Source organism: Nicotiana tabacum, chromosome 3, assembly GCF_000715075.1.
Source record: "Nicotiana tabacum cultivar K326 chromosome 3, ASM71507v2, whole genome shotgun sequence".
NCBI lineage: Eukaryota > Viridiplantae > Streptophyta > Magnoliopsida > Solanales > Solanaceae > Nicotiana > Nicotiana tabacum.
Genome location: NC_134082.1, coordinates 161265007 through 161337095, shown reverse-complemented (window position 1 = coordinate 161337095; position 72089 = coordinate 161265007). Strand labels below are relative to the sequence as shown.

Below are 72089 nucleotides of genomic sequence, written 5' to 3'. Positions count from 1 at the left end.
ATAATTCAAGGAACAGGTATGTTAAGGTCCTCCCTTCTTTCTTTTTTCATGGTCCAAATTATACTAAAGAAACGAGCAAATGTACAGTATCCATAAATTACTCTATTCATAGAAATACTAGGGGTGTCTATATTCTTGATTCCCCATGAAAAATTATTATTATCTTCTCTCCATGGGTCTCAGAATAATACGCAGTTGAAAAAGTTTATCCGAAAGGAATATTGAGATTATTACGTATTTTTCATGCATTTCACTCATTTATACATGTGAATTGACCCATGACCAGATGACGTTATATATGCGTATATATATAAATATATGTATATGGGATATGGGAAAAGGTTACGGCGTTATATACGCACCACCACCTGATCAGCTGGTATATGTTGATGATGTTACCTACAGTGGCCGAGACGATATGATGGGATGCCCTCAGTGGCTTGATGATATTATGTACACTCATACCTATGCATGACACGACATTTATACGCACGTGCATGACATTATAAACATTTCAAAATTTACAAAGTTATTCAGATTTAAAGATGTGTTTCTTTATTTCATGTTTTGTCTATGTCTTTTATGTACTAATTTTCATGCCTTACATACTCAGTACATTTTTTGTATTGACGCCCTATTTCACGGGGCCTGCGTTTCATGCCCGCAGGTACAGGTAGGTAAGCTGGCGGTCCCCCTTCTTAGGATCCCTGATCAGCGAGAGTTGGCGTGCTCCACTTTATTCGAAGCTACTTTTGATTTTGCTTTTGATATTGGTACGATAAGTTTGTACATATATATGTATATGAGTATGACGTGGCTCAGTCCCGTCTTTGTACAGCTATGTTTCTGTTAGAGGTCTGTAGACAGTATGTCTAGTTGGGTTGTATGTGGCCTTGTCGGCTTTTAGTTTTTTATGTATAGTTTTCTATAGCAGCCTTGCCGGCTTGCCCACATGTATTCCACACGTATACGTACATATGCCTTGATGGCATGTTTCCTTCATGTATGTTATTTTCGCAATGCAGCAGATGTTATTTAGGTTCATATCTTAGACGCATGCTTAGGGGTGTTTGATAGGTAGGACTCAGGCACCCGTCGTGGCCCATCAGTTTGGGTCGTGACATCCCCGAGGAATAGTTTTCGGAGGATGCGATTCCCGAGGATGCAGCTCCTGAGGATACGGTCTCTAACGATGTGACTCCCGAGGGTGTGGGCTCGAAATCAAATTAGGTTCTTTTTGTTTGTTTTTGTATTTTTGTGCAAGGGCCCCTCGTGGGCATTGTTGAATTCCATATCGTCTTTATTTGTGAAATTTTTTGATTGTATAACTCTAATGATCAGACCAAGTATTGGTTTGGACTTAGGACATAATAAACTTTTATTGGTTTTTATTGATCAATATAATATCCCTTAAAGTTTTGTTAATCCTCGAGCTAAGTTTGAACAGATTCGATGCGAGCTCGGGATGTTGGGACTCTTGAGTCTGAGTTGAGTGAGAGCAAGGTCTCGAACTCTATATAGTTTGGCCCTTAGGCTCTTTTAGATCGGCCCTTAGGCTCTTATAGTTTGGCCCTTAGGCTCTTTGAGGTGAGTCAATTTGGCCTCTAGAGTGGCTATATAATTTTTCCCTCTTTTCGGCTAAAAGACTTAGCGAAAATTTAATTATGCCTTAGCAAGTGTATTTCGTACCCATTAGGTTTTTTGAAGGTTTGATGAATCAGAACCTTATTAGTAATTTTTTTGTAAACATAATAGAATACCTCTTGAGGTTTTTTCGAAGGCTGATGTTATCAAAGCCTTTAAATTATTCGAGGGCTGAATTTATCGAAGCCTTTTATATTTTGCTTTTGTCGAGGGTAGCCTGATTTAATCGTTTTTTTCAAAGTGATTGGAGGCCTTTAATTTATGGTGGAAGTCAGACGTCTCCGAGATGCATTATCTCGGCCGTAGCCTTTTTATATGACCGAAGTCTTTAATATGACCGTAGCTTTTTTAATATGACCGTAGTCTTTAATATGGATGTAGCCTTCGGGTATGTCTATTGGACTTGTTTCCTGATAAACTTTCGAACTTGTTCGGAAGGTTAGTCCTCGAGTATGTTGGCCTTGGCCTTTATATCAAAGGATGCCTCTTTAAGGTCTTAAGAGTCCGAATTTTTGATGGCTCGGATATGTTGACTGTCGATGACAGTCCCCGAGTATTCGGGGCTGCATTTGCATTTTGGCTCTTGAGCCGCTTCCCGTAGGATTATAAGTGTAGAGCTCGTATAATAGTAAACTTCTTTGAGACATAAAGTGTTTTTGATATAAACAGAATGCTTCTTCAAATAATTGATACAAGCGTACATGTTTTTCCGTCGGGGCTCAACTATTCATGTAGACAGGGTTCTTCTGACCGTTTAGCCCATTACAAAGTTCTCCTATCGAAACCCTCTTAGGCTTGGAGTATTTTCCTTGAAACTATAACCTCCGAGGGTGATGCCCGCCAGTATTCGAGGTTGATTGAAAAGAAGTCTTGGATACTGTAAGCACGTGATTTTTGCCCTATGAAAGAATTACTCCCAAAAAATTCAAAATAAAATGATTTTCCTTGGTGTGCAATTTTGTGAACTTTTGTGTTATTTTTCTTGTATTGTTTGCATTTGTCTGCGCATGTTTATTTTATAAATTAATAAAAAATACGTCACATTTGCGTTTAGGATTTAAGTTTACAATTGTTAGTAATTAAGTTTGTTTTACAAAAATGAAAATTACAAAAATAGGCATCTTTCGCATTTTTAGCATTTAATGTCCAATTGTACAATTTTATGCTTAATTATTACTTAATTGTGTGTTAATTGTTATTGGAAATTAATTTGCGCTTTTATAAATTAATTTAGTTCTATATGATAGTTTAAGGATTTTTAGAATTTAGTTTTAGAAAAATAAAAGAAGAAAAGAGAGCAAAAAATAGAGAAAATCGGAATTGGGCCTCTTCTTCAAATTCAAACCACAGGCCCAAAAAATACCCAACCTTCCCCATGACCCGGTCCATCTCAACACGGGTCGACCCAGTCCATAACCCAAATACCCAACACCCCTATCTCCCTATCTTACATTTCACAAAAACAAAACAAAAAAACCCAAACCCTAAAAAAGCTAATCCCATCCGCCACCCTCTCTTCTTCTTCTCCAAGACTTCACCATCTCTAAACCTCAGCCAACCATGGCTGCCCCCCCTCACACCTCCAACACACATAGCACACACCACGCACACACATCTTCAAGCAGCCATGACTGCTGCCTCATATTCGTCATCGGAGCTCGTCAATGGAGCTCGTCAATGGCGACCAGCAGATCCGCCATCGTCATCGCACCACCCAAGCCATGAACAACCAAACTCCTGCTGCCCCGTCGAGCTCCAGCGATGGACGTGAGCTGCTGCTATGTTCAGTTTCGACGCTCCAAACGCAGCAACATTCAGTCCGTCACGTTCACTGCGTCTTCATTTCTCCCTGTCGAGCTCAAAGCTCGGCCATGGCTGATCATTCTTGCTTCTTCTTCTCCATTCGTCACCGCTGCGGCTGCGTTCTTCTCTGTCCGTTGCTGCTGCCCGTGCTCCTTCTTCTTCAAGATCGTTGCTGCTGTTTCTTCTTCTTCACGTTGATACTGTTTCTTCTTCTCCGTCACTGCTGCTGTTGTGTTCTTTACTGTCCGCCATGGCTGCCCTCGTTGCTCCTTCTTCGTCCTCGTCCAAACGACCAAACTACTTTCCGTTCGAGTTCATCGTCGCTTCGATCCGGTTAGTGGGTTGGAGTTTCATTTTGTCCGTATTTTTGTTTTGATATTCTCGAATCTAAAATCGGTAAATGTTTGATTCTTGTTTTGTTCGTGTTTATCGCTTAATTAACTAGTTTTTCAGTTTATTTCATGTGTTTTTATTTATTTTTGTAAAAGAAGTTGTTAGTTTAATTTTAATGTTGTTAAATTCAAATTGAAATTTAATTAATTATTTCTTCAAGTTTGTTTCATGAGCATTTATGTATTTTTTTTTAGAAACTGTTAATGTTGTTAGATTCAAGTTGAAATTCAATTAATTATTTCTTCTTCGGTTTGTTTTTATTCGTTTAAAAGAATTTAGTTGTAATATAGAAATATGTTAGTTTAAATCGTTTGAATCTGACATGTTTGTTGTTTAATTGAGACATGATAATTCATGTTCATTTTGTGTTTGAAGTTCATGTTAATCCAGTGATTTAATGTGATTTTATGTTTTAGTTTTTAATTTTTTGATTTAGTTTGAATCATGTATCTTTGTTGTAATTTTGTGGGATTTAATTTGAAGATCAATTGATTATTTGAGTTTAGTGATTTGAATCTGTTTATTTATTTTGTTTAAGTTTAATTTGAATTTGAGCTCATGATTTGAATAAACTTGTTTGTTATTGTTGTTGAATCTGAAAGTAGATTTGTTGTTTAAAGATTGTTCAATCAAAATAATTCCATTTGTTTCTTTGTTGTTCATCATATAGCTTGAGTTTGTTCATAAAATCTGATTAGGAATTGGTTATAGCTGCTATATTTTGGTTAGAATTGATTAGTTGAACTTGTTATAGCTGACGGGGTAGATTGGTAAATTACAATGTTTTCAGGGTCAAAATGGTAATTTCAGTAAGGTCAGAGGGGTATTTTTGGAATTAAAATTCTGAACAATTATTTATTTTGAGTGCTCTGTCAATTAAGATTAAAATAATATTAAAATAATCAATAATGGGGGGGGACAAGATATAATGGGGGGAGGATAATGTATTTGTTTAATATAATGGGGGACAAAACATTAGGTAGTGAGATTAAAAGGGGGATGAGTGGAAGATAGCGGGTTTTAATTTTTTTTAAAATGCTGAAAGATGAGAATAAATAGGGGGACTTGGACAGATTTAAAGGGGGGGAGAGAAAAAGAGAAAAGAGAGATAAAAAGAGAGAGCTGATTATTGAAGAGAGAGAAAAATTCCGAAAATACTAAGACTCCAAAAATAAAAAGAAAAACATTCGGGAAATTCAAAAGAAGAATAGTATATACCTGATATACAATCTAAATATTCTGATATACGGATTCAAAAATTAAGGTTTAAACACTAACTAGTCTTTCAAATCTGAAAAGATTCCCTTTGCTTCTGTCCGTTGATTGTTGTTGGTGTTTCTGGATTTTTATCTTGATTTTAAAATCTGTCACTAGTTTCTCGTTGCTGGTTGTTACTGGTTGCTGGGGTTGCTGTTGTTGCATGCTACTGAATTTCTGCTGATCTCCCTTTTCTTTTGCTTCCAATATCAGGTACACAACTGACACGTTGGTTACTGTAAACTGAAACATGAAGCATGAATATGAAATGAAGAGTTGAAGTTCTGAATTTATTTTAATTATATTCTGAATTTTATTTGTATATATAAATTATTTAGCTTACTCTAATCAGAATCAGGTAGTTATTTAATATATATAGTGGAACATCTGACGATAGCTTAACAGACGAACCATCTATGTATTGCCTAATAAATAAATAAATGGTGTAGTAACTCTGTCTAGTTAATTTGTTAGTGATTTAGATTATTCTTAAACATTCAATAGTTAGTTCATTAAACGAATAGACCATTTCGGAACTTGTATGAATATTGTTTAGTTAAATACCATTGATCAATTTCAGCATGTAAATGGTCTAGGACTAAAATTAGATTGCCAAGTTTTTTTTAATTTGACAAACTGTGAACATGCCTAGTATAATGTAACTAGGTAGTAACATGTGAATAAGATGGCCCAGGTCCAGTTTTATGCCATACACGTTGGGCCTGGGCCCGCATTGGCAATAGACTGCCCTGCTTGCATCATTTTCAGATTTTACGAATCATATTCGGAACCCAACTATAACAACTCGTAAGCATGTAAATAAATTAGGACCTTTTTCTTTTCTTTTTTTTTCATTTTGTAGAGACAAATTTAATAGAAAAAATGTAGGCACTTTAGGATTATCCGGTTAAAATAAACGAGATGAGCCTCACCCAATAAAACGTATAAGCTGCAGAGCCCTCAATAAAAGGTTAATAATTGTATAAACTTCGGGATCGGTCGTTTAGCAAATTTTACGACCTTACCCAAAAAATAATGATACGCTAGTCGCTTTAGGCGCGCCTTTAACAATTTATTTTCTTAAATTCGGGTGCACATTTATGTGACCCAAATCCAAATCTCAACAGAGTCGAAATATGTCGATAACCACGGGTACATTGATGTGACGTGGTTCAAGATATATTTTCACGATGTTGCAATTATCTATAAAAAAAAAATAATAATAAAGCGGTAAATAATTAAAATTGCACTATAGTTTTGAACATGTATTAAAATCAGATATTTTAGCCATTACAACAATTTAAGCGACCGTGCTAGAACCACGGGATTCGGGGGTGCCTAACACCTTCCCTCGGGTCAACAGAATTCCTTACTTAGAATTTCTGGTTCGCAGACTTCATTTGGAAAGTCAAATATTTTCCTCGATTCGGGATTAAATTGGTGACTTGGGACACCCTAAATCTCCCAAGTGGCGACTCTAAATAAATAAATAAATCCCGTTTCGATTGTCCTTTAATTGGAAAAAATTCCCTTCCGCGCCCCTTCGCGAGCGGCGCGGGCGAAAAAGGAGGTGTGACAGATACTGTTAAGTTTTCCTTAGGTAGTACATAGTTGTTGCCTCGTTAAAAACCTTGCCGGTAAAACTCACTTGGCACAAAATCTGATCTATGGAAAAAAGAGTGCAACGCATGCTTTAAAACCTAAGGCCTTCTGTAAAAAGGTGCCTTCGATAGCTTCGATCGAACACCTGCAATGAGTTAGTTTCAAATTCGAATGGACAAGAAAGATACATTCGTACCTTAGCAATAGTATCGTTTTGAGTAACGATATGTTCCAATTGTTTGGCATTTGTTCACTTTCCATTGTGCTTAGTTTATAAGATCCTTTACCGACAACTCCGAGGACTCGGTACGTCCTTCCCAATTCGGGCCTAGTTTCCCTTCATTCGAGTCTCGAGTATTGAGGGTGACCTTTCATAGAACTAAGTCCCCGATTCCAAAATGTCGAAGGTTGGTTCTTTTATTGAAGTATCTTTCGATCTTTTGCTTCTATGTAGCCATCCGAACAAGCGCTACTTCTCGCTTTTCATCTAAAAACTCAAGGCTAGCATTCATGGCCTTGTGGTTTGTCTCCTCCGATGCATATCAAAACCTGGCACTAGGTTCTCCGACCTCGATAGGGATGAGGGCCTCAGAGCCATATACTAGAGAAAATGGGGTGGCCCCCGTGCTAGACTTCGATGTTGTCCGATATGCCCAAAGGACCTCGGGTAAAACTTCTCTCCATTTTCCCTTTGCATCGTCTAATTTTTTGTTCAGGTCTTGAATGATAGTTTTGTTTGTTGACTCGGCTTGTGTATTTCCAGTTAGGTGATATGGTATTGATAATATCCTCTTTATTTTATGTGCCTCAAGGAACTCCATCACCTTGTTGTCGATGAATTGTTTTCCATTGTCACATACAATATCAGCAGGTATCCCGAACCGACATATGATGTGGTTTCAGATGAAGTCAATAACTTCTTTTTCTTTGACCTTCTCGAAGGCATGTGCTTCTACCCACAATAATCAGTTATAAACAAAATAAATTCAGCTTTACCTGGGGCCGTTGGTAGAGGACTGACTATGTCCATTCCCCATTTCATGAAAGGCCATGGGGATAAGACCGAATGGAGTTGTTCTCCGGGATGATGAATCATCGGTGCAAATCATTGGCGTTTATCGCATTTTTTGACGAATTCCTTAGTATCGTTTTCCATGATATCCCAATAATAACCTGTTCTGATAATTTTGCTAACCAAGGCTCAACACTGAAGTGATCTCCACAAGTACCTTCGTGGACCTCTCGTAGAACATAATTGGTGTCCCCCGACCCCAAACATACCGCCAGTGGCCCATCAAACATGCTCCTGTACAATTTTCCACCTTTGTCTAATGCAAACCTAGCAGCCTTGGTTCGTAAGGCCCTCGATTCTTTATAGTCCGATAGGAGTTTACCATCTTTCAAATAATCGATATGCTTATTCCACCAGTCCCAAGTCAAACTTGTTGAATTTATATCGGCATGTCCTTCTTCAACCACAGACCTCGATAATTGGACGACAGTCCCTGGGACGATATCATCTTCTTCAACCGAGGATCCCAAATTAGCAAGTGCATCAGCCTCACTGTTTTGCTCTCGAGGCACATGATCCAGGGTCCATTCCTTGAAGCGATGCAGTGTTACATGTATTTTATCTAAGTATCGTTGTATCCTATCCTCTCGAACTTCAAAACTTTTGTTTACTTGGTTTACCACCAACAGTGAATCGCACTTGGCTTCGATGACTTCTGCTCCCAAGCTCTTGGCTAGCTCGAGACCTACAATCATGGCCTCATACTCGGCCTCATTATTAGTCAACCTATAAGTTTTGATAGATTGTCTAATGGTACTGCCCGTAGGTGGTTTTAAGACAATGCCAATCCCGGACCCTTTCACATTCGAAGCATTGTCCCTGAAAAGGGTCCATACCCTCGATGATGTACCCGGACTCAACAGGAGTTCTTTTTCCACCTCGGATACGAGGGTTGGCATAAAATCGGCAACGAAGTCAGCTAGAATTTGAGACTTAATGGCCATTCAGGGTTGATATTCAATATTATAGCCGCTAAGTTCAACGACCCATTTGGCCAACCGGCCCGATAGCTCGGGCTTATGCAAAACATTTCGAAGGGGGTATGTGGTTAACACACATATGAGATGACATTGAAAATATGGCTTTAGTTTTATAGATGCGCTTATCAATGCAAGTGCTAATTTTTCTAAGTGAGGGTATCTGGTTTCAGCATCTCCTAGAGTTTGTCTTACATAATAAACAGGAAATTGCGTACCTTGCTCTTCTTGAACTAGTACCCCACTTACTGCTATCTCGGATACTGCCAAATATAGGTAAAGTTTTTCATCTACCTTTGGGGTGTGAAGCAAAGGCAAACTCGATAGATATCGCTTTAATTCTTCTAAGGCTTGCTGACATTCCAGGGTCCATGCGAAGTCCTTTTTCTTTTTGAGGAAGGAAAAGAACCGGTGACTCCAATCTGGTGACCTCGAAATAAATTGACCCAGAGCAGCTATTCGGCCTGTTAACCTTTGCACGACCTACACACTATCCACGATCGTGATATCCTCGATGTCCTTGATCTTATCGGGGTTAATTTTGATGCCCTATTCGACACCATGAAGCCAAGGACTTACCCGAGCCGACTCTGAAGGCACACTTCTCCGAGTTAAGCGTCATGTTGTATTTTCTCAAAATTTTGAATGTTTCCTGCAAATGAGTCAAATGGTCCTCTATGTGCAGGGACTTAACCAACATATCATCAATGTAAACTTCCATTGTTTTACCTATTTATTCTTCGAACATTATGTTGACTAGGCGTTGATATGTAGCTTCCACATTTTTTAGCCTGAAGGGCATTACGTTGTAACTATAAGTTCCAAATTTAGTAATAAATGAAGTATTTTCCTGGTCCTCCGGGTTCATCCGAATTTGATTGTACCCGGAGTAGACGTCGAGAAAAGTTAAGATCTCGTGGCCGGCAGTGACATCGATCATACGATCGATGTTGGGCAGTGGAAAAGAATCTTTGGGACATGGTTTGTTAAAGTCCTTATAGTCTACATACATTCTAAGTTTATTTCCTTTTTTAAGAACTACAACTACATTGGCTAATCATTCGGGGTACTTCACCTCCCGGATAGACCCTATTTTAAGAAGTTTGGTTACCTCATCCTTTGTGAACGCATGTTTCACCTCGGTCTGGGGCCTCCTTTTTTGCTTCACTGGTTTGAACCTAGGGTCAGTGCTTAGCCGATATGTTGTTATTTCCGGTGGAATTCCTATCATATTCAAATGGGACCAAGCAAAGCAATCCATATTATCAATAAGAAACTGAATGAGTTTTTTCATGAGTTCGGGGGTTAACCCCGTTACCATGTATACCTTTCTTTCGGGCATGTATTCGATCAGCATGACCTGCTCTAGTTCCTCGATCGTTGACTTGGTTGCATCAGACTCTTCTGGAACGACAAAAGTTTGAGGAGTAAGGAAATCCTCTTCTTCTTCTTCAATTCCCTGTTCTTCTGGCTCGATCGGGGCTGGGATCGGTGATTGCTATTTGGCCACCGACTTATCTTTGGTCCCCAATTTTTTTGTGGTCGAAGGTATGGGTGCCAGAGTCACTTCATCGACTGCAAACATCTCCTTTACAACATGTTGTTCTCCATAGACCGTCTTCACCCCATTCCCTGTTGGGAATTTTATCATCTGGTGAAGGGTCGAAGGTACTGCCCTCATGTTGTGGATCTGTGGCCAACCAAGAAGTGAATTATACCTCATGTCTTCGATGACATGGAATTGTGTATCCTGTATGGTCCCGACTACATTCACTGGCAATATTATCTCCCCCATTGTTGTTTTGCTCGCCATATTGAAGCCATTTAGGACCCGGGATGCATGTATAATTTGATCCCGTAGGTCGAGCTGCTCTACAACCCTCGATCTGATTATATTTGTTGAGCTACCTGGATCCACTAGCACACATTTAATTTGAATTTATTTAAAGGAATAGAAATTACCAGGGCGTCTTTGTGTGGCTGAGATATGCCTTCTACTTCCTCATCATAGAATGACAGGGCGTCCTCGGGCACATATCTCCGAGTTCGTTTCTCTCTGGTGATTGATACCTTGGTGCGTTTGAATATAGGTCTTTGTAGGACATCAGCACCTCCAACGATCATGTGAATCACATGTTGTGGTTCTTCCTGCTCGTTTTTTCTTGCATCTCTCTCCCTGAAGTTATTCTTAGCTCGATCACTAAGAAATTCTCGAAGGTGACCCTCGTTGAACAACCGGGCTACTTCCTCCCTTAGTTGACTATAGTCTTCGGTTCTAAGGTCGTGTGTGCCATGATACTTACACATTAAGTTTGGATTCCTTTGAGAGGGATCGATTTGTATAGGCCTGGGCCACTTGGTATCCTTGATTCTTCCAACAGTTGACACGATCCCTGATGCATCTACGCTAAAATTGTACTTTAACAATCGAGGTGCCTCTACGGGGTCGGTATGCTTATTGAACCCACTCTTACTCATGAGCCCTCGAGAACTTTGGCCTCGGTCGTTTCTCCGATCATTTCAAGGGGCGTTATGACCCGAGCTGTTGTTTCTCCAATCGACGTATGGCTGATACCGTTCCTTATTCGATCTCAATTCCTTGTCTACATCACTCGGAGCTTGGCCGCGAATCTGTTAGGATGAATTGAACCCGAGAGGGCTCCCAACTGGTCGTCCTCAACCCTGATTTTTGATTGGTAACGGTTGTGCACATCTGACAATGTCACAGCTGGATATTCGATCAAGTTCTGCTTTAATTGTTAAGACGCAATCGAGCTCCTTTCATTCAAACCTTTCATAAAGGCATGTACTACCTAGTCGTCAGAGACTGGTGGTAATTCCATTCTTTCCATCTAAAACCTAGATACGAACTCCCTCAACATCTCGTCGTTCCTTTGTTTTATCTTGAAAACGTCTGATTTCCCCATTGCCACCTTTATGGACCCGGCGTGTGCTTTCACGAATGTTCCCGCTAACATTAACATAGCAAACAAATAAATAGAGTTAGGAGGCAAGTTGTGGTACCAAATCATATCTCCTTTCGATAGTATTTCTCCAAACCTTTTCAACAAAACTGATTCGATCTCATCGTCATTCAAGTCATTTTCTGTAATCCTTCAAGTGTATGAAGTAATATGCTCGTTAGGGTCAGTTGTCCCGTTGTATTTGGGTATATCGGGCATGCAAAACTTCTTGGGAATGGGCATTAGAGCCGCACTTGGGGGGGACGATTTTTCTATGAACCTTTTGGCATCTAAACCTTTCAAGATCGGAGGTGCCCCGGGTATGTGATCAATTATAAGTATCCACCTTTTTGTCATTTTCTTCAATCTTCTTTTCCCCGGACTCGATCCTCTTGGTTAGCTCTTCAAGCATTCTCATAATGGTGCGGTCGATCCCCGATGCATTTTTGTTCGACCTCTCTTGCGCTGGTTCAGCACGCAGAGTTTTTTCCGGTTTAGCTCTACTCAGAGTCTTATTCTGACTTTGAAGTTGAGCGATGGCGATCTGTTGAGCCTGCAGCATCTCGAATATCACTTGGAGGCTGATTCCCCCATCTCAAATTCCTTATGCCCTTTGGCCACCAGATCGAGCCTCCATATATACATTCCCTCCGGGGTTTGTGCCTGAATCCACGTTTAAAGTATTGTGTAAACTAACATCAATAGGTTCCATATTTGGCATTTCCTAATGGTTGTCACACCTCCTTTTACCGTCCCCGCGAGGGGTGAAGGAGTTTTTTCCAATTAAAGGATAATCGAAACGGGATTTGTTTGTTTATTTCAGAGTCGCCACTTGGAAGATTTAGGGTGTCCCAAGTCACCAATTTTAATCCCGAATCAAGGAAAAGAATGACTCTGTATTACAGTCCGCGAACAAAAAATCCGGATAAGGAATTTTTTTAACCCGGGAGAAGGTGTTAGGCATTCCCGAGTTTCGTAGTTCTAGCACGGTCGCTCAACTGTTATATTCGGCTTAATTATCTGATATAATACATATTATAACTTATGTGCAAATTTTATCCTTTAGCCGCTTTTATTATTATATTTTAAAAGAATATGAACATCGTTTAAAAACATGTCTTTGGATTGCGTCACATGAAATGCACCCGCGATCCGGAATGCATTTTTATTCAATGTTTTGGGATTTGGATTTGGGTAGCATAAATGCGCACCCGAGTTTAAGAGGGTAAGATTATTAAAATGTGCGCCTACAGCAATTAGCGTATTATTATTTCTGGGTAAGGCCGTGGAATTTTGCTAAAACGGCTCATCCCGAAGTCTAAGTAATTTTAATTAAACATTTATCGAGGGCCCCGCAATTTGTGTGTTTTATTGGGCGAGGCTCATCTCATTTATTTTAAAAGGATAATCCTAAAGTGCCTACATTTTTTCTATTAAAATTGTCTCTACAAAATGAAAGAGAAAAAGGTCTTAATTTATTTACATGCTTGAGTTGTTATATTTGGGTTTCGAATATGATTCATAAATTCTAAAAATGATGCAAGCGGGGCAATCTGTTGCCAATGCGGGCCCAGGCTCAACGTGTATGGCATAAACTAGACCTGGGTCACCTTATTCACATGTTACTACCTAGTTACATTATACTAGGCATGTTCACAGTTTGTCAAATTTAAAAAAAAACTTAGCAATCTAATTTTAATTCTAAACCATTTACATGCTGAAATTAACCAATAGTATTTAACTAAACAACATTCCTACAAGTTCCTAAATGGTCTATTCGTTTGATGAACTAACGTGCTTTTTGAGACATGATAATCATCCAACAATAACGAATTAACTAGACGGAGTTACTACACCATTTATTTATTTTTTAGGCAATATATAGATAGTTCGTCTATTAAGCTATCGTCAGATGTTCCACTATATATATTAACATCTACATGATTCTGATTAGAGTAAGCTAAATAATTTATATATACAAATAAAATTCAGAATATAATTAAAATAAATTTAGAACTTCAACTCTTCATTTTTTTGTATTCATGCTTCATGTTTCAATTTACAATAATCAGCGTGTCAGTTGTGTACCTGATATTGGAAGCAAAAGAAAAGGGAGATCAACAGAAATTCAGTAGCATACAACAACAGCAACACCCAGCAACCAGCAATGAGAAACCAGTGACGGATTTTAAAACTCAAGATAAAAAATCCAGAAAACACCAACAACAATCAACGGACAGAAGCCAAGGGAATCTTTTCAGATTTGAAAGACCAATTAATGTTCAACCCTTAATTTCTGAATCCGTATATCAGAATATTTAAATTGTATATCAGGTGTATACTATTCTTCTTTTGAATTTCCAGAATGTTTTTCTTTTTATTTTTGGAGTCTTAGTTTTTTCGGAATTTTTCTCTCTCTTTAATATCCAGCTTTTTTTTCTCTATCTCTCTATCTTCTTTTTTCTTTCTTCTCTCTTTTTTCTGTCTTCCTTTTTTTAAAAATCTGATCAAGTCTCCCCATTTATTACCATCTTTCAGCATATTTTAAACATAAAACCCACTATCTTCCCACTCATCCCCTTTTTAATCCCACTACCTAATGTTTTGTCCCCCACTATATTAAACAAATACCCCATTATATCTTGTCCCCCATGCTTATATTAAACAATTTCATTATTCCCCACCATTATATCTTGTCCCTCATTATTGATTATTTTAATATTATTTTAATCCTAATTGACAGAGCACTCAAAATAAATAATTGTTCAGAATTTTAATTCCAAAAATACCCCTCTGACCTTACTGAAATTAATATTTTACCCCTGAACGTACTGCAAATTACCAAACTACCCCCATCAGCTATAACCAATTCACCTAATCAATTTCAACCAAAATACAACAAATATAACCAATTTCTAAATAATTTTCAACAACAAATTCAAACTAAATGATGAACAACCAAGAAACAACTAAAATTATTTTAATTGAACAATATTTTTTAACAACAAACAAACCTACTTTCAGATTCAACAACAACAACAACAACAAACAAGTATATTCAGATTTCTAAATTGAATAATCATTTGAACTTAAAATTAAATCTAACAACATTACAACCAACAATTTCTATATTAAACTAAACAAGATCATGAAACAAACTGAAGAAATAATCATAAATGATAAACAACAAATAAGAAAATTAAACTTATGCTAATTTCGGATTCAAGAACAATCAAACAAAGTATGGACATAAATGAAAAGATTCAACAGCAATAACAAGCAGGTTTTATTCAAATTCGAATTAAACTCGAATTAAGCTTAAACAAAACAAATAAACATATTCAAATTACTAAACTTCAAATAATCAATTGATCTTTTTAAATTAAATCCAACAAAATTATAACAAAGATACATTGAATCAAAAAATTAAAAACCAAAACATAACTTCACATTAAATCACTGAATTAAAACGAACTTCAAACAAAATGAACACGAATTAAATCTATATTAAACAACAAACAAAGGATTCAAGCGATTTAAACTAACACTCTTCTATATTAAAATTAAATTCTTTTAAATTAATAAAGCAAACTGAAAAATAATTAATTGAATCTTCAACTTAAATCTAGCGACATTATAATTAAGCTAATCAATTTCTACCTAAAAATAAACAAGAAAAATGAATGAATGAAACAAACTGAAGAAAATAACAAACGATAAGCATGAAATTAATATCGACCATATCTAATTTTAGATCCGAAAATATCAAACAAAAATACGGAAGAAATAAAACTTAGAACAACTGATCGTAAATGACCAACGACGAACTCGAACAAACTTATATGAAACCAACGAAGCTTTGACATAAACGGACTTGAAGACGACGAAGCAACAAGCTGCGATGGTAGCCATGGCGAAAGAAACGAAGATGAAGGAGCAGCAGCAGTACGAAGCAGTTAGCAGCAGCACGAACTGGAAGTTTAGGTGGTCGTCCGACATGGAAGCAGTGGTACGTCGGAGCAGCAGCAGGTGGACGCAGCGGGCAGCAGTGGTACGTCGGATGAAGAAGACGCAGCAGCAGGAAGAAGCTGCCATGGCCGCGGTGACGGGCTGGCTTGGTTGCTGCTGGGTTGTCGTGAAGAAGAAGGTGGAGGGCAGTCCAAGGACGAGCTTGAGCTCACCATGGAGAAAACAAAGCAGCAAGGGGCAGCCATGGGAGCTTGACCTCGAGGGTGGTCGTTCATGGCGAAGCTTCGAGGGTGGTCGTCCATGGCTGGTCGTTCAGCTGAGGAAGACGGACGACGGGGCGGGTAAAGGCGATGGGGAAGGCAGCCATGGGAGTGTAGTTTGAAAGCTTGAAGAAGGAGAGCAAGAGAGGGGGCAGGTGGGTTTTTTTTTCAACAGTGAATACTTTAGGGTTTTGTTAAATGAAAGATAGGGAAATAGGGGTGTTGGTCTTTGGGGTTATGGATTGGGTCGACCCGGTTTGAAATGGACCGGGTCGTAGAGGAAGGTTGGGTATATTTGGGCCTGTGGTTCAAAAATTGAAGAAGAGGCCTAATTCCGATTTTCTTTATTTTTTTTCTTTTACTTCCTAGTCAATAAAACTAAAATTCTAAATTAAATTATAAACTAAATTATCTTATAAAAAAAACTAATTAACTCTAAAAACAATTATCGCACATTTAAATAGCAATTAACGATAAAATCGAACAATTTAGACGTTAAATGCTAAAACTGCAACGTACATTATTTTTTATGATTTTTTTCATTTTGTAAAACAAATTTTATTAAATATAAAATGCAAACGCGACATATTTTATATTTTTATTCATTTAAACAAATAAACATTTACAGACAAAAATACAAATAATTATCCAAAAATGCCACGAAAATTCAAAAATTGCACACAAAGGAAAATTGTTTTATTTTGAATTTTTTGGGAGTAATTCTCATATAGGGCAAAAATCACGTGCTCACAGCTGCCCCTCTTTGTCCGAAAACACAAAGAGTTTTCGTGCAAAGATAAAGTGAGCGGATACGAGCGATTTTTGCCCGTTCGAGTACTCCGTGCGAAGCATTTTTTTGAAAAGATTTGACCGAACCTTTGCTTCAGAGGTTTCCTACATATCCTCGGCTAAACAAGAATCAGGTCAATGTAGTTCGGGAAGTTTTGGTAGCTGGGACTACCATGGGACTGCAATGTTATTGCTGTTGCATGCTACATTTACTGTTTGCTGACCTCCTGATTACACCATGCTTAAAAGAAAAATCAAGAAGTTATGCTAGACTATGGATTACAAGATCACATCTATCTTCCATTTGTTCCTGATGCCTTGCTTTCTTGTCGGCTTGCGTCGATTTCGATGCTTCTTTCTTCCGAGAACTGACGGGGTGAAACTGACCTTTTGCTACTTTGAATACCAATTCTCAATATCTGGTTCGGTCTGCTGGAGATATGGCTTTCTTCATTTAAGCTTTGTTATGCTGGGCATAATTCAATGTTCATAGGCCGCTTCTTTCAAGATGCGTCTTTTCTCCCTTTTGACTCATGCTCTTGATTTTGCGCTGGGATCTCTTGTTGCAACCTTCCACTTTCCGGTGCTGGGGATTTTTATTGTTTCCCGCTGGGGATTCCTGTTGGATTCTTCTGCTTTTCTGACTTGCAATGTTTTCCTCTATTATATGGGTGGGCTCCCAACTTCAACCAACAACTTCGAAAATAAATTTCATTCCTCTCTTCAGGCGGGCTCCTGATTTCAACAACAACTTTTTAAAAATAAAACGTCTTTCCTCTCTTCAGGCGGGCTCCTGATTTCAACAACACACAATATCCTATTCGAGGGCGGATGAACCAACATATCCTATTTTGAGGGCGGATGAACCCAAAATATCCTATTCGAGGGCGGATGAACCCAAAATATCCTATTCGAGGGCGGATGAACCCAAAATATCCTATTCGAGGGCGGATGAACCCAAAATATCCTATTCGAGGGCGGATGAACTCAAAATATCCTATTCGAGGGCGAATGAACCCAACTTGGAAGTGCGTCTCCTACAAGTAAAACTTGTATGAACCAAAATAAGGAAGTGCGTCTCCTAAAGCAAAATATAACCTGAAAGACCCAGCCTTGGAAGTGCGTCTCCTAGGGGTGAAACTTCAATTATTCAAACTAGGAAGTGCGTCTCCTACAAATGAACTTAAATGAACTAGACTAGGAAGTGCGTATCCTAGGGGTGAAACTTAAATGATTCAAACTAGGAAGCGCGTCTCCTACAAATGAACTTAAATGGACCAGACTAGGAAGTGCGTCTCCTAGGGGTGAAACTTAAATGATTCAAACTAGGAAGCGCGTCTCCTACAAATGAACTTAAATGAACCAGACTAGGAAGTGCGTCTCCTAGGGGTGAAAACTTCAATGATTCAAACTAGGAAGTGCATCTCCTACAAACTTAATTTAGGAAGTGCGTCTCCTATGCATGAAATTAAACTTAGGAAGTGTGTCTCCTATGCATGAAAATGAACTTAGGAAGTACGTCTCCTATGGGGTAAAAGTAAACTTAGGAAGTGCGTCTCCTATGGGGTAAAAGTAAACTTAGGAAGTGCGTCTCCTATGGGGTAAAATAAACTTAGGAAGTGCCTCTCCTATGGGGTAAAAGTAAACTTAGGAAGTGCGTCTCCTATGGGGTAAAAGTAAACTTAGGAAGTGCATCTCCTATGGGATAAAAGTAAACTTAGGAAGTGCGTCTCCTATGGGGTAAAATAAACATAGGAAGTGCGTCTCCTATGGGGTAAAAGTAAACTTAGGAAGTGTGTCTCCTATGGGGTAAAATAAACTTAGGAAGTGCGCCTCCTATGGGTAAAACTTTAATGACTTTAAACTAGGAAGTGCGTCTCCTATGCATGAAATCTTAATTTAGGAAGTGAGTCTCCTATGCATGAAATTAAACTTAGGAAGTGTGTCTCCTATGGGTAAAAATAACTCAGGAAGTGCGTCTCCTATGGGAAAAATAACTTAGGAAGTGCATCTCCTAGGGTAAAAATAAACTTTTAGGAAGTGCGTCTCCTATGGGTGAAACCTTAATGATTTTGAACTAGGAAGTGCGTCTCCTATGCCTGAAAATAAACTTAGGAAGTGCGTCTCCTATTGGTAAAACTAAACTTAGGAAGTGCGTCTCCTATTGGTAAAACTAAACTTAGGAAGTGCGTCTCTTATGCGTGAACCATTTCCTTAAAAACTTGTGTTGTCTTCCCTCGCAACTGCCGGGGATAACACTGTTGGGGAATTATTTACTTACCTGTTGGGGAATAAAATGTTATTAGCTGGGGATAACGCTGTCGAGGATAACACTGCTGGGGGATTTTGATTCTTCAAAACTAGTGCTTCACTCTTCGGAAGGCTGCTGGGAATGGCACTGGCCGGCCTTTTGCTTCTTCGAGCATAAGTTTCATCCTTTTGTTCCGTCCGCTGGGGAACAACTTCCTTCATTAAAACTTGTTATGCTGGGGGTAGCACTGGTTCAAAGACCACTTCCCTTGAGACTGGTACTATCTTTTATTCTTCCCCAAATGGGTACCTGACTTCCAGAAAATTTTAAATGAAAGGAAAATTTTCTGCCCCAGTTTGATAATCTCTTGTGGCATGCATTTCCGTCATCATTGCCATTTCCTTTACCTGTTTCAAATCAAACAAAATTTGTTAGTTTAAAACGCGGTGGTTGGTTGTGATAATCCTACTGGGATGGCTTTTCCCTTTTTCCTTCCCTGCTCTGCGTTCCAAAACTTGTTGGGGATGATATTATTTGCTGGGGATAATCCCTTTCTGCTGGGGATATCCCTCTTCTTTTGTGGCATAGCTCGGAAACTGGCATTTCCCCGACCTTTTAGTCTCGTATGAATTTCCCAAATCATGCTCATTGTTCTCCTTGCTTTGTCCTTTCTTGATTTAGACCATTTGGATGTTCTAATCGGATCTGGTCTTGCATAATTGGAAAGCTGATGGCAGATTTTGAAGTCATTTCTCACTTGTTCTGACCAAACAGACTATACTGGGGAATGTTTCTATGAAAAGGGAACAGAATAAAAGACAAAGAAAAAAAGATGACTCTTTAACAAAAGAAACTACAAATAAAAACCTATCAAACGCAGATACCGACTCTAATAATCATGACATGCGCATATGGCCTATCCTCTGTCGTCAATCGTCTTTCAAGATCTTCATTTGGCGATTCCCCATCTGATTCTCAATCTTATTCGACTTGTAGTGCCCGAAAGGTTTTCACTATCAAGCCTTTCGCATTTTTTTTTCCAGCTTTCATCGCCTTATGGCGTCCGTGAAGATTTTCACTGATAAGACTCTCTCATTTGTATCACTTTCCAGCTGGGGATTTGGAGTGTTGCGGTATGATTCTCTCTGCTGGGGATTAGAGTCCCTTCTATTGTGGAACAGAGTGTTATGTTCACCGGTAAGACTCTTATTTATCTGACTTGGCATCTTTTGAAGACTGATCAGAATGTCTTTCTTTGGACCGTAATGTGAGTTTTGGATAGGCTAGAAAGAAAGGGTATTAAAGGCTCAAAAACAAAATAAATTTGGGGTTTAAAATTACAACCTTCGGAACCATATTTGTTTACAACAAGCGCAACCCTTGTCCCAATTTCTTGCTTGGGGATTATTTATTTATTTTTTTTAATTTTTATTACACCATGACCGAGCCGTGAGGCGCCTACGTATCCTCTTTGAGGAATCAGGTCGAACGTAGTTCCCACATCCTCTCTTTTCTTCTGACTTTCTTTTGTTTTCGTTATCATTTTTCTTTTCTTCTTTTTTTTCATTTTTCTTTTGTCGTTTTGTTGATTTTTTTTCTTTTTCTTTTTGTGTTTTTTTTCTTTCTTATCTTTTTATGTTTGTGTTTCTACTCTTTGTTACGGATTCCGAAAGAGGGGTATGAAAGAAAACAAATAAGGCTCAAAGGGTTAACGAAGGAGAAAGTGTTTAGATAGCAGAATAAAATGCCTTCGTCATTCCAATCTTTAAAACACGCCAAGCACAAACAACACCATTAAATATTCGCCATATCTTCTGATTGTGCTGGACATGATAACCATGTGCATACATTTGCCTTTTTCTTTCGTCATTTTAAAGCACTGTTGGACAGTACTCTCACTCTCATTATCCTGAAAGGCAAATCTTGCTTTTAACGGTTTTCTTTATGTTTTATTTGCCCCAGTTCCACATGACTCGAGCTCTGAATAATCTCAAACCATCTTTATTCCTTTTAAATGTTCCGATCACCTCCCAATGGTTTTATGATTATCTTAAAGATCAGGCCCAAACTGTGTGCGCATGTCATGTCACCAGAATCGGCGCTGAACAAAAATGATAAAAGGACCAAACAAAAAGATGACTGGAAATAATAAAAGACCGGATTTTGCATTAGATTACCGGTGAAATGGTTTGAATAACAAAACAAACGAAACAAACCAGAATAAAATCCTAAAATAGCCTGGACAAAACTTAAACAAACTGCTATGACAAAAATGGAAAGATAAGAAGGTTTGACACAAGACAATATTCGGATTACAACCCTAAGAATAATCCGGACAACAGAAATGACAACAAAATAAGCCACCAAAAGCTTCTCTCTTGCTAACCAAGGAACGGAGCGTCCTCCCATTTTATCAAAATTGGCATCTCAGCCACTGAGCTTCGCATCAGTATTGCCCAGACCATTGCCAACTTCAATATCATCAACCTTAGTCAACAAGTCCAAATAGGATTCGAGTGCTTCTGTTATCAGGCCTAATCCCCGCAAAGTGTGCTTCTGAGTCTTGTATTTCCGGCTTACCACAAACCAACCACCTTAACTTTCTTTGTGATTCAAAGCAAAACAGGTTAGAATGGACTCAGTCGGTCCTCATTATTAACAACATTTTTTTTTCTTTTTTTTTCTTTTTTTTTCCATTTTTTTTGCTTTTTTGTTATGGTCGAATCTTATGGAGATTGCCTACGTATCATGACCCCGCATGAATCAGACTTTGTGTAGTTCGGACCAAAATGAAAGGTAACAACAATGAAACATTTTTTTTTTATTTTTTTATTATCAATTTCATAATAAAACAAACTGGGTTTCAAAGGTTTAAAGATGACCTACAAACTCGAAAATCAAACAACCCACATATTCTAATCAAAAGATTTACAAACTCAAAAGGCCAGCTCCCTTTCTCCATTTGGAAAATGCAACCAAACAGTTATTTTTTGCAAATGTGGCCCCTTCCAAATTTCACATGATTTTTGAGGCCGGGGAGGATTATTTTATGACACTTTAACAAACTTGTCCGTTCTTTTACGAAAATAGCCTTTCGACAACTGAAAGATACTCTAAGGCTATTTCGGCAAGAACGGTTTAAGACGTGGCCGAAGCTGGCTCGGCTTATTTTTGACTAAAAATCCAAACGGTATTCACCTGACCGCTGACTCTTTGTTTTTTTTTTCAAATTACAATAAAAACCTGGTGTTGCAAACACGGCCCTTCAGCGCCTCGGGGACGAAGATTTTTAAGGCTGTGTGGGTCAACTGGACCAAAATCCTAAAAAAATGACCCAAGGTGGCTGTTTATACAAAGTCAGCCTTCCAGCGTCCCTTTCGGGAACATTCGGCTATTTTTGACAAAAACAGCATCACCCGACTTATTTATGACTCTTTTTATCGTTTTTCAAAATGGAAATCTCAATGTTGCAAACACGGCCTTTCAACGCCTCGGAGACGAAGATTTTTAAGGCTGTGTGGGTCAACTGGACCAAATCTTAAACATGACCCAAAAGGTGGCTGTTTATGCAAAGTCGGCCTTCCGGCGTCCCTTTCGGGTACATTCGGCTATGTCTTGACAAAACAGCGTCACCCGACTTCTTTATGATGAAATTAAAATTTGACATATATTTATTTTTTTTGCTATTTTTTGCAAAAGGGGAGGTTCGACATCACCCGAAAAATTTTGACATGTGTTTTTTTTTGTTTTATTATTTGTTTTTGGCTATTTTAACAAAATGGGAGGTTGGACCCGATGAGGGTTGCCTACGTATCTCACATCCGGTGAGAATCAAACCCGCGTAGTTCGGGAGATCATGAATAAAGTAAATAAACTAACTTTTTATATATATATATTTTTTTTTGAAGGAAAGACTTATAAAGAAGAAAGGGAGCATTTTTGCAAGGAAGGATTTCTAAAGAGCAAGATTTAAAAAAAAAATTGAATTTTAAAAGAGAAACTTCTAAAGAAGAAAGAAAATATTTTTGGAATTTTACTTTCAATTAAAGAAATGCTTCTAAAAAATATTTTTGAATTTTGAATTTTCTTTTCAATTTTGAAAGAAGAATGAAAAAATTTCGGATTTTTTGGGAGAAATTAAAAGAAAATATTTTTTTTAACTTATTTTATTTATTTTATTTTTTTTTTAAAAAACAATTAAAAAAACTTTCTAAAGACATCAATAATGGAAAATATTTTTGGATTTTTTCTTGAAAATTGGGGGTCTAAAAAAAACTTTTCTAGAAAGGAAATAAAGAAAAATACTTTTTGGATTTATATATATATATATATATATATATATATATTGCAACAAATAATAAAACCACGTTCAACGCAAGACTCTTTTTATTTTTATTTTTGGTATTTTCATAAACAAATAAATAAATAAATAAAACATTTTAAAAACAAGACTCTTTTTTCATTTTCATTTTTCATGGCAAGACAAACTATTTTTCTTTTTCTTCTTTTTTCTTTATTTTGAAAACAAGACAAAGTGAAGATTTTTTTTCTTTTCGTTTCAACAAAATGACCAACCTATTCTTCAACCTAAAAATAAGAGACTCTTTTCTATTTTTTTCTTTTGCTTTTTTTGAGTGAAACAAATTATATATAAAAAAATATTTTCCTTTTTTTTTTATTTTTCCCAAAATTTCGGCAGAATTTCGCCAGTATTTGGGGCATTGGTTTTTTTTTTCTTTCTAAAATAAGCAATTAACTCTCTACACAGTTACTTCCCTCTTTTTCGCAATTTTCCAATATTCCCAATTTTTCGAAGCCGGTCAGCATGCAAGTCTGAAACAAGTAAATGCATAAAGCACACAGTATGCAGCGGGATGGTCTTTTCACTTCAGGTTGCTAATCCTAGACGGACCCAACCCCTGTGTTGAGTCCCCTAAGTCAAATGCGCATGATGCAAATAAGCGTTCCTACTAGGGATCCGGCATGTGGTTTTGTTATACTAGGTTCAGAACCTGGGTGTTTGTTCTAGACCTGGCTTACCCGAGCGGACAGCTCGAGCCGGGGGGGGGGGCAGCGTACCGGGAATACAGAAGCTTCACCAGCTTAGCAACTTGTCCGAACCTCGTTCTAAATTGGGATTTGACACTATACAGAAAAGAAGTCGTACGAAGTACACCCTTCTTCATGATTAAGAAGACTCAGAGAGGAGATGGGTTTCGGCACAGTTTATATACAGTTCACGTAATATCAAAGCGGTAAAAGACAACCAATTAGCACATTGAGCCAAAACATGTAACAAAATCAGATAAAACCAAAATATAACAATTTATATAAGCTCGAATTTCTAACCCTGAACCAGTGGTTCTGGGTCAATTCCCCAACAGAGTCGCCAGAGCTGTCACACCTCCTTTTTCCGTCCCAGCAAGGGGTGAATGAGTTTTTTCCAATTAAAGGACAATCGAAATGGGATTTGTTTGTTTATTTCAGAGTCGCCACTTGGGAGATTTAGGGTGTCCCAAGTCACCAATTTTAATCCCGAATCGAGAAAAAGAATGACTCTGTATTACAGTCCGCGAACCAAAAATCCAGATAAGGAATTCTGTTAACCCGGGAGAAGGTGTTAGGAATTCCCGAGTTCCGTGGTTCTAGCACGGTCGCTCAACTGTTTTATTCGGCTTGATTATCTGATATAATACATATTATAACTTATGTGCAAATTTTATCCTTTAGCCGCTTTTATTATTATATTTTAAAAGAATATGAACATCGTTTAAAAACATATCTTTGGATTGCGTCACATGAAATGCACATGCGATCCGGAACGCATTTTTATTCAATGTTTTGGGATTTGGATTTGGGTCGCATAAATGCGCACCTGAGTTTAAGAGGGTAAGATTATTAAAATGCACGCCTACAGCAATTAGCGTATTATTATTTCTGGGTAAGGCCGTGGAATTCTGCTAAAACGGCTCATCCCGAAGTCTAAGTAATTTTAATTAAACATTTATCGAGGGCCCCGTAATTTGTGTGTTTTATTAGGCGAGGCTCATCTCATTTATTTTAAAAGGATAATCCTAAAGTGCCTACATTTTTTCTATTTACATGCTTGAGTTGTTATATTTGGGTTTCGAATATGATTCATAAATTCTAAAAATGATGCAAGCGGGGCAATCTGTTGCCAATGCGGGCCCAGGCTCAACGTGTATGGCATAAACTAGACCTGGGTCATCTTATTCACGTGTTATTACCTAGTTACATTATACTAGGCATGTTCACAGTTTGTCAAATTAAAAAAAAACTTAGCAATCTAATTTTAATTCTGAACCATTTACATGCTGAAATTAACCAATAGTATTTAACTAAACAACATTCCTACAAGTTCCTAAATGGTCTATTCGTTTGATGAACTAACGTGCTTTTTGAGACATGATAATCATCCAACAATAACGAATTAACTAGACGGAGTTACTACACCATTTATTTATTTTTTAGGCAATATATAGATAGTTCGTCTGTTAAGCTATCGTCAGATGTTCCACTATATATATTAACAGCTACATGATTCTGATTAGAGTAAGCTAAATAATTTATATATACAAATAAAATTCAGAATATATTTAAAATAAATTTAGAACTTTAACTCTTCATTTTTTTGTATTCATGCTTCATGTTTCAATTTACAATAATCAGCGTGTCAGTTGTGTACCTGATATTGGAAGCAAAAGAAAAGGGAGATCAACAGAAATTCAGTAGCATACAACAACAGCAACACCCAGCAACCAGCAATGAGAAACCAGTGACGGATTTTAAAACTCAAGATAAAAAATCCAGAAAACACCAACAACAATCAACGGACAGAAGCCAAGGGAATCTTTTCAGATTTGAAAGACCAATTAATGTTCAACCCTTAATTTCTGAATCCGTATATCAGAATATTTAAATTGTATATCAGGTGTATACTATTCTTCTTTTGAATTTCCAGAATGTTTTTCTTTTTATTTTTGGAGTCTTAGTATTTTCGGAATTTTTCTCTCTCTTTAATATCCAGCTCTTTTTTTCTCTATCTCTCTCTCTTCTTTTTCCTTTCTTCTCCCTCTTCTTCTCTTTCTCTTTTTTTAAAAATCTGATCAAGTCTCCCCATTTATTACCATCTTTCAGCATATTTTAAACATAAAACTCACTATCTTCCCACTCATCCCCCTTTTAATCTCACTACCTAATGTTTTGTCCCCCACTATATTAAACAAATACCCCATTATATCTTGTCCTCATGCTTATATTAAACAATTTCATTATTCCCCACCATTATATCTTGTCCCTCATTATTGATTATTTTAATCCTAATTGACAGAGCACTCAAAATAAATAATTGTTCAGAATTTTAATTCCAAAAATACTCCTCTGACCTTACTGAAATTAACATTTTACCCCTGAACGTACTGCAAATTACCAAACTACCCCCATCAGCTATAACCAATTCACCTAATCAATTTCAACCAAAATACAACAAATATGACCAATTTCTAAACAATTTTCAACAACAAATTCAAACTAAATGATGAACAACCAAGAAACAACTAAAATTATTTTATTGAACAATATTTTTTAACAACAAACAAACCTACTTTCAGATTCAACAACAACAACAACAACAAACAAGTATATTCAGATTTCTAAATTCAATAATCATTTGAACTTAAAATTAAATCTAACAACATTACAACCAACAATTTTTATATTAAACTAAACAAGATCATGAAACAAACTGAAGAAATAATCATAAATGATAAACAACAAACAAGAAAATCAAACTTATGCTAATTTCGGATTCAAGAACAATCAAACAAAGTATGGACATAAATGAAAAGATTCAACAACAATAACAAGCAGGTTTTATTCAAATTCGAATTAAACTCGAATTAAGCTTAAACAAAACAAATAAACATACTCAAATTACTAAACTTCAAATAATCAATTGATCTTTTTAAATTAAATCCAACAAAATTATAACAAAGATACATTGAATCAAAAAATTAAAAACCAAAACATAACTTCACATTAAATCACTGAATTAAAACGAACTTCAAACAAAATGAACACGAATTAAATCTATATTAAACAACAAACAAAGGATTCAAGCGATTTAAACTAACACTCTTCTATATTAAAATTAAATTCTTTTAAATTAATAAAACAAACTGAAAAATAATTAATTGAATCTTCAACTTAAATCTAGCGACATTATAATTAAGCTAATCAATTTCTACCTAAAAATAAACAAGAAAAATGAATGAATGAAACAAACTGAAGAAAATAACAAACGATAAGCATGAAATTAATATCGACCATATGTAATTTTAGATCCGAAAATATCAAACAAAAATATGGAAGAAATAAAACTTAGAACAACTGACCGTAAATGACCAACGACGAACTCGAACAAACTTAAATGAAACCAACGAAGCTTTGACATAAATGGACTTGAAGCTGCGATGGCAGCCATGGCGAAAGAAACGAAGATGAAGGAGCAGCAGCAGTACGAAGTAGTTAGCAGCAGCACGAACTGGAAGTTCCGGTGGTCGTCCGACATGGAAGCAGCGGTACGTCGGAGCAGCAGCAGTGGACGCAGCGGGCAGCAGTGGTACGTCGGATGAAGAAGACGCAGCAGCAGGAAGAAGCTGCCATGGCCGCGGCGACGGGCTGGCTTGGTTGCTGCTGGGTTGTCGTGAAGAAGAAGGAGGAGGGCAGTCCATGGACGAGCTTGAGCTCGCCATGAAGAAAACAAAGCAGCAAGGGGCAGCCATGGGAGCTTGACCTCGAGGGTGGTCGTTCATGGCGAAGCTTCGAGGGTGGTCGTCCATGGCTGGTCGTTCAGCTGATGAAGACGGACGACGGGGCGGGTAAAGGCGATGGGGAAGGCAGCCATGGGAGTGTAGTTTGAAAGCTTGAAGAAGGAGAGCAAGAGAGGGGGCAGATGGGTTTTTTTTCAACAGTGAATACTTTAGGGTTTTGTTAAATGAAAGATAGGGAAATAGAGGTGTTGGTCTTTGGGGTTATGGACTGGGTCGACCCGGTTTGAAATGGACCGGGTCGTAGAGGAAGGTTGGGTATATTTGGGCCTGTGGTTCAAAAATTGAAGAAGAGACATAATTCCGATTTTCTTTGTTTAGTTTTTTCTTATACTTCCTAGTCAATAAAACTAAAATTCTAAATTAAATTATAAACTAAATTATCTTATAAAAAAAAACTAATTAACTCTAAAAACAATTATCGCACATTTAAATAGCAATTAACGATAAAATCGAACAATTTAGATGTTAAATGCTAAAACTGCAACGTACATTATTTTTTATGATTTTTTTCATTTTGTAAAACAAATTTGATTAAATATAAAATGCAAACGCGACATATTTTATATTTTTATTCATTTAAACAAATAAACATTTACAGACAAAAATACAAATAATTATCCAAAAATGCCACGAAAATTCAAAAATTGCACACAAAGGAAAATTGTTTTATTTTGAATTTTTTGGGAGTAATTCTCATATAGGGCAAAAATCACGTGCTCACAATGGTTTATTGGTGGTACACCGATCCTTATACTCCTGTTTTCTCCAAGACCTTCGTTGTCATGAACATGTGTGTTTTGTGAGCTAGACATGTTTCAGCCTGAGAATAAAAAATTCTTGACAAGAAAAAAGTTTAAAAATAACGTGTGTAATAAGAATCAGTAATGATATAATTACTATTATCTTTAGCCCCACGGTGGGCGCCAAACTGTTTACCTTAAAAATACGAGTAATAATTAAACTTGATTAGTGGTTTTAAAGATATGTGATTTAGTTCAATACCAATTAATAATCAAGAAATATGAAGTAGAAATGAAAGAAATAAGTGAATCAAACCAATGTTACTCAGCAGTAGTGACCTCAGGTTTAGTGGCCTCGAGGTGGGTTTAGAACAATAAGAACAATTAAGCAAGAAAAATAAAGTATGAGCAGTAGAGCTATAGGACAATTCTTGTGAACATTAAGCGAAAAAGTAGAGAATATATTCTTTGCTTAATGATTAGATGATGTTTATAAATGACTGGGATCTCTTTTATATAATAGGGGAAACCTAAATAAGGTATATTTCTATTTACAGTAAGGAATATTCTTGATACAGCTGTCTAACCGCCTAGTACGGAATTATATAATCCTTTTCCGAGATTTGCGCTATGATCTTGGGGACGTGACATGAATCTAGCTCATTTTATTATAAATCCATAACGGCATTATTTCGGGGACGAGCATACTCGGCTTCGATGTCCATTGTACTTTGATCCTCAGGCATTGCATCCTACCTTCGAGCTCGGATCTGATGCATCAGGCTTGGGCTTAGGACGAACCCTCAAGCCTATAAGTCGGAGACGTATGATTTTGATCGTATATAGAGTTAAGTTGAAAAATAATATTTGGAGTTTGAAATTGTGTTTGGACATGCATTTCACTTGAAAAAAATATTGTAGTTTTGTGAGTGGAGAAACCTTTTTTTAAAATTTTGAAGAAGTGACCAAAAATATTTTTTAGTTTTTGAAAAATTTATTTTTCAAATTTTTTTAAAAAGACTTACAAAATTTCATGGACAAACATATTTTTTAAAAGAAAAAAAAATGGACAAACGGGTCCCTGAAACTAACGGTAAAAATGAAAAAAATTCAGCTAAGAAGAAGGCTGATCCATAATGAGAGTTTCCCATGATCTAGTTAATTAATTCTTCAGTATTTTTTCTCTTCATTTTCTGCAACTTTTATGTGTTAGTTCATAATTTTATTTAGTTTTTTTTTTACTTTTACTTTTAATTTCTTATATTTAAATTTTAAAAATAAAAAATTCTTGAGGTTTATGCAGCCACGTGTTTTAAAACTCACGCCTCACCGCATGATGCTATGAAATTGTCTCGCACATCTTTAAGGTAACTAGTATTATGATACACGCATTGCACGTGTATATTGTCTCAATGGGTAATTTATTTTTAAAAAGCATATACATATTGACAGTAAGAAGATTGGTGGCTAACTTCGATGTTCAAATTATTAAGCTTTCTTTATTATACCGGTGACTATTTATTATTTTTTTTTAATTTCAATTTTGTTGTCCAATTCTAATTTTTTTGAATATTATGAGAAAATAAAAGAATATGAATTTCTATTTGAAATAATCATTTTTAATGAAAATAAGGACGTCCAAAGAAGTCATGAATGCCTAGTTATATGCTTCCTTCTTCTATAGTATGTTAAGAATATTTAGCTATGGAAAGATTTAAAGTTCTAAATATTGATAGTTCTTACAGAATTTATTAAAATTTTAGTTAATTTAAAATCCTAAAATATTAGAAAAATAATAAGATGACAATAACTATTTTGTCCAGAATTGAACTTCATTTTAAAGGGGTAAACAAAGACGTATTTCTTCTTTACTTACCATATTAGGCTTCTCCCATTCGTTTCTTCTTTGTTTTGGATAGGTTTCTAGAATTTTATAAAGGATTCAATTTCTCCTTTGCTTACCGTATTAGGTTCTTTCTTCTTTGTTTTGAAATCAGAATTTTGCAAGTATGAAAGAACCTATTTTGTACATTTTTTGTCATAAACATACGTCCTCATAGAAAATTTGTTTGTCACTTGCGGTAAATTTCTATCTTGTACTACGGTTTTAATGTTAGAATCGTTGTTTGATAATTGATAATTGATAAACAACTCTAAATCGAAAGTTTTCAATTGTGATTTTTATTTATAATGTCTCATATATTATCATTGGTTTATGTCTCATGTATGATCATTGATTTAAACTCACTTACGAATATTATACCGGTTGTTTGGATCGTCGCATTCATCACATAAAATTGGTTAAATATTACTCATAACAAGTTGATATTTTATTAATTTAAGATTTTATCACTCTATAGTTGATATATATTTTTAATTAAACGGACAAGTAATTGTAATAAATATTGAAAAAGTATTAAATGACAATTCCCTACAGCACGTAGGAATTGTTCAAACCCAACACATAATATGACTATGAATGGAAAAGAATCTTAAAACTGATTGTTCGTTATGGTCATTTCTTTATTCATGTTAGAACGACTAACATAATATAAATAGGGATTTTTTTTCTAACTATACCATATATGAAACCTTATTACCCTAAATGTGTATAGTTTGTTAATTACCCGCTCAGTCAACACTTTAACTACAATTAATATACCATTCGACTATTAGACATTAAAAGGGCAGAATATTCCCTAAAAAAGCGCTAAAATTAAGGAGAGAATCTTGGTGTTAATTGATTCTACATTAAATTCAATTTTTAAAAAGGGAAAGGAGATTTCTCATCTGCGTATTTTTTTCAGAACTACAATTCAAATTCTCGAGAAAAAAAAGAACGAACAATTCAAATTTTTGAGTTTCAACAACTCAAAGTTGAAAAAATCTGTTCTTCCATATATTTTCCACCATTGATAGCCATTAAAAAGCTTGAAAGCTTTGAATTCAAATTTGGGTTTTCAAAAATCATTATTTGTTTGGATTGGGTGTTGTTGTAAATAATTCGGAATATGTTTAGGAGTTTATATCTCAATTCTGAGGGGTTTTGGTGAAGATTAGACTTGGTTTTGACTGAATTTCAGATTGAAACTCGTCGAAGAAGAAGAAGAAGAAGAAGAAGAAGAAGAAGAAGAAGAAGAAGAAGAAGAAGAAGAAGAAGACATATTTCTAGAAATTATAGATAAATTGTAGAATTGTAGATCAATTGTAGATAATTGTAGATTGGGAAGACTAAAACTTCTACAAATCTTCTACAATTATGTCGAAAATGTAAATTATGCTACAATTGAAATGAGAATTGGGATATTAAAATTCAATGTATCCAGTTTGTAGATATCTACAAATTTTCTACAAAAAATCTACAAAGAAACTACAAATCAGTTTACGTATGTATAAAACAATATTGTTTTGAAGGGTATCTACAAAATTACTACATTTATATTACAATTACACTACAATCTATGTTGGAAAAAAATGTTGACTACAAAATTCTCTTTATCTACAAAATTTCTACAAATAAACTACAAATCAATTTTTCCAGGATTGATGAAGAACAAAACAGCAGAAGATGCAGAAGATGGGCCACCGGAGTTGCTCTTTATTCATGGTGGCCATACAAGTAAAATTTCTAACTTCTCATGGAACCCATGTGAAGACTGGGTCGTCGCTAGTGTTGCTGAAGACAATATACTACAAATCTGGCAGATGGCGGAAAACATCTACCACGATGAAGATGATATACTCAATGGGTCTCATCTCTGTATTTTTTGAGAAGAAGAAGGAATGGAGAAGAGAAAGAAATGAGAGGGGGAAAACGAATATGGTCAGATCTTAGGAATTAAGGGGAGAGAGAAACGTGGGATATAATACCTTTAATTAAGGAGTAAAAACTGCTCATTAATTAGACCATTAATTAAGTATAGTATAAGATTAGTAATTTGGTATACGGGTTTGTAATTAAATCAAACCTTAAACATTGAGGGTAATAAGGTTTCATATATGGTATAGATAGGTAAAAATCCCATATAAATATCAAAAAAAAAAATTAACATGAACATAGTTCTTATAAGAAAATGGTTTATATATAAGGTAAAATTGTGATGGACTTTAAAGTCCTACATAGTAGGATTTTCTACATAAATCAAATAAGGAAAGATTTATTAACCATAATTTTAGTTAATTTCAAACTCCTAAATAATTAATGGAATGACTATTTTGTCTAGTGTCAACTCTATTTTAAAAGGGTAAAAAAGGCGAACGACATTTTGCTAAGAGCCTTCGTGCTTTTAATATAGTACTAGTTTTTTAGTACGCGCGTTGCGCGTGTATTTTATTCTAGGTAAACAATTTCAAAAGATCAAAAAATATTATATGAAATTATGAATTATAAATTAATACTTGAAAAAAAAAGTGTAAGTTCCTAAAAAAGATGATTATTGATCTTATATAGCTAACTCAATAAAGTAAGAAATTATGTCCGATAGACGTCCTCAATTATCTCAATCGAGATACTAACATAAAATTTATTTTAATTTTACTAATCACTTTCACATAGGTAGAATTAAAACGTGACATTTTGAATCATCTTTGGCAACGTTTGTTTTCAAAAGCTATATCTTAAAAATAATTATAATATTAAATCATCTTCTAGAATGCAAAAACTCTTATTGTTTTCCAATAAATAATATTTGACTTTGTCCATATTTTTCTTCTTTAGAAATAATAGAAGGAGAATTAAATGCATATAGTTGTAGAAATAAATTGAGAGAGGAACATAAAAAGAGAAAGAAAAAAAAATGTACTGACTAACGTTAGTATGTTTACCTTATTTTGAATAGTAGAATGTTAATTAACTTGGAAGTCCTAAATATTTGGATTTAAATCCTCATAGCTCAAATATGGAAAACATTTAATAAATTAAATTTTAATCGACTTCGAAATCCTAAATATTTGAGAAATTATTAAATGACTATTTTGTCGAATGTGAAAGTAATTTTTTAAAGGGTTAAAAAAGTGAACGATATTTCGCTAAAGGCCTTCGTGCTTTTAATATAGTACTAGCTTTAGTGTACGTGCGTTGCACGTGTGTTTCGCGTCATTCAGTATAAAATATATAAAATAAATAAATTATTGTATACATTGAAACAATATCTTCTTAACATACAAAGATGATGAATATAGTTGAATTAGTTATATAATATAATATCTTGTGAAATAAGAAATAAATATGTCATGCTGTTGTATCTCGTCTAACATCTCTTTGGAATACAAGTAATACAAATTTCGACTATCAATTAGACCAATGATAGTATTATATTACGTCATAATTTGTCAAAATTTTTATTTCATCAAAATATTATAAACTTTAACTACTGGATATAAATATTTAACCTGATTGTTTATTCGGTAGATGTGTCACTACATTCCCAAATATATCTACTAAATAATGTAATTTTTCATAAAACTTCAGTCACCTAATTAGGCCAGTCTTCAGGAAGTTGTTCTTTAAACAAATTTTCTTAGATCTTCATCCAATAATATTAATTAAATAGTTATTATTTTTCTTAAAAATATTAAAAGCTTGAAAAATAAAATAATAACTTAAATTTTTGAAAAGGAGATATAGTGCATTCCTAAAATCACCCTAAAAGGAAATAATAACATTTTTTTTTTATTAATTATCAAATAATGAATACAAAAAATAATGAAGCTTTAAAATAAATGGTAACCTTTTCACAATTAATTTATCTTCAAGATTCTAACACAAATATTTTATGTAGAAAATTGAAGGTAACCTACTTTTTATAACAAAAAGTATTACAAATTTAAAATACTTGCTAAATATAAAAAGTACGTGATATATAGTAGAGAGTTATATATTTAAAGAATTGATTTTTCTAACGTAGAGGAAGGTTTAGTAAACAATATTTATTACGATTATAGATTATAAGTAAGTATAATTAGTTTTCCATTTCCATGAAGAATAATAAATAAAACCTAATTTAATTTGTCAACATTCTAAAATAAATATTTTATGTAGAAAATAAATTATTTTTATATAACAAAGAGATTTAAAGATTTAAAATATGTTCTGATTTTTTTCTCGGGTTGAGTCTTTTCCCCCCCTTGAAATCTATATGTCTATTTCTTACATGGTGGTAATATTTATTTTTTGTAATCAAGATACATAGTGTTCGTTCATATAGACTTAGAATCTTTCTAACTTTGTATCAAAATTAAAAGACAGCGAAAGTAATTATCTTGTCTAAAAGATATGGCGTTGGTAAATAGAATATGGTTATATAGTTTGTTTTAAATTCTTCAAAAAATTAGTTAATTTAAAGGTCCTAAATCTTAGGGAGATAATTAAATAACTTTTTTTGTCTAGGGTGAACTCTAATTTTAAAATGGTAAAAAAGACGAACACATTTCGCCAAGGACCTTTGTGTTTTTAATATAGTATAAGTTTTTAAGTGTAAGATTTACATAAAATAAACTCTTAATATTTTTAAAGGTTTTGGACTTTTTACATAATTTAAATAAGAAAAAAATTAATAAGTAAAATTTTAATTAATTTTAAACTCCTAAACATAGATTTGTATAAAGTAAACTCTAAACAGTTTTAAAGTTGTAAATGGTAGAACTTTCTGCATAATTCAAATAAGAGATTTTAATGCATAAAATTTTAATTCATTTAACTGTTAAATATTAAGAAATAATTAATTGTCTATTCAATAAATTATTTCTTATACTACTTGACACATACTCCAAGGACTACAGTTTTTGTTTATTTATAATTGAGACAAAAAAAACCCGTTAGTTTTAAGTTTCAATAATCTATTCTAGAAAAATATTAATTCATTGGTAATAGTATTTTACTGATATTGTAGAATTAAGAAAATATATAATAGGTAATATATCTCTTGTTAATGAAAGGAAACGTTGGTGTTTTTGTTTTTAAGTGATTAATATAAGGTAAAAGTTAAATTGATTTTAAAGTCCTAAATTTTAGGATTTTCTACCCAATTTAAATAAGGAATGATTTAATACTTAAAATATAGTAATTAATTTTCAAGTCCTAAATATTAGGAAAATGAGTTAAATGATTATTTTGTCTAGTGCAAAATTAATTCTTAAAGGGTAAAAAAGGTGAACGACATTTCGCTAAGGGTCATCGTGCTTTTAATATAGTACTAGTATTAGGGTACGCGCTTTGTGCGTGTACCTATATCAATAAATATATAATTTTTAAAAATTATATATATATATTATTTGATAGTGTGTTTTAGTTATTGAAAAAATATCAAAGAAAGAAAATGTAAGTTTCTAAATATAATGAATGTTAATCTCACTAAGCTAGCTCATTAAACAAAGAAATCCTATGCCACATAAGTCTTTATATATCTTATTATGATTTATGAGATAATATATATCTTATGAAAATTATTGTTATCTTTATACCAAATACTATAAACAAATAACAAAAAAAATACTTTAAAATAATTATTCAAAGATAATAAAATAAATTGAAGAATTTGAATTTTTGGGTCTTTTAGAAATTTGTGAGCGTAGAGATAGGACTATAGCTCCAAAAACCTATAGATAAATAACAATATAAAGTATGAAATAGCTAATATTGAATTATAAAAAATGATGTAATATGATATGAAAAATATAGGGAGCTACATTTATTAAAATAAATATAAAAAGAAAGAAAAATGATAAGGGTAGTTATTGTAATTTTTTTTTGTCTTGGGTTATATCCTTATTGCTTCAACTTAACATTTTAGCAATTTAACTTTTAATACTATATTATAATAAATTTTTCTCTATTTCTTATTTCTTTCACGGCAATTGCTCTTATTGTGTAAAATAATTTGTGTACCTTAAGAGTTTTCTCAACTTGACAAATAAGTTTACTTACATAATAATTTTAAAACAAAATTGAATTGACTTTTCCGTTGCTTTATTAATTCAAAGACTTAATTATTTGTTGAGATTTTATGCTTTTTTGATAGTATAGAAGATACAAATTATTTTCAAACTATTCTCCTACTCGAGCATAATATTATTCTCTTTACCGATTTTATGTAATATTGAAAACTACATTTAATAATTAGAACAAATATTTAATTAGGTAATGTTAGAATTATAGGTTCCCTAATAAGAGGAATCAATGTAAACATATTTCTATGGAAATCACGTGAGTATACAAGGAAAAGAAACGTAATACTCTTAATTAATTCACTTAAATAATATCTATTTTAAAGTCCTTAATATTAGGGTTTCTTATTTAATTCAATAAGGAAAAATCTAATAATCAAATTTTAGTTTCTTTTAAAGTCCTAAATATTAAGATAATAATTAAATGACTATTTGTCTAGTGTGAGCTCTATTTTAAAATGATAAAAAAGGCAAACGACATTTCGCTAAGGGCTTTCGTGCTTTTAATATAGTATAGATAGATAGATAGATAATGTATGTGAGGACATGTGTTTGTTGTCACGTTTTTATTGAATTAATGTAAAGTTTAGGCGCCGGTAAGTTTTTATTAGGGTTTTAGCGTGGTACATCATAGAGGTGGCAATATCAACTCATTTTTTAGTAGGGTTTAGTTGGATTATGACTTGTTTGTTGACTTTACACAATATATTAAGCCCAAAATGACATGCTAATTAATAGTGTAACCTAACTGGTAAAAATGCAATCCAAACTTAAACATACAAAATAAAATTTGAAGATTGAATTAAGTAGACTTGCAGAACTTAAACTAGTAATATAATAAAAATATATTAGCTTTCACATTTTTGCTCTCATGAAGTTTTAAAAAGGAGGTTGAATCATGCATGTTGGACGGGTTAGGTTGACCCGTTATTTAAGGCCAACTTAACACATACATTTTCATCAAAGCAAATTTTGAATAAATTATCATGATTTGTTTATTCATTTGATTCTATTTGCCGCCGCTATATTAGGAGCAATGCCAAAAGGTTCATGCACGTGTATATAGAAGGGCAATTCGGCACAAAAGTATTTCATATGCAGGATTAGGGGAAGGACTGCGTCGGGATGTGATGTAGACAGCATGTCCAAATGCAAATATCAATGATTGCTTTGACGGCTCGAACCCATAACCTATAAGTCACACGAAGTCTACCCTAATTCTTATGTACGCATATACAAGAATTGATTAAATGTTCGAATCTTCAGATACAAAACTACAAAACACAACCTGAGAATACTTTCCCGTGAACTAAAGGAGCTTTTTCATGTGCAACACTGTGCATATATCAACAAGAACTACCATTTTAAGTAACAGAAACAGGTTTTGTAGGCACAAATTTCATAAGAGGACAATAACATATGTCCACACGAAACATGAAATTACGTACTGACTACTGTGAGTTTGATTTTCTAATTGTGTGTTGGGGGACCCATCCACACAAAATTTTGTCAAATATATGTCGATTCAGTGACTATGTTGGATCTTTTGTCTGTCAATATTTAGCACATGAACCTTGTAACCCAGCACTTTAAAAAAAATTATAATACTAGTGTTACGTGTTTGTCCTGATTTTTTTATCATATTTGAATTTTTCATCTTTTGAAGGAAGGACAACATATTTATCGTAATTGATTTTTCATATTTGGCTAGTCCTTTTTCTTGGAGGAAAGGTTTGGACTTCTATAAATTAGGGATCATTCCTTCTCATTCAGTAGTATCCACAATGTAGTCATATGAAGTTTGAGAGTCGTGTTTAGGGGGAGAGCTTTACGGGACAAGTATTAGTGTGTCACTTGTGTTTGCCTCTTCGTGAAGTTGTTCTCTCGATATCTTGTACTCTCTTTTATTATAGTGGATTGCTCATCTCTGTCCATGGACGTGAGTCAATTGGCCGAACTACATTAAATGTCTGTGTCTCTTTTGGTAAATATTTCTTGTGTTGTCTGATTTATCGTCGTTCAACGTTTGCTTTGTTAGCTTCCACATGAGACCTGACTATTTCAATCCTAACACTAAGAACGTATCAAATTATCTGTCACTTTTTACATTTTGACATTCAAATTATGTGAATTTTGACTAATATTTAAAATATTATTTATCGCATTAATATGAGAAGGATTATAACTTGTAATACTATCTTTATAGTTTCTAATATTTAAATTGTAATTAAAAATATTAAATTGATCTAATTCAATTTAGTTTTGAAGATTAGTCAAATTGATTTTCGAAATGAGAAATATGACAACTAAACTGGACGGAGTAGAAGTATAACCAATATTTCTAATTTCAACTCTTATCAGACTTTTCTTTTTTCATCGTGAGACATCTCTAAGTTGTTCTATCCTCAAAAATTTTATATCTCAACTAAAATATTTAAACTTTAAAATTTGATATGATACTTTCTAATAAAACTAACTTTAGAGTAAAACCCATGTTTGCATGATTGAGGCTATTATGGACCATGTTTCAAAAGGTTCCCAAACCTATGCACTAAATTTAATATCGAAGACATCTTTTTCCAAAAGCCATTTGACTAAATGCAGCACAATCATAAAAGCATACCAAATACCTGACCCATTAATCATTATTGATAGGTGTTACGGCATTTGATTTTTGTGTTAGATATAGCAGTCTCTCTCTCTCTTTTTAATTTCCGTTTCACAAGGAGCAGCATGCTTAACTTAATTAATCCTCATCCAAAATATTTGAGACTTTGATTAGTACGTCTTATATAGACTTAAGGGGATGCAAATGATAATTAAGTGGATGATACTGATTAGAAATTTAGAGAAGACACAAAAATCTAAATTTGTGAATAAGATGTTTTAAAATCTGAATACTCTTAGTGTGCCATGTTATATGACACTGTTCGCTAGATATGAAGTTTAATTTTGTTGCACGATTTGGGTGTTATATAATTATAACTTAAGAAACTATTAAAATAACAGTTAGTTTATAACAGGGTTTAATTTGATGAGTTAAATGAACTTAAATATTCAAAACTTGTGAAATTAAAGTTATACATAATTAAGGTATAAAATATGTTAGAGAAGTCCATAATTTTGTATATATATATAGGTTGAGACAGTATGAAAATCCATGCATTTAAAAGCAATTTAACTTTAAATTTCTATTTTATTCTTAATGACGATAGTCACAAAACTTTCATAGCATCACAAAATTTTAAACTTCTTTATCTTTCTTTCTATTTTTTTGTACATAGTTGAATAGTGCCAAGAAATCGGGGAGTACATATATTTTAATTTTTTTTGTAAATCAATTTTTAAAGTAATTTGATAAAATAAAACTTGTTAAACCGAAGAATTCGTTAATCCAGTTAACAAACCAAACGAAATATACCCTTTTCCCGAAATCTCTTCTCAGTCTGAGCCGACAAGAAATCACGCGTCCTTTGTATGGATTATGGAGTTTGACAAACTGGCTAACAACCACATGTCCTCCCACTTCATTTATAGTAGAGAACAACAAAAAAAATTCATATATTAGTACTACCACACTTTTTCATTCTACAATCAAAAGAGAGACACAAACCTTAAAGAACACCACACCTGGAAAATTACTACAGCATAAACGAAATTACAATGAGGCAATATTTCCAAAACGTTGTTATCTTCACATTTATGATATTATTGTCCATAATGTATTTGCAATCCAACGGCAGAGAGCTCCGTCCAGCGGAGCACGGGTTGACGAATCAAGACTTATCATCCACACCAACTACAAACGACGACGTTCCGGACATGCTCTCGTTCTTCGACGGCGGTGGCCGGCGGAATGCTCAGCCGCCGGTGGCGCTGCCGATTGCGAAGAACTTGACGTGGATTGGCGGCGACGGAGGAGGGATGCCGGTTCACCACAACAGTAAAGATCACGTGAGGGAAGCATTATTGATTTCCAGCTTGGTGTGTGGAGCAACCGGTATTGTTTTGCTTGCAGTTTCCGCGTTTGTTTATGTCTTTAGGCTCAGAAAGGAAAAACAAGTGCAAACACAAGGAGAAACGTCGTTGTCAACTTCAGCAGATAACGTTGTTGTCGCCCACAAATGAATTACAGTGTTTGTCTCATTTTCAATATTTATTTTTATTTCTATTTTCTTTCCTATTATGTATGTAAAATATATGTACATAATTCACCAATTTTCTTTTATCTTTGTCTGTGTTTAAGTGTGGTATCAAATATATTTGCACAATGAAGTTACTTATAAGGTAAATATAGATTAGTCATTAATAGTGCCTGATGAAATTAGTAAGTAACCAACTATTTTAGGTTAAACTATATTAATAATGTAAAAACATATTTAGATAGTCAGTATTGTATAACGTAACTTTGATCCATTTTCTTTCTATATTTCTTTAATTGGATGTCAAGCCAATTGTACGAATTCTTGGTCTGATTTGTGAAATTAGTGCCGGCAGAGCATCCGATCGCGTCGAGTTTAAGTCGATTGAAGATGGTGTATACGGTTAAAATCGGGCCTACCCGATTTTACTATTTGATCGAGACCAAATAGGCAAATATGGCAGACTTCGAGCAAAGCATAATAACGGAAAAGCGAAATATCCGTGACCGGTCGAAGATCACGGCGGAAATCCCGGAATTGATCAAATCAAGGGCGATTATTAGGCGAATCATGGGGTTTGCTTCCGTAATTAGAATTATATCATAAATAGGATTCTTCTACTATATAAAGAGAGTTCTAATCATTTTGTAAACACCTTACACTCTGAAATATCAAAGCAATATAACGCCTTTTCTTTAGTTCATATACTTGTTCATCAGCTTGTTATATTTTAACTGTTCTTGCACAAGTCAGTTCGAGGGTATCCAAGCTCAAAGGGTGAATTCCATTCAAACACTGGTTTGCTTTATCTTATTATCAATTTCTATCACTAATCTTTACATTTATCAATTGGTATTAGGTGATATCACGTGTCCTTAAAATCACATTATAAGTTTAATTGTTATCCAGTTTTTAGGGTAAACAGTTTAGCGCCCACCGTGAAGCTAAGGATAATAGTGATTGCCTCTCGTAACACATACCACTTTACGCTTGTTCTTCTGAGTGTTTTTGATTTCAGGATAAGCATGTCTAACTCGCAAGCAGTACCCACTCACGCCGATAACGACCTCGATTTCCATGGAGAAAACAATGATGTACCAGGGATCGAAGTGCATTAGGCATGCCATGAGGGAGTACCAATCACAGACCTTGTTGATGTCAGTTCTCATGTCGCCCTAAATGCAAATTTGGGCGTCGACCCTAGAATTAGCGTCCGAAGAGATGCCCAAGCAGCTGATCAGAACACATAGAGCGGTTAAGAAGGCGGAGTTAGCCTCCAATTGATATTTGAAATGTTACAGGCTCAGCAAGCCACTATAATGCAACTACAGAATCAATATCGAATACCAAGCAGGATCGAACCAAAAATTGTTCGTAGGGTCGAATCTATAACGGAGAGATTGAATGCCAATGATTCAGGGGCTAACCCTGCTATTATGAAAATGCTCGAGGAGCTCACTAAACGGATTGAATCAGGAGAAAAGAAAATCAAGGCAAATGATAAAATGGTAAAAGTATAGGCACCACCGATTCTAAAAGGTTTGGATTCGAAGAAGTTTGTGCAGAAGCCTTTCCCCCCAAGTGTGGCTTCGAAGCCTATCCTGAAAAAATTTCGCATACCAGACATTACAAAATACAATGGAACCACCGACCCTAATGAATGTGTCACTTCTTATACGTGCGCAATAAAGGGGAATGACTTAGAAGATGATGAGATTGAATCCGTTCTATTGAAAAAGTTTGGTGAAACTTTATCGAAAGGGGCAATGATATGGTACCATAATTTGCCGCCCAATTCCATCGACTCCTTCGCCATGCTTGCAGATTCCTTCGTGAAGGCACACGCCGGAGCAATAAGGTTGCGACAAGGAAATCGGACCTCTTCAAGGTTATACAAAAGGATAACACAATTCTATCACTAATCTTTACATTTATCAATTGGTATTAGGTGAAATCACGTATCCTTAAAACCACATTATAAGTTTAGTTGTTATCCAATTTTTAGGGTAAACAATTTGGCGCTCACCGTGGGCCTAAAGATAATAGTGATTGCCTCTCGTAACACACACCATTTTACGCTTGTTCTTGTGAGTGTTTGATTTCAGGATCAACATGTCTAACTCGCAAGCAGTACCCACTCACGCCGATAACGACCTCGATTTCCATGGAGAAAATGATGATGTACCAGGGATTGAAGTGCATCAGGCTGGCCACGAGGGAGTACCAATCACAGACCCCGTTGATGTCAGTTCGCATATCGCCCTAAATGCAAATTTGGGCGTCGACCCTGGAATGTCCGCAGAGATGCCCGAGCAGCTGATCAGAATGCATAGAGCGGTAAATTAGGCGGAGTTAGCCTCCAATTGATATTTGAAATGTTACAGGCTCAGCAAGCCGCTATAGCGCAGCTACAGAATCAGCATCGAAAACCAAGTAGGATAGAACCAGAGCCTGAACCAGAAAATGTTCGTAGGGTCGAACCTATACCGGAGAGATCGAACGCCAATGATTCAGGGGCTAACTCTGCTATTATGAAAATTCTCGAGGAGCTCACTAAACGGATTGAATCAGGAGAAAAGAAAATCGAGGCAAATGATAAAAAGGTAAAAATATACAACTCCCGGGTTGACCAAATACCGGGGGCACCACCGAATCTAAAAGGTTTGGATTCGAAGAAGTTTGTGCAGAAGCCTTTCCCCCCAAGTGCGGCTCCAAAGCCTATCCCGAAAAAATTCCGCATGCCAGAAATTACTAAATACAATGGAACCACTGACCCTAATGAATGTGTCACTTCTTATACGTACGCAATAAAGGGGAATGACTTAGAAGATGACGAGATTGAATCCGTTCTATTGAAAAAGTTTGGTGAAACTTTATCGAAAGAGGCAATGATATGGTACCATAATTTTCCGCCCAATTCCATCGACTCCTTCGCCATGCTTGCAGATTCCTTCGTGAAGGCACATGCCGGAGCAATAAGGTTGCGACTAGGAAATCGGACCTCTTCAAGGTGAGACAAAAGAACAATGAAATTCTATCACTAATCTTTACAATTATCAATTGGTATTAGGTGAAATTACGTGACCTTAAAATCACATTATAAGTTTAATTGTTATCCAGTTTTTAGGGTAAATAGTTTGGCGCCCACCGTGGAGCTAAGGATAATAGTGATTACCTCTCGTAACACATACCACTTTACGTTTGTTCTTGTGAGGGTTTTTGATTTCAGGATCAGCATGTCTAACTCGTAAGCAGTACCCACTCACGCCGATAACGACCTAGATTTCCATGGAGAAAACGATGATGTACCAGGGATCGAAGTGCATCAGGCTGGCCACGAGGGAGTACCAATCACAGACCCCGTTGATGTCAGTTCGCATGTCGCCCTAAATGAAAATTTGGGCGTCGACCCTAGAATTAGCGTCCGCAGAGATGCCCAAGCAGCTGACAGAATGCATAGAGCAGTAAAGAAGGCGGAGTTAGCCTCCAATTGATATTTGGAATGTTACAGACTCAGCAAGCCGCTATAGTGCAACTACAAAATCAACATCGAACACCAAACATGATCGAACCAGAGCCTGAACCAGAAACTGTTCGTAGGGTAGAACCTATACCGGTGAGATCGAACGCCAATGATTCAGGGGCTAACCCTGCTATTATGAAAATTCTCGAGGAGCTCACTAAATGGATTGAATTAGGAGAAAAGAAAATTGAGGCAAATGATAAAAAGGTAAAAATATAGGCACCACCGATTCTAAAAGGTTTGGATTCGAGAAGTTTGTGCAGAAGCCTTTCCCCCCAAGTGTGGCTTCGAAGGCTATCCCGAAAAAATTCCGCATGCCAGAAATTATAAAATACAATGGAACCACCGACCCTAATGAACGTGTCACTTCTTATACGTGCGCAATAAAGGGGAATGACTTAGAAGATAACGAGATTGAATCCGTTCTATTGAAAAAGTTTGGTGAAACTTTATCGAAGGGGGCAATGATATGGTACAACAATTTGCCTCCCAATTCAATCAACTCTTTCGCCATGCTTGCAGATTCCTTCATGAAGGCACACGCTGGAGCAATAAGGTTGCGACTAGGAAATCGGACCTCTTCAAGGTGAGAGATAAGGACAACGAAATTCTATCACTAATCTTTACATTTATCAATTGGTATTAGGTGATATCACGTGTCCTTAAAATCACATTATAAGTTTAATTGTTATCTAGTTTTTAGGGTAAATAGTTTGGCACCACCGTAAGGCTAAGGATAATAGTGATTGCCTCTCGTAACACATACCATTTTACGCTTGTTCTTGTGAGTGTTTTTTATTTCAGGATCAGCATGTCTAACTCGCAAGCAGTACCCACTCACGCCGATAACGACCCCAATTTCCATGGAGAAAACAATGATGTACCAGGGATCGAAGTGCATTAGGCATGCCATGAGGGAGTACCAATCACAGACCTTGTTGATGTCAGTTCGCATGTCGCCCTAAATGCAAATTTGGGAGTCGACCCTAGAATTAGCGTCCGAAGAGATGCCCGAGCAGCTGATCAGAATGCATAAAGCAGTAAAAAAGGCGGAGTTAGCCTCCAATTGATATTTGAAATGTTACAGGTTCAGCAAGCCGCTATAGCGCAACTACAGAATCAACATCGAAAACCAAGTAGGATAGAACCAGAGCCTGAACCAGAAAATGTTCGTAGGTTTGAACCTATACCAGAGAGATCGAACGCCAATGATTCGGGGGCTAACCCTGCTATTATGAAAATGCTCGAGGAGCTCACTAAATGGATTGAATCAGGAAAAAAGAAAATCGAGGCAAATGATAAAAAGGTAAAAATATACAACTCCCGGGTTGACCAAATATCGGGGCAGCACCGATTTTAAAAGGTTTGGATTCGAAGAAGTTTGTGCAGAAGCCTTTCCCCCCAAGTGCGGCTCCGAAGCCTATCCCAAAAAAAATTCATATGACGGAAATTACTAAATACAATTGAACCACCGACCCTATTGAACGTGTCACTTCTTATACGTGCACAATAAAGGGGAATGATTTAAAAGATGACGAGATTGAATCTATTCTATTGAAAAAGTTTGGTGAAACTTTGTCGGAAGGGGCAATGATATGGTTCCATAATTTTCCGCCCAATTCCATCGAATCCTTCGCCATGCTTGCAGATTCCTTCGTGAAGGCACAAGCTGGAGCAATAAGGTGCGACTAAGAAATTGGACGTCTTCAAGGTGAGACAAAAGGACAACAAAATGTTAAGGAAATTTGTGTCTCGGTTCCAGATTGAATGTATGGACCTACCCCCGGTCACAGATGATTAGGTTGTTCAAGCTTTTACTCAAGGTTTAAATGAACGGAGTTAGATAGCATCATAACAACTAAAGAAGAACTTAATTGGATATCCAGCTGTAATCTGGGCCGATGTACATAATCGATACCAGTAAAAGATCAGGGTCAAGGATGAACAATTGGGAACTCCTTCCGGTTCTGTTTACCCAAATAGGACCGTCGGTCGAATTCAAAGGGACATCGATAGAAAACCTCGAACAAATAGAGATCGGTATCAACCATACAACACAGATCATAGAAACAACGGCCCAAGATGTAATCCTATTCGAAATGATCAAAGGAATGATCGAGGACAGAGCTCCCTAGGGCTCATGAGTAAAAGTGGCTTCGATAAACATATCGATCCCGCAGAAGCACCACGACTGTCAGAATATAACTTTAGCATCGATGCATCGGGTATTGTATCAGCCATTGGACAGATCAAGGATACTAGATGGCCCAGACCCCTATAGACCGATATAGCTCAGAGAAACCCTAATCAAACATGCAAATAGCATGGTACCCATGGTCATAAAACTGAAGACTGCAGACAGTTGAGAGATGAGGTAGCTCGTTCATTAACGAGGCTCATCTTCGAGAATTCTTGAGTGACCGAGCTAATAATCACTTCAGAGACAGAGATATAAATAGGAAAAATAAACAAGAAGAACCACAACATGTAATTCATATGATCGTTGTGGGGTTCATATTCCCCAAGGACCTGTATTTAAACACACTAAGGTGACGATCACGAGGGAAAAACAAACTCGGGATTACTTACCAGAAGAACCCTTGTCTTTCAACAATGAGGATGTAGAAGGGATCAAACAGCCTCACAACGATACACTGGTAATATCTATCCTTATTGTCGCACCTCCTTTTGTCCTGCGCCCCCGCAAAGGGGCGCAGAGGGAGTTTTTCCAATTAAAGGACAATCGAAACGGGATTTATTATTTAAAAATTCAGAGTCGCCACTTGGGAGATTTATGGTGTCCCAAGTCACCGGTTGAATCCCGAATCGAGGAAAAGATTGACTCTGTATTACAATCTGCGTACCAGAAATCCGGATAAGGAATTCTGTTAACCCGGGAGAAGGTGTTAGGCATTCCCGAGTTCCATGGTTCTAGCACGGTCGCTCAATTGTCATATTCGGCTTGTTTATCTGATTTTAATACATGTTGAACCTATGTGCAAATTTTAACTTTTTACCGCTTTTATTATTATTATTATAAAAGAGAATTGCAATGTTATTAAAATACGTTTTGAACCACGTCACATCAATGCACCCATGATTTTGGAAACGTTTTAACATCGTTGAGATTTGGATTTGGGTCGCATAAATGCGCACCCGAGTTTAGGGAAGTAATATTATTAAAGGCGCGCCTAAAGCGACTAGTGTATTATTATTTTGGGTAAAGCCATGAAATTTTGCTAAACGGCCTATCCGAAATCTAAGTAATTTTACCAACACGTATAGAGGGCCCCGTAGCTTGTGTACTTTTGTTTGTCGAGGCTCGTCTCATTCATTATATTTTTTTAAAGGAATTTGCAACGTCGTGGAAATGCATCTCGAACCACGTCACAATCAATGTACCCGTGATTAGCGACACATTTCGACTCCGTTGGGATTTGGATTTGGGTCACATAAATGTGCACCCGAATTTGAGAAGGTAATGTTATTTAAAGTACGCGCCTAAAGAGATTAATGCGTGGTTATTTTGGGGAAAAGGCCGTGAAGTTCACTAAGCGGCCGATCCCGAGTTCTAAGTAATTAATACATACATTTGTGAGGGCCCCGCAATCTATGCATTTCACTAGGCGAGGCTCATCTCGTTTATTTTAAAAGGGCAATCCTAAAGTGACTACATTTCTATTAAGTTCGTCTCTAAAATAAAAGAGAAGAAGTCCTAATTAGTTAATATTATAAAAAGCGGGCTTCGAGTTCAAGTTCGAGTCCAAACAAAAGGACGAACCTTTTAATTTGAACCCGCTACCTAACTCAAAACCCCAAACTTATATTGTGTTAACTATATACTGAAACCTTTAAATCAGGCCCAAATTAAATGGGCCAACTAATTCTACTTGTGAACGAACAACAATCGGTGGGCCTTGAGGCAAGCCCAAAACCGAATGGGGCGTGCCAAGCTGCGTAGGAGAGATCGAGGGATCGAGCCCCTGAAGTCGAGCATTTACTTATTCATTTGCATGTCATGAGGTAAGCATCCTGATTTTATAGTGAAAGCAGTACGTCGTTCTATTTGGAACAACTTGAACAAAATAACCACAACACTCTTTATGGGCCAATTTTAACATGCCATGATGTAGCAAATAAACAGTCTTATTTTAGTACAAAACACATGACGACCATTATTCATTGCAATGTGAATCGCTTTCAAATGACTTCACGAAACAAATTAACAAAACTGAAATTAATCTAACTATCCTATTAACCTAACATAAAACTAAATACAACCACTGCTCGAGATCACAGGCTTATATACATTCAAGACATATCGAGTGATAATCTAGCTAATAAAGAAATAGTTTCAGTTTATTTATACAGTCATGTCAAATAGAACTAACAGCTGCATTTCCATTTCATCTCAACTTCAACTTCAAATTCGAACTTACATCAACACAGGTTTTTAGAATATGTACCTGGATAGGAAATACAATGGAGAAGAAGAAGGAGTGATCAACACAACAGATAACACAACACAACAGCAACAAACAGCAACATAGTGACAGAACAAACCGGTAACACATTTAAAAGGAACCAGCAGAATTCCAGCAAACCCGATGAAACAGTAGCAAATAACCAATAGCAAACACAAACACCCAGCAGAATTCCCAGCAATACCAACAACAATACAAACACCCAGTAACTGACCCCAAAAACAGCTTGATAGCAACCAAATATCAATCAAAACACAAGCAGAAACACCCCTGGAATTCAGTAATCAAGAGAAACTCGAAAATACAACTCCACAGTTAAAGCTGAAACTCTTTTTAGTTTCAATGGGATAGCACTAGTTGAACTAGACTAGCTCTTAAAACTCTCTTCCAGTTTTCAGGATGTTCAAACCCTTAAGATTTCCCGAGTCTTTTCTCTTCTAAAGTCTGCCCCAAAGAACAGCCAGACCAGACTAAAAAAAAGTCCCCCCCTAATTCTGTCCAAACCCCTTTTTATACCCAAACCTCAGCCCCTTTCCAGCTCTAAGGAGCACCTAGCTAATTAGGAAAGTATTTCTGCCCATGATACTCCCTGACAGCCACTACTACATGTTTTTTCTCTTTTTAATCCAAGGTTATGGGTGACTTAACTTATTTAATCAACTTCCCATGCCATTAAACCTTGTTCCCCACTAATTACTAAACAATTCATTAGTTTATTGGTACTTTAATACCCTACTGTCAGGACATTCAACTTAAATCAATTTCAAACCTTTCAATCCCAAAATACCCTCCTAAAGTCCCTGAAATTACTGCCCAGCCCTAAACCTCTTAATCTGATGGTAGAACTCTATAAGTTATAACCTTAACAACTGATTTCTAACTGATCACTAAAGTACTACAGCTATAACCAATTCACAACCAAATTCAAACAATGATTCAATCAGAATTGAAGCAGTATGAATCAAATTATTATCAGGTTATTCTAACATTCAAGCATGTAAAACTAATCGACAACACTTATCCAATCGACTACACTAATTACAACACATACAATCAGTAGCAAATCAGAATCGAACAGGCACACAGGTGATTCGAGTCATATTGATAGAAACAGGGATTCATAATAAAACTTAACTAATCGACGAAACTCATTCAAATCGATTATATAGTTTATCATATACTTGACCATGACCAGAAAAAGTTTGACCAAATAAAAGGTCATTGAAGAAGGACAGAATCAATCGACAAAAAGAATTGAAAAATCAATAAAACTAAACTAAACAAATAAACAGATATAAACACATACAAAATGGAACAAACAGGAAAGGAAAAATACCTCAAGAACTCGGACACTAGACGATCCTGACTCGGACTCTTTGAGGTCGAACGGACCTTAATCGAGTGTTCTCAATTGAGAACACTTCGCCTAAGGTCGATTTGAACCCCAAATCATCCTTTAATTTGGACAGACTTCAACCTTTGGTTTTCTCGGGTTCTTGGGGGTTCGATTTGGGGTTCGAACGGTTCTGGTCTGATTTGAACCAAACCAATGGTGGTTTGGTGACGAGGGAGGTCAAGGAGATGTCCGGTATGAGTTTGGGACTGGTTGGGGTAGATTTAGGTTCTGCTCGAATCTTCGATTAAAGATTCGAGAAGCTGGGGGTTGATTCGAGGCAAACGGTTAGCGGATCTGTAACGAGGGTGGTCAGATGGTTCAGGGGTGTTATTTGGGTGGCCGGCGGCGTCGTTGCTGCTGGGTTTCAGGCGAAAGTGTGGGGTGGCGGCTCTAGGGTTTCGAGGGGTCGTCTCTGAGAGAGATGACTGAACAGGGGGGTGTTTGGAAATGAGAGGGGAGTAATGGGTCTGGGTATTTTGGTACATTAGATTGAGGGGATTAATGTGATCCGTTGGATCAATGAAGATTGACGGCTAGGATCAAGGAGATTAACCAATACGGCATCGTTTGGTTTAAGTAGGGGGGGCGGTTTGAACCGGGTAACGGGTTGGGCCAGGGAATGGGTAAGGGAGACGACTTTTGAGCTGTTGGATCATGCAGGACCAACGGCTGTGATTGATTGCTATTGAAACGACATCGTTCGAACGTCTGTGAGATTTGGACCGGTCTGGGCATCTGTTTGGGCCTAATTTTTGGTCAAAATAAAACGACCCAGTTCCGATTTGGTCCAATTTTTCACTCTTTTTTTTTCTTTCATTTTCTTTTAATTCCTAAAAACCAAAATTCCTAAATTAAATTGTAAAACCAAAATTATTTTAAAAAGATATTGATTAACCCTTAACAATAATTAACACACAAGATCTAATATTGATTAAAATAAAATCACACAATTAAATAATAAAAATGACAAAGCTACCAAAAATTCATATTTTTGTGATTTTCATTCTTTAAAATAGGACATGGTTTAATTAATTCAAAATGCATAATTAAAACCTAAAAATGCATGCAACATGTATTTTGGTATTTTTCAATTAATTAAAACAAGGTAAACATTCACAGACAAAAATAATTATCCAAAATGTCACGCAAAATTCTCAAAATTATACCGAAAGGCAATTTGTTTTATTTTTCGATTTCTTTTGGAGTAGTTTTCGTGAAGCAAAAATTATGTGCTCACACTTATGAATAAAATTCAAGTTAAACGTGTATTGATCGATCCAGGTAGCTCGGCAAATATTATTCGATCAAGGGTTGTAGAGCAACTCGGCCTCCACGATCAAATCGTGCCCGTAGCTTGGGTACTCAACGGCTTCAACATGGCAAGTGAAACCACCAAAGGGGAAATCTTTTTGCCGGTAAATATGGCCGGGACCATCCAAGAAATGAAGTTCCATGTGATTGAAGGTGACATGAGGTACAACGCACTACTTGAAAGGCCTTGGATTCATAATATGAGAGTACCCTTGACGTTTCATCAAGTCTTGAAATTCCCAACATCAGAAGGAATAAAAATGGTGTAATGTGAACAACCCGCCGCCAAAGAAATATTTGCAATTGATGAGGTAATACCAGTATCGGCGCTTTCATCAAAAAAGGGAATGGAGTCGAAGGGAAAGCAAGAAGTCAAATAGAAACCGCAGTCACCGGCCTCGGCCTGATCAGAGGAGCAGGAAACTTTCGAGGATGATGATTACACAATACCTCTAACCTTCATAATTCCCGATGATTCCGATGCAACAAAGTCAATGGTCGAAGAGCTAGAACAAATCATACTGATCGAGTATCTGCCCGATCGAAATGTATACCTGGGCACGGGGTTAACTCCCGAGCTCTAGAAAAAACTCGTTCAATTCCTTTTAAATAACATGGATGGTTTTGCTTCGTCCTACCTAGATATGGCATGGATCCCACCGGAGATCACTATGCATAGACTGAGCTTGGACCGGAAGTTCCGCCCGATGACACAAAAGTGTAGATATCAGTCCGAGGCAAAACATGTATTCATTAAGGACGAGGTAACTAAACTTCTCAATATAGGATCCATTCAGGAGGTAAAATATCTCGAATGGTTAGCAAACGTAATTGTACTCCCTAAAAAGGAAAACAAACTTAAAATGTGTGTAGACTAGAAGGATTTAAACAAGGCATTCCTTAAAGATTCTTTTCCTTTGCCGAATATCGATAGCATGATCGATGCCACGGCCGGCCACGAGATCCTTAGTTTTCTCGATGCCTACTCCATATACAATCAAATACAAATAAACCCGGAGGATCAGAAAAAGACTTTGTTTATCACTAAATACGGCACCTACTGCTATAATGTAATGTCGTTCAGACTAAAAAATGTTGGTCCTACTTATCAACGCCTAGTAAATCGAATGTTCGAAGAACAAATAGGTAAATCAATGGAGGTTTATATTGATGATATGCTAGTTAAGTTCCTACGAGCAGAGGACCATTTGAAACATTTGCAGGAGACCTTCGACATACTGAGAAAATACAACATGAAGCTCAACCCGGAGAAATGCGCATTCGGGGTCGGTTCGGGCAAGTTCCTCGGCTTTATGGTATCAAATTGGGGAATCGAAATCAACCCCGATAAAATCAAGGCAATTGAAGACATCACAGTTGTTGATACTGTCAAGGCTGTACAAAGGTTTACATGGCGTATAGCCGCCCTAGGTCAATTTATTTCGAGGTCCTCAAATAGGAGCCACTGTTTCTTCTTACTGCTTAAGAAAAATAGCAATTTTGCATGGACCCTGGAATGTCAACAGGACTTGGAGGAACTCAAATGATACTTGTTGAGCCTGCCATTGCTTCATACCCCGAAGGCGGACAAGCAACTTTACTTATACTTAGCGGTATCAGAGATAGCGGTAAGTAGGGTCTTAGTTCGAGAAGAGCAAGGTGCGCAATTTTCAATTTAATATGTTAGTCGGACCCTAGGTGAATCCGAGACCCGGTACCCGCACTTAGAAAAATTAGCGCTCGCTTTAATAAGCGCCTCTAGGAAATTAAAATCATATTTTCAATGTCACCCAATTTGTGTTGTAACCACCTACCCCCTTCGCAACATTTTGCACTAAGGGTGTAATGTGGGCCAGGCCTGGGACTAAACGGGCCTCGTGGGCCGGTCATAAGCGGGCCCGGGCTTCGTGGGCTGATCTTAAATGGTCCCAGGCTTCGTGGGCTTTTGGTAAGAACCAGACCAAGACCAAGACCACGAACTAACGGTCCTGAGCTAAGTTGGCCGGTCCCGAGCCTAAGTGGGCCCAACGGTTAATTTCAAAAAAAAATTAAAAAAATTTATTATCTAAGGCAATTCCTTGTAAAAACTATATTATAGAATTGTGAATTCAAATTTAAACAAAAAAATATTGTAAAGAGATATTCAAAGCAATGCATTATAATTTTATTATAGCATTAACAAAACATGGCAATATCTTTCTTAGTCTTCCTCCCCCCATGGAATGAGCACAACAAGGTGCTAATACCACCATTAAGAAGAAAAAGAAACTAATCAAGATATGCCAAAATACAAGTTACATATTAATTTTATATGGTATCTCTTACAAATTTCATAAATCCTTCAAGGTTCGGAGGAATTTCCGTTGGTGGTGGCAGAAAAGAAGCTTGTTCATCACCACTTCCGGGCGAAGCTGCATCCTCCGCAAGTTCAGCTAGCATTTCTTCGTAAGCTTTGTCTACTTCTGGTTGTGATTCAGCAAGTCCAAAATTTCTTCGTTCCGAACGGATCTAATCTCTAAAAAGTACTAATTTTTCCAAGCTCTCCCTCATAGACGCTCTATAATCACCGAGTTGAAGTCTTGTTTGACTGGAAGCGCTCTCTGATGCCACTATTGAAGCTTGAATGGTTAAAATGTCTCGAGCCATCCTTGAAAGAATCAAAAAGTGTTTTTCTTTGTTCTTCCACCATTCCAAAATATTAAAGGTGTCGTTGGGATTCACTTCCTCAATTCCCTGTGAAAAATAAACTTCAAGCTCATTTAGTTGTGAATAATCACTAGTACTAGAACCTTGAGAACCCCTGAATCCGGCCCAAGCAGTAAGTGCCCTTACTCCCGCAGTTCTTTTAGATGATTGAGAACTAGAAGAAGAAGGAGTTGAAACATTTGGTCTAGCATTATCTATTGCAATTTAATAAGCACTATAAATAGTTTGAATATTTATTTTAATTGAGGCTTGTGCTTCCGAAAGTGTAGATAACTCCTCATCTTCAAGTGCTAAACTATTATAAACAGTTTGATACCAAAATTGAGGACCTCCTAATTTTATAGTAGGATTTAACAAGGCAACACACCATAAATAGGGGGAATAGGAAAAAAATATTTTTTAAATTTCTTTCTCATAGAATCAATAACTTGTTCATAAATTCCCCACCCTCTGAAAAATAAGCAAACAAATTTGCAAGTTCTGCAATATAAAATAAACAGTTAGAAATAGTAGGATAATATTGTCCAGAAAATTCATTTGTAGCAATATGAAATTTTTCTAAAAAATCTACAAGTATTTTAACATTAACCCAATCCGCATTTGTAAGGTGCTCATCATCATCACTTACTGACCATTAAACGTTGAGTTTATGGAGTTTCTATATTCATATGCAACAACTAAATTTTCATACATATAATTTCATCTAGTTGGACAAGGTTTAGGAACCTTTCTTTCTCTTAGGCCAAATTCATCGCATCTTTTAAAATATTCTCTAAGTTTACTTCTATGGTTTGAATAAAAAATCTAGTTAAGAGCCATTTTAACATTTTCAATTTTAATATTTAAAATTCTCATACCATCACCCATAATTAAATGGTAAATATGACAAATACATCTAACATGAAAAATATTATTAAATGCAGGATTTAGTGTAGTGGCAAACAAGACTACAACATTAGTGTTACTAGTATCATTATCCATTGAAATTGACATTATTTTATCACTAATGTAAAAATATCTACAAATATCTGTAAACGTGCTAGAAATAAACTACCTTGTGTGACGTGAATTAATTATTCTATAAACGATAATGCGCTTTTGCATTATCCAATCCTCATCAATCCAATGACTGGTAACAGTAAGATAATCACAGTCATTACCTCCTCTACCAATATCAGTAGTAATAGCAACACGATAATTAATATGAGAAAATAAATAGCGCAAATATTGTTCATATTCATGTTTATATTTATAAATATCGCTCTTTACGGTTATGCGCGGCCATCCTTTATAAGTAGGATTAAAAACTTTTCTAATATAATGCACAAAGTGAGGGGTAAAAGGAAAACTGTAGGCTAAGCACATAACAGTAACCATTTTTGCCAATTCTTCCCTATCTTTTCTTGGATCATAATATAAAATACCACCGGTAACAGTGTTGATTCCTAGTTGAAATTGATTTGACCCGGTACTAGGGTCAGGCTGACTAGGTACACTTGTCCCCTCGGCTGAAGCTTTCATATGAAGATATTTAACTTTATCTTGAGGGTGTAGCATTATGTGTCTCCTCAAACTCCCCCCTCCCCCCCCCCGGATCAATATAGTTAAAAGCTAACTCTTTGCCACAAGTTTTACACTTAGCTTTATTTTTTTCTCTTATTTGAATAAAAAATGGCCAAACAAGAAATATTTCGGCCCGTTTAGAAGGTTGTCTAGAAAAAGTAGGGGTAGTAACAGCGGGTCAGATGGGGCATCACTTGGATTAGTTGGGTTAACTTTAGCAATAGGATTAGTGGGTGTATCGTCATCCTGTTGCGTTTCATCCAAATCTATTTCTTTCTCATTATCTTCATCAATAGTTGGATTACCATAAAGAGTATTCATATATTCATGGTCTAAGTGTATGCAAATATTGACTCTCAGTAAATTGTAATTAAGTATTATCACTATAAAGAATAGGAGCAAGTGGAGGTCGGGTATGGGGTTTGGGTAGGGAAGCCCGGGGAATTGGAGGAGAAAAAGATTGGCTACTAGATTCACCACTCTTGGATTTTCCCTTATTTTTACTAAACATTTTTTTAACGAAAAATCCATCTTAATTAATCAAACAATACAAAAGTAAATAAAACAAAATAATACTATAATATTATTGGAACGAGTTTACCGAATTGACGAACAACTTGCTGAAAACTATATATCATTGAAGACTTGAATACTTCAATTCACCAACTTCATAATATTTCACAAATTGCAACAATAAAGTAAGCAATTATAGAAGAAAATTAGAGAGAGAGAGAGAGAGAGATTGAGAGATTGATGATTTTTTGAGAAAAATGAAAGAATGACGGGTATTTATAGTTGAAATTAGGGAAAAAGTGTAATTATAAAAAGTTTGGGGTTAAAATAGAGTTGGAAGAAATAGCAAACGGCTATTTTTACAGGTCAACGACCATTTTTTAAACTTTTGTAACGGCTAAAAAAATTTGGAATAAAATTTTATTTTAAAAAAAATAGTCATTGGGCCCGTTTGAGCCCGTTTAGGACAGGTTGAACCGGCACACTTAGCATCTGATCCCGAGCCCAAACAATCCCGGTCTCACAGGCTTTTTCAGGGGACCGGCCCACTTAGCAGCCCACCCCACCTGGTCTCGGGTTTAAACGGTTAGGCCCATTTAGGCCTACCATATGGGCTTGCGGGCCTGGGCCTAACCGACCCACATGCCAACCCTATTTTGCACAAACCCGAACTCTCGGGTCGATTGGCCAAATAGGCCGTCGAGGTCAGTGGGTATGATATCGAGTATCAATCCCGAACAGCCGTCAAGTCTCAAATCTTGGTGAACTTCATGGCTGACTTCACGCTAGCCCTCATACCCGACGTCGAAAAGGAACTATTATTAAAATCGGGTATATCATCGGGGGTGTGGACCCTCTTCACGGACGTCACTTTGAACGTGAAGGGGTCCGGGCCTAGGCATCAATTTGAAGCCACCCACAGGTAATATGATTAGACAGTCTATCAAAACTTCGAAATTAACTAACAATGAGGCTGAGTATGAGGCCACGATTGCAGTTCTCGAACTAGCTAAGAGCTTGGGGGCGGAGGTCATTGAGGTCAAGTGCGACTCCGAATTTGTGGTAAATCAAGTCAACGGAACTTTCAAAGTTCGAGAAGATTGAATGCAGAGGTACTTGGATAAACTACAAGTGTCTCTGCATCGATTTAAAGAATGGACCCTGCAGCATGTACCTCGAGAACAAAATACCGAGGCTGATGCCCTTGCAAATTTGGGGTCGTCGATCGAAGATGATGAACTTAGCTCGGGGACTGTCATACAACTTTCGAGGTCAGTAATCGAAGAAGGTCATACCGAAATAAACTCCACGAGTCTAACCTGGGATTGGAGGAATAAGTACATCGAATACCTAAAGAACGGGAAGCTGCCATCCAATCCTAAAGAATCAAGGACTCTACGCACGAAGGCCACTCGGTTCACATTGGCCGAGGTTAGAACACTGTATAGGAGGATGTTCGATGGAACATTAGCAAAATGTTTGGGACCGGAGACACCAACTATGTTTTATGGGAAATTCACAAGGGCACTTGCGAAAATCATTTCGGTGCCGAGTCATTGGTTCACAAAGTTATCAGAGCAGGATACTATTGGGGAGATATAGAAAAAGACCCTAAAGAATTTGTTCGAAAGTGCGACAAATGTCAAAGGTATGCATCGATCATCCACCAGCATGGAGAGCAACTCCACTAGTCCTATCCCCATGATCGTTCATGAAATGAGGGATGGATATCGTCGGCCCTCTACCATCGGTCCCAGGTAAAGCTAAATTCATTTTGTTTATGATTGAGTATTTCTCTAAGTGGGTTGAAGCACATGCCTTCGAGAAAGTCAGAGAAAAAGATGTAATAATCTTCATTTGGACCACATTATATGCCGATTCGGAATGCCCGCCAAGATCGTATGCGACAATGGAAAGCAATTCGTCGGCAGCAAAGTGACGAAGTTTTTTGAAGACCACAAAATAAAAAGGATCCTGTCAACACCATATCATCCTAGTTGGAACGAACAGGCCGAATCAACAAACAAGACTGACATCTAAAATCTGAAGAAAAGATTGAACAAAGCTAAAGGAAGATGGAGAGAAAATATTGCCCGAGGTACTTTGGGCGTATCGAAAAACGTCGAAATCCAGTACAGGGGAAACACCGTTTTCTTTAGTCTATGGTGTCGAAGCTCTGATCCCGGTCAAAGTCGGGGAACCTAGCTTCGGGTTTCGGTATGCAACGGAAAAGTCAAATCACGTGGCTATGAATACGAGCCTCAGATTACTAGATGAAAGACGGGAAGCCGCCCTTCGTTTGAATGGTCGCACAGAAATAACGGAACAATCGAAGAGCCAATATTTGACACTTTAAAACAGGGGACTTAGTTCTGAGAAAGATCACCCTCAATACTCAAGACCCAAACGAAGGAAAACTTGGCCCGAACTGGGAGGGACCATACCAGGTCCTCGATATCATCGGAAAAGGATCCTACAAACTCGGCACGATGGACGGCGAGCAATTACTAAACAATTGGAACATATCACTCCTCAAACGATATTACTGCTAAGGTACGACCTTATTTATTTTCATTTATATTTTACACAAACCAATTGCAGGTGTTATATCAGAGATATCGAAGTATTATTTATCACAAAATCTTTAGGTCTGAAAGCACGCGTTGCACTCTTTTTCCCTTAGATCATTTTTTGTCCCAAATGGGTTTTTCCGATGAGGTTTTTAATGAGGCAACCATTGTTCGTGCTAACTTAGAGCAATTCAACAGCATTTGAGGCTTCTTTACAATCAACCTTGAATAATGGGGGGCATCACCCTCGAATGTCAACTTTGTTATAAGAAAGATGCTTCGTGTCAAACTGGGTCTCAATAGGTAAAATTTTGTAAGGGCCAAACGGTCAAACGAATCATGCCCATGTAGACTACTCGAGCCCTAAAGGCAAATATGTATGCATGTATAATCTATTGAGAGAAGTATTTTTCCTTGCCAAATATTTCATGCCTTAGAGAAATTTTTACTTTAAAATTTTGTCTATCGTGAAAACATGCTTAAGGGCCAATCACAAACTGAAGTTCGAACAACTTACCCCGTACTCGGGGACTGCCGTCCGAAAAATCGATGTAATCGAACTACTAAAATATCGAGATCATAAGACCTTAAAAAGGCAACCCTTGTTTTTATAGGCCACGGCCACCCACTCGGGGACTGACACTTCGAATAAGTTCGAAGTATAATTTAGAAACAAGCCCAGGAGGCAAATATCAAGTTAAAGGCTACAAGCAAACTAACATAGTTCGGAGACGTCCGAATTTCGTAATAAAATAGGCCTTCTAATATTTTCATAAAACTGGTTAAAAAGGCTACCCTCGACAAAATTACAAAGGGTTTTGATAACATCAACCCTCGAAAACCTTAAGGGGTACCAAATTGTTCGAACTCTCGAACAAGCTTATGCTAAGACATAACAAAGTAAAGGGTTTCGATAACACTAACCCTCGAAAATCCTAATGGTAACAGATTTATCTCATGCTAAGGCATAACAAATTTTTATATGATTAACTTTTTAAACCAAAAAGGGAGAAAAGCCTTTCTTTTGAGGCCAAATCGGCCTAATTTAAGAGCCTAAGGGATGTTCCATTTTTTTTTTTGAGTTTGAGAAGTCATCCTCACTCAACTGAAACCTAAGGTTCACCCTACTCAGTCGATTACAAAGACTATATTAGTCCGACTTCGATCAAATTGCCTAAGCCTTGTACTCATGAACAAAATTTTCACAAGGCATGGACAAAATAGAATTTGCACAATACAGAAATTGAAATAAAGACAAGCCAGAGAGAAAAGGGACCTTTTATATATATGAAAATATTTACAAGGACCGATCAGGATCCTACACAAAAAAATCAAAAAAGAAAATTCCTAAGTGCATAATTTTCCTCGGGAGCTACATCCTCGCCATCGGGATCTCCTTCGCTCTCGGATCCACTCACACTCCTAGAATCATCATCAGAAGAAGAAAGCAACTCTTTGGCTTCAGCTTCAAGCTCTTTCGCATTCTCGATCTCGACATCAAGGTTGAAGCCACGGGCATGAATCTCCTCAAGAGTCTCTGTTCGAGACTGCACTTGGAATGCTCGGCAACCCAGTATGCTCGAGCTTGAGCAGCATCGTCAACTTCTTTTTCTCGGGCTTGAGCAACTTTGGCATCAGATCGGTAAACGGCCACGATCGCCTCCATGTCAGCCTTTGTTTTTTCTGCCTCAGATCTAACCTTTGCAAGTTCGGCAGCTAAATGAGCCTCGAGCTCCTATATTTTCTTGGCTTGAGCTAAGCTTTCCTCCTTCATGCCTTGAAGCTGACTTTCGGTCGATGACAGCTGGGCTCGAGCAACATCTTTCTCCGAGGCAAGGTGGTCCATGTTTTGTATCTACCCCAAGGTCTCTGCCCTCATCATGTTAACCTCCTCACAAAGTTGTTTGACCTTTTCGGCCTTCTGCTGAACCTGTGAGATTGAAATGTTAGCCATCGACCTCAAACTAATAACATGAGCTTCTAAGATTTTCATTACATGCTCAATCAGGTCGGTCTGTTCTTTATGAGTCGTGGCCAATTCGGCTCAGAGGTCTTTGATCTCCTATTCTTTTTGCATAAGAATTTTGAGGGCATTTCTCTCCTATGTGAGCCTTCGAATATCGGCCTCCATCGGCTCAGCTCAGCTCGGGATTTAAAAAATGCCTCCCCATGGAGGGCTAAGGCCTATGCAGAAAGAAGAAAGGGAATTAGACAAGAAGAAATAAATACAAGTGTGATATCGATGAGGGGAGTTGAGACTTACCCGACTCATGATTCGTTGAGCCTCATCAAAAAGACTCGATCCATCACTCGAGTCGATAACATCTTCAACTCCTATAAAGTAACCACGGAAAAGGTCCTTCCCTTCATGGGATCTTTCCACATCAGGAGTCCTCATAGCTTGGGCATCCTGAATTGCCTCCTCGAAAAATGCAGGGAGAGTCGGCGAGTCTCCAATTTTTATTGCCCCAAGTGAACCACTTGCGGCGTTCTCTTCATTTCGAAGGGCCTCAGAGCTGGTCCCCTCAGGCATACCCACCGGTTGCTCATTTCGGTGGGAGGCATCTTCGGTCTCTGACGACTCAAGAACTTTGCCCGGGCCCTCTTCCAAGACCTCTTCGGATCGAGGATGAATTTCTCCAACCCTCACCTAATCAGAAGCCTTTGGGGCCTCGGTGTTCGTCTTCGCTCGGGCCACTAGCTCGGAGCCACCGTTGTTTTCTTCATCTTCCTCTCTTAGCCGCTGAATTACCTCCACAAGCAGGACGACAGTGTCTTTCTTTGTCTTACGAGCCTTACTTTTCTTGGGCTTTGGGTCCTCAGAAATCGAGACCCTTTTCCTCCTGTTATTCTTCGCCGGTTTCGGGGCTGGGGGTGAAACCTCTTCCTCCCCGGACGGGGGCCTCATGCTAGCATTTTTTCTGAGGCTTGTATGAAAGAAAATCAAGTGAGTATGAAAAGAAACATTTCAAAAAAATCATTAAATACATTAGAGGGGGCTTACTATGATTTTTGGCCTCTCATCGGCCCCTTGCCAAATCACGCCATGAGCACTCAGCATACGAAGAGGTCGAAGCCAGGTTCCAAACCCAGCTCTCGAGGTTAGGAATTGCACCAGGCATCCAAGAAACCGCTACATCATAGAAAGGGATGTCGATGAGAAGAAGCAAATGAAATAAAAAATGAAAGCTATAGGTGGGATTGTACTTACGCTTCATATTCCATTTCTCAGAAAATGGCATTTTGTCTTTCGGGATTAGGTCGGAAGTCTTCACTCAAAAGAACCGGCCCATCCATCCTCGATCCTTGTCCTCATCTATGCTCGAGAACAGTTCCTTTATAGCCCCACGCTGAAACCTTATTAACCCGCCTCGATAGAGACGTGGGTTGTACAACCTGATGAGATGGTCAATGGTGAAAGACAACTCTTCGACTTTGCTCGCGAAGAATCGGAGCAGAATGACAATCCGCCAAAAAGAGGGATGGATCTTACTTAGGGTTATTTGATATTGACGGCAAAAATCGATGATGACGGGATCGACAGGGCCCAGCGCGAAAGGGTAAGTGTAAACACTTAGAAACCCTTTCACATGGGTAGTGATGTCTTCTTTGGGGGCCGGAATCACCACCTCTTTATCTTCCCAATGGCATCCTTTCTTCACCTGCTCAAGGTCACCCTCAGTTATCAAGCATATATATCTCGACATTAGCTCGCATCGACTAGGGACCGATGAAGTTTTCTCGACTTTGAAGTCGGAAGTAAGTTCACACCTCCCGGGAACACACTCCTCAGGGCATGGCTCCACCGATGTTTTATCACCGGTCGACCGTGATGAAGAAGCTTTTTTCTTTTGAGGAACAGTTGTTGACATTTTTGCCATTTTTGTATAAGTTTAAAGAAAGAAGAAGATAATAAGGCTTGGTGTTTTGAGGGAAGGTTGATAACGAAACCTAGAGATTATGCAGAGTGAAAAAGCTTAAGAGATGTAAAAGTCTTAAGGGATTAGGAGGAAGTGAAGGTAAAGATTGAATCAATGAGAGAATGGGCCTATTTAAGGGATTCACAACGATGGTTCAAAGGCACTGGCGGACAACCACCAACTGACGCTCATTAATGACTTTGGGAACTGTACCGACGGGACGCTTCCGTCGCTTACGTCATGAGTATAGCATCATAATAGGTCGAGGTACAAAATCGAAGGCTCGATTCGTTTCTTCTCATTACACTCCAAGAAAAGAGAGGACTATCTGTATACGGTTAAAATCGGGCCTACCCGATTTTACTATTTGATCGAGACCAAATATGGAAGACTTCGAGCAAAACGTAATAAAGGAAAAGCAAGGTATCCGTGATCGGTCGAATATCTCGAGGAAAATCCTGGAACAGATTGAATCAAGGACGATTGTTTAGGCTAATCATGGGGCTTGCTTCCGTAATTAGAATTATACCATAGATATGATTCCTCTACTATATAAAGAAGGTTCTAATCATTTTGTAAACACCTTATACTCTAGGATATCAAAGCAATATAATGCCTTTTCTTTAGTTCATATATTTCTTCATCAGCTTGTTATATTTTAATTGTTCTTGCATAAGTCAGTTCGAGGGTAACCAAGCTCGAGGGCTGAATTCCATTCAAGCACTGGTTTGGTTTATCTTATTGTCAATTTCTATCACTAGTATTTACATTTATCAATTGGTATTAGTTGAAATCACGTGTCCTTAAAACCACATTATAAGTTTAATTGTTATCCAATTTTTAGGGTAAACAGATGGATTGGTAAAGTGAGTCTGAATTCCAAGACTAGTCAACACTAATCGTTCGACATTGTTGCTTGTACAAGCTTAGCAAGCACTACTAACTCCCAACTATGTGTGTTGTCTGTGAGACTTTCACACTTGTGTAATTCTTGTTAGTATCTGTATTCGAAAATATAATTTCTGCAAAATGAAACGAAACCAGAAACCAAAGACAGAAATACAATGAAATAATAACGTTCCGAGCCCAACAGAAAACGGTGTTTCCTTAAGAAATTTAATCCCCTCACTGTTGCCCAAGGTTGTTGGATTAATTCCTCCCAGGATAGAACGGAACAACTATTATATAATATCGGCAATGGAAATTACAGAACTTTGTCGAACTCAACAAACAACAGTAAACCACACTGATGTTTATGTCTTTGCTTTTGGAAAACAAATGCAGAAATGCAGAAGAGAGAGGGGAGAGTATGCAAATTTCGGTGCTGAAAAATGAGGCAAAACCTCTGAATTTAAAGCCAAACAGTCTGGGTTGAATAGGTGCGAAGGTACCTGTTCAAATGAGGTACCATTTCGGAAGAAGTCTGGTCACAATTTTTAAACTTAAAACGACCGTTAGGAACCGCGAGTTTTTAAATTAAAATTCCATGAAAAAATATTAGAAAAGAAATTGTATAATGGTAAACGGGAAATAAATTTGGTCCACCAAATTATCAATCAATCATATCAATTGACCGAAGCCGAAGCCGCCAAGACGAGCGATGACGACAGCGCAAGGCGCCACTTTCTTAACTTTTTAAGAGTTAGAAGATGTGCTTCTCTATATAAGCACAAAGATTTTCGTTGCTTCTTCCGGTGAGGAACAAAGTGCATTAGTAAAGGAAAATATTTCAAACTTTGTGTTTCCCTCATAATCTTTTCCCTCAATTTCCCATTCACACCTTTTATCTAATTAGATAAAAAAAACAATTCTATCTATCAAAATTTAGACAGACAGAAAAAAATTACCTAAAGTTTTCTAATTAAGTATTTTCATTCACTTAGGTCACACCCTTTAATGTGTCAATATCAATTAGTATTATAGGGATAATTAATCTAACGGGAAAATCTACTAAGTGTCACCTTTCCATAATCCTATGGCATAATCTGAAATTAATTTATGCTCATCCATGTTTCCTTCTCAGCACAAATGACAAACACAATGATCTTCACAAAGATTAATAGCTAATGACATCCCTATCACTAGGAGTTGGGCCAGGCCAGCTTGATTGCTAATGACTGATTCTAACAACTGCATGTTTTTCTTCAACCCCTTTACTAATGTCAAACTTGAGTTACCACCAATTTATTGAATCCATTACTGAAATGGTCACTCAACTATCCCAAATTATCTCCCAAAGTTATTTTTTCATTCGTTTGTAACAACAAAGTCATAGAATTATGTCTATTGTACTCAGAAGGTCATTCAACTAAATTTTTAAATTTTGGATTGCCAAATACCTATTTTACCCTCTAAATTATAAACATTTATATTCTTCTTGTTTTTTTTAAACTTTTTAATATTATAATTTTTTTTCTTTTTAATTTACATTATGAACTTACCTATAGAATAAATAAACATTATTTATGAATTGAGAAAAAAGTATTTAAGCATATATAATGCTGGAATAACAAAATAATGAGCATAGTAAAAATAATAATTAGAATAATTTGTTACTAATAATAATTTTAGGATTAACAAAATTCAAAAATTTATTTACACAATTCAGAATGAAAGAAAATAAAGGTTTGTAAAATATATATTTCATGCATGTAATATAAAAATAATTATTAAATAAAAGTATTTTTACAATATACATTATATATTCTTTAAAATTATGTTCAATTATATTATGGGTGGCGGATCCAAGATTTCAAAGTTATGGGTGCTCGCCAATAAAATTTCCGAAAGAAAAGAAAAAATAAATTTAGTGATAGGTACCCACTCAATACTTATCTAAAAATTTTGATAATTGCCTTTGTAAATCTACTAAGCGAGGTGAATGAAGCACCCATATAGTTCCATGTAGATCTGCCAATGCTTCAAAGTCTGGAGCGTCTGTTGGCAGTATTCATGAGTTATGACGGGGTATAGATTCAAGTTTGTAAGCTTGATGAATCAAGAATGATTTGGGACCCTGTGCATAGTTTTAGGAGACAAGTCACTCTCTTTATTAGTGTAGTAAGTAATTTTTCAAAGTTGCTGAAACAATCTGAGTCAGAGGAACAAGAAACAGGATTTACATACCTTGGTATTATGGCCCGATCTTTTACTCTCTTCATACTAGACAATACTTCCTGTTCCTACAAAACTTCGTACGGCTCAAGAAGACTTTATTCTACTATGTGGGTCAAGCCTAATCCTGATTTGACTTATAATTCGCTATCTACATTATATTTATTTGGTAATCAATATTTCTCCTTGTTATTTCTTGAAATTAAATTAAATAATTGATTATACTTTTCTTGTCCAGATTTCTCAGATACAAAAGTTTTGTACACTAGCTTTTGCGCTATTTTAATTTTTGGATTTCAAATTCATGATTATTTATGTTCCGTTTGCGTGAATTTTTTAATGAGACTAAGATGAATGCAATTCATTAATACGAATCCAACTAATTTAATTAGTCATTATTTATCTAGCATTCTATATTTGATATGATAATCTAATATATCAACAATAATCAAATATTTTAAATAATGTATCTAGTGATGCCATATCAAATTAAGGATATTCCACCTTCAAAATGTTACAAAACTACTTGAAAATTAAGGTAGTGTTCTTACTCATTTTGGTCTACCATCACTATTTTTTGAGGTTGTTACACAAATAGCCGGTTAGATTCACTGTTTACTTTTTCTAACTGGTATACATAGATTATACACAGTTAATATATATATTGCACATGCATTATATATATATATATGATAATATATATATGATACATCCACTAGCTATTTTTAGTTTAAGAAATTAGATGAACGACTATTTGGTTAATTCTTCAAGTTTTTATGTGTCAATTAAGTAGTAAGTAGCATATATAAATTTGTCACAGACAAATTAAATAATGAGAATTTTTCCTCTCCATATGCCTAATTTATTCTTGACGTGGTGGTGGCAGCGGCAGCAGCAACTCTTGCCTTGCAGAGGTCAACATGCACAAACCATTCTGTCAATCCAAACTCTCATGAACAGTGTGGGCATTTGCTGAAAACTGAAGATCAATTCCATTTTTGGGTTTTGGGTACCTTCCTTGGTTTTGCCATTGCAGTGACTGCAAACAGAGAGAAACATTGTGAGATATTGTTAAACCTTTTGGTAAAAGGTGATGATAAACAATTTTTTCTGTCAAAATAACTTATATGCCATTAATGTTCGTTTTTAATAGCTTATTATTACAACTTTTATTTTTTAAATTGATCCTAATTTAAGAAGTCGATGTTGCACCAATATTTTGGGTTGTTTAGCGCACGGCTTATTGTGACTTGCTAAGTAAAATCAATACCTATTACTATGATATTTCATTAACAGATTATTTCTTCTTCTTTTTTTCCTTTAGAAAAATATAAAGTCAGAAGATACAAAAAAAATTCTTTAAAAGTTCAAGAACAGTTGGCGAGAGGTATTGCTAGATCTGAAAAAATAGGCGAGGTAATTAATTAATGGAGGCTTAGGGGTATTGATTTGAAAAAGGCATTTTGGGGATAAAAAGTATAGAGCCCATTTGGACATAAGAAATTTTTCATTTTTTTTTGAAATTTTTTCACTTTTTTCTAAATCAGCGTTTGATCATATAATTTTCAATTTTCACTTAAAGATACATTTTGGAATTTTTCAAAAATTTTAAAAACTCCTAAAAGATGTTTTTCAAAATTTTCACTCAGATCACTCACAAGACTTCAAAAATAACCCAAAATTACATTTATGTCCAAACACAATTAATTTTTCAAATATCATTTTCACTTGAAATTTTTTTACACTTTTTTTTTTTGGAATTTTACAATTCTTATGTCCAAACGCCCAACTGAAATTGTTGATCAAATTAAACTTGCTTATAAGCTAAAAAATATAAGTTAGGAATGATCAACTTATAGCTTATGATTTATTTTGGCTTATAAACACTTGACTTATAAGCACTTTGATATTTGTAAAACGTGTAGATAAGTTAAAAAATACTTATAAGTCAATTTGAGCAGCTTAATGATGAAAGAATTATCTAATGTTTTTTGTTTCAGTTGAGAATTGAGCATGAAACCTCATGATTTTCCTTACATTTCATTAACCACCAGCGGAAGCATATTATAAACAGAGTCGTCAATACGGGTTTGGCCCTTGGGCCAGCCCAACCCAGCCCGTGATTTAGCAGTGTTGGGCTAGAATTTTTGGAGCCCATTTAAAGACGGGGCTTTTAAGCTCGGCCCTAGTAAGCCCGTGGCCCGTGAAGCTTGGCTGAGACTAGGCTAGGCCGGCCCGTGCGCTAATTAAAATATGTATTTAAAATATAAAAATTATATGACACAAAAAATATCAAGAAGAGTATCCCAAAATTAAAGTTTATTAAGCTCATCATATTAAAAGATCAAAAACTTAAAAAGTTAATTACTTTTAAAAATTAATTATTCTTAATATGTAACTAATTAATATTGCATACGAATTGTAGAAGTAGAAAACGTAAAGATGTTAAGACAACCTTCTCACAAGCGGATTCAAATGTGTTTGATGAAAATAATGTGTTGGATATCCCATAAGCGTCATGGACGTTCTCTTGAATAGTTTGTTTTGAGTTTTGACTTATAGTGAATAAAATATAGTCTTGTCTTTTACCTTTTTAGTTTTTATTGTGATATATTGGAATAGTATAAAAAGTTATTAAATTTTGTGAAATTTTTCTAATAAGTTATTTTAAATTTTAAAATATTTATCTTTTTTAAGATAAGAACTTAAAGAAAAAATATAAAATTATATTTTAAAAAATAATGGGCAGGCCCATGGGGCCCATAACCCACAACCCACATAGGGGTAGAAATGGTGTGGGATAGCCACATTTTAATATGATATTTAATTTTTATCCAGTATTTTTAATGTTGAGCAAAAATAGCCACTACTCTATTAAAATTAATATGAAAAGATATTTTTACCCTTTCTTCATGAGCGTTGTATAAATATTAAGGACATGATATCCTTAACATTTACACTGCACACATGAAGTTAAGGACGTCATGTCCTTAACATTTACACTACATATATGAAGTTAAGGACATGATGTCCTAAAGTTTAACAACGGAAGGTGCAAATACAGGACACGTTGTCCTTAATATCTACACAACATTCATGAAGTTAAGGACACCATGTCCTTAATATTTACACAACACTCATAAACTTAAGGACATTATGTCATTAACATTTACACTGCATATATAAAGTTAAGGACACCATGTCCTTAACATTTACACTGCACATATGAAGTTAAGGATATGAGATCCTAAAGTTTAACAACAGAAGGTGCAAATACAAATTAAGGACATTATGTCCTTAACATTTACGCTGCATACATAAAGTTAAGGATGTCATATCCTTAAAATTTACAGTGCACATATGAAATTAAGGATATGATGTCCTAAAGTTTAACGACGGAAGGTGCAAATACAAGACACTTTGTCCTTAATATTTACACGGCATTCATGAAGTTAAGGACACCATGTCCTTAATACTTACACAACATCCATGTCTAGCTATGATGACCCAATAAGTCATCTGATGTTTTAGAACTAAATTATGTGTTTCGAAGCCTTAAATATCTTAATTTAGCCTTCCTCGATTTTCGTGCATGGTCCGGGTGTTTTTTGGAAGGTTTATTTGTTAAAAACTGATAAAAACAAGAATTTTTGCCTTAAAAGTTAAATTAGTTGACTTCGGTCAACGTTTTGAGCAAACGGACCCGTATCCGTATTTTTGAAGGTCTAGCTCGAGATATGATATTTTGTTGAAAATTGAAAGACGGAAAATTTAGTGGTTTTAAGAATTTGGTTTATGTTTGGCCTTGTTGATATCGGGTCCGTATTTTGGTTTCAGAGCCCGGTACAGGTCCATTATGATATTTAAGATTTGTCTGTGAAATTTCGTGAGAAACGGAGTTGGTTTGACGTGATTTGGATGTCCGGTTGTTAAAATAGAAGTTTTAAAGCTTTCTTGAAAATTTAATTCGATTTGGTGTTCAGTTCATAGGTCTTGGTGTTATTTTGGCGATTTGATCGTGCGAGCAAATTCGTATGATGTTTTAGGACTTTTGTGCATGTACAGTTTGGAACCCCGATGGGTCGGGTGAGTTTCGGATAGGCTACAGGATGTTTTGAATTTAGAAAATCTGGTATTTTGCTACAACAGCTGTTCTGGTATGTTCTTTTTTGCGTTCGCGGAGGCACTATCGTGAACGCAAAGAGTGAATTGGACTGGGTGAATTTTTGTTCTTCGCGAACGTGAAGGCTGTGTCATCAACGCGGAGCGATGGGGGCTTTACCTTTGCGAACACGACCAGCTCAATGCGAACGCGTAGTGTAAGGGGCCTGGGGGGAGGATCAGCCATTCCTTCAACGCAAACGCGAGCACGGTCTCACGAACGCGAAGGCTAGGGGGCGTAGCCTTCGCGAACACGGTGATGGTTTCACGATCACGTAAGCCTAACTAGCATAGCTCTTCGCGAACGTGATGAACCCTGTCGCCCAGTTCTTAAAACAATCCCATTTCGGGATCTTTGGACATTCTTTCAAAATTCCAAAACTAGAAGACCTAGAGGCGATTTTCAAAAGATATTTTCTTTTCCAATTTGTTGGTAAGTGATCCTAACCTAATTTCTTTCAATTATCCATTACATTTCATGAATTTTCAACCTAAAATCTAGGGTTTTCATTGTGGAAATTAGGGGTTTGGATAGAATTAGGGATTTTTATAAAACTAAATTTTGGACCTCGAATTAAGGTCGGATTTCGTCTGTCATGGGGGTAGTGAAGACCAATGGGGTCGACTTTGCTGCTTTTCGTCTGTCAGGTTCCGCCAAGAAGTGGTAGAGGGATTATTGTTTGGCCAGACCAGCTGGGTCGCCTGCATTGACTTGGGACCAGTTTTCTCAGCTATTTCTCGAGAAGTTACTTTCTATCACTCAAAAAGAGGACTATCGTAGGCGGTTCGAGCATCTTCAGTAGGGTTCTATGACTGTCACCCAGTATGAACTAGGTTTATTGATTCGGCTTATCATGCTCTTCTTATACTCCCCACCGAGAGAGAGAGAGAGAGAGAGAGAGAGAGAGAGAGAGATAGAGGGTGAGGAGGTTCATTGAGGGACTTGCTCAGCCTATTCGATTGCAGAAGGCTAAGGAGACAGGGAGCAAGATTTCTTTCCAAGATGCGGCCAATGTGGCCAGGCGGGTTGAGATGGTTCTAGCTCAGGAATGTGGTCAGGGGTCTGACAAGAGGCCTCGTCATTCTGGTAGATCCAGTGGTACCTCGTCTAGAGGCAGGGATTCTTTTGGTAGGGGCCATCCTCCCACGCTGTTTCATTCAGCACTTCAAGCTTCTCATGGTGCTCCAGGTGGTTGTGGTTCTCATATGTAGTTTTCTGATCAGCTACCCTAGAGTGCATCATCAGCTCCTATTAGTGCACCTCCGCTCCATAGTTTTCAGGGTGGCTACTCAGGCCGTTAGGGTCCGTTTCAAGGTCAACAGTCCAAGCAGTCGAGGACTTATTATACTTGTGGAGATCCAAGGCACATTGCTAGATTTTTCCCTCGAGCCTCGAGCAGTTCTCAGCATCAGGGTTCTCGTGCCATGGTTTAGGAACCGGGTGTTCCACCGCCCGCTCAGCCAGTTAGAGGCAGGGGTCAGACAGCTAGAGGTGGAGGTAGAGGTGTTAGAGGTGGAGGTCAGGCCGCTAGAGGTGGAGGCCAGCCAGCAGAAGGACATCCTAGGGATGTAGTTCAGAGTAGTGGGGCCCAGCCCCGATGTTATACTTTCCTAGCCAGGCCTAAGGCTGAGGCATTTGATGTCGTTATCACAGGTACGGTTTCAATTTGTAGTAGATATGCTTCAGTTCTATTTGATCCAGGGTCTATATATTCCTATGTGTCATCTTATTTTGCTACCTATTTGGTTGTGCCCCGTGATTCTTTGAGTGCTCCTGTATATGTGTCCACACTGGAGGGTGATTCTATTATTGTAGATCGTTTCTATCGCTCGTGTGTGGTTATTATTGGGGGTCTTGAAACTAATGTAAATCTCCTACTTCTCGATATGGTGGATTTCGATGTCATTTTTGGGGATAGATTGGTTGTCACCTTATCATTCCATATTGGATTGTCACGCCAATACCGTGACCTTAGCATTGCCGGGGTTGCCTCGATTGGAGTGGAGAGGGACTCATGGTCATTCTACCAGCAAGGTTATCTCTTATACGAAGGCTCAATGTATGGCCAAGAAGGGGTGTTTGGCTTATTTGGCTTATGTTCGTGATTCTAGTGCTGAGGTTCCTTTTATGGATTCTGTGCCAGTTGTTCGGGAGTTTCTGGAGGTGTTT

The 72089-nt window shown here is 36.5% G+C and overlaps 1 protein-coding gene across 1 annotated transcript; it reads left to right on the top strand.

Annotated features, from left to right (window-relative positions):
* The first annotated feature begins 40236 nt into the window (after window positions 1-40236).
* LOC107832092 (uncharacterized) lies at window positions 40237-40644 on the top strand. Its single transcript, XM_016659905.2, has one exon. It carries the CDS (start codon window positions 40237-40239, stop codon window positions 40642-40644), a length of 408 nt encoding a protein of 135 aa, XP_016515391.2.
* Window positions 40645-72089: the final 31445 nt, after the last annotated feature.

Bases quoted from the DNA above. Each gene is read 5' to 3' on its own strand.
- LOC107832092 (XM_016659905.2), top strand. From the start codon at position 40,237: ATGTATTTGCAATCCAACGGCAGAGAGCTCCGTCCAGCGGAGCACGGG.